This window comes from Schistocerca nitens, chromosome 9 (assembly GCF_023898315.1).
Source record: "Schistocerca nitens isolate TAMUIC-IGC-003100 chromosome 9, iqSchNite1.1, whole genome shotgun sequence".
NCBI classification, from domain to species: Eukaryota; Metazoa; Arthropoda; class Insecta; order Orthoptera; family Acrididae; genus Schistocerca; species Schistocerca nitens.
In genome coordinates, this window is record NC_064622.1 from 181,206,237 (window position 1) to 181,278,325 (window position 72,089).

Sequence of the window (72,089 nt, forward strand, 5' to 3'; positions counted from 1 at the left end):
AGGAGTACTTTGAAACAGAAGATATCAGGCGAATGGAGTGTCCTGCGTGTTCTCCAGACCTAAACCCCATCGAGCACGCCTGGGATGCTCTCAGCCGACGTATCGCTGCACGTCTTCAAACCCCTAGGACACTTCAGGAGCTCTGACAGGCACTGGTGCAAGAATAGGAGGCTATTCCCCAGCTGCTGCTCGACCATCTGATCCAGAGTATGCCAACCCGTTGTGCGGCCTGTGTACGTGTGCATGGTGATCATATACTATACTGATGTCGGGGTACATGTGCAGGAAACAATAGCGTTTTGTAGCACGTTTCATCTGTTGTCCTGTTGGGTGTTTATACTACCAAGTCTGTGTTTTTCTTATTTGTTAGTAAGGATGGGGCCTCTTAATCTTAATAATTAAGGTTCTCTCAGTAAGGACCTTATTTGAGTTCGTTATAGCTATTTTGTGACTGTAATGTAATTCAGAGGTTATGCCGTATCTGCTGTTAGGGGTCCGTTAGCCAATCGAACCCGTTAGGTTAGGGTTTAGTGCTCCGCTCCAAGTGGCGGTTACTTTTTTACCCCTAGTTTGGTACAATTTTTGGTTTGCAGTCGAACTTTCTGCTCGGTAACTCTCATAGAAACGGCCTTACAAGTTTTATTGATCTGACTGTTTAGTCACTGAAAAATTATTTGTTTTTATTATTGCTGTAATTTTGATTGTCTTACGGAAGCGTTCTATCTATAATAGAATCCTGGCCCATTCTGTATTAAATTCTGTATTTCCGTGTTAATGAGGGTACGATTTGTGTTTCTTTTGGTGGTACTTGGGTGAAATCTGGCTGGTTGATAGGGGAGGCGCAGCGTCCGAAAGCGGAGCCAAGCGACCGAACGGCCAGCCAGCCGGATGTAGCTGGTGTGCACCACTTAATCTTTCCGAGCCCACTACGCCTTGCCAAGATAGGGATGTATTTATTTGTGTCTAAGTCACTGCGCTCCTACTGCAGCTCTCTCTTTTTTTCAGATCGTATAGTAGATGTGTTAAACGGCTTATTTGGCATTTGAGTAATTACTAGATTATATTCTCCAATGTGTTTACAAAAGTGTGACTCGTACAATTGAAGGGGTTATTCTTACTCGTGAATGCACTCTTGTTTCTTGAACTGGCCAAACACTATGAGATTTAAGATCAATTAATTTCGTGAATTTTCTCACTGTCAGTTGTAACATATTTAACACCAAATATGGCTAGTTATTTCTCTTGCATGCCTTGCGCATCTCCGCTGTCCGGCAGTATAGTAATTTTCTTATATACTGCTTATTCGCGGAGTATACGTAAATTTAAAAGTTTATTTCGAGAAAGAGTTTGTAGCACTTTTATTGTACTGCCACACTTTTCAGTATTGTATTTCATCCGACTGCTGGTAATCAATCTGGTACAGTTTTATGATTGTTGTTATTTCTTAGTAGTCAATGTAATTGTAGGTGTTGTTCCAGTAAGTGTTTAGTAAATCTAACTCAATGTGTTCTCTTAAAATAAAGAGAAATTTCACAACAGGAATGATATACAGTGTCCCTTTAGTCGTCTCTCTCCTACCACAGAAAGCTTGACGCCGGCGCGGGTACTTCGTACCATCAGCAACCCCAAAAGACAAAACACAGGCGATCCACACTGGATGCGTCTCTATGAGACAGTTTTCTTCCCTTACCTGTTGTTCAGCAGTTAATCGTCTTTTTCTGAATCTTGGATCAAACGTATCAACAAGACAGCGACAATGTTCTAGTCTTTGTTCCTTTTGTTGTTTGCTATTAAGTCCTTACAGAGTTTTATATCAAGACTTTCTGAAAGATCCATCCCTAGTTCGTTACTTTGTACAGTATTTTGTTCATCTATCGGGCACTGAAGAAACTTCATTGGCGACAAGTGTAAATTGCAGCCGGATTGGGACTCAGACCCGCAGTACCCGCGCGAACAGTCGCCTTAGCAGCTTTAGCTTTCGGAGCAGGCTTGACGTCCACACCAAATTCCCAACATGTCGCGCACTCCATGCGTAGCGTTCCCTGTCCATTAACCTCATTGCTCGTAGCGTCAAGTTGATTCGAACTAAGATTGCATCTGCTCTGAATGATCATTAATTGACCTCAAGGCGCTTATATTCATAATTGTGGTGTGTGTCCTTCCATACATAAAGAAACTCTGACAATTGTCGGAGAAGATGAGCGGCATCTTTATGAATTACAATATTATCCATGATTTCGAAGATGTTAACAATGACTTCTTGAGAGTGCTCCGTTACAGTTTTTGAACGTTTATAATAAGTAATTGTGAAAATGGGTTAGTGTTTTGAATATATTAATCACAGCAATTTCAACTGAACTATTTAACTGTGAACTTGAAAAAACGCCAAAAAACTCACAAAAACCAAATTTAACTCACCGTGTTGTTTCTTGAGGTTCACAGGTTTTTCTCAACCCTTGTGCAGAGCTATCTACCTCTTGTGAAGTAGCTGGTATGTGTACTGCGGAGGTAAAATAAAAACTTCGAGCTTTATGTTGTAATTCTGCCACACGCAATAAAGGTTTTGCAAGAGCCGTTGAATGGAATTAATATTGTCTTGGAGAGAGGATATACGACGAACTTCAAATAAAGATAATGCGATACAGTCGAATTAAATCAGGAGATACTAATTTTATTAGGTTAGTGAATGATACAGTAAACGTAGTAGATTAGTTTGGTTGTTTGGGCAAGAAAATAACTCACGCTGGCCGAAATAGAGAGAAATTAAAACTCAAACCCACAGTGGCAAGCATCTAATATAAATTTAGATGTTAGGAAGGCCGTTCTGTAGGCATTTGTCTCGTACAGAAGAGCAGCTTGGACAATTTACAGTACAGGTTTGCAAGAAGAGAATAGAAACTTCTGAAATGTGTTAGTACAGAATGATCCTGAAGATTATGTGGACAGATCGAATAAATAATGAACTATCACTGAAAATAAATGGGGAAAAATAAATTTATAGCGCAACCTGACTAAATAAATAAAGAGATCGATTAATACAGCACAACCTGTGTCATCAACGAATCGTCAGTTTGGTGGTGAAGGGAAGTGTCGGGGGCGTGAGGGGAACCAAGGCTTGGCTATAACAAGCAGGTGCAGCTGGATCTAGGTTGCTGTAGTTATGCAGGGATAAAGAGACTTGCAGAGGATAGAGTAGCGTGTGTAATCCCCACTCTGCGTCCTTAATCGCCGGGCGGATGGGAGTAAATGACTCGCCGCAGAGTTCTCAGGTCGTAATAGCTGGGAGATTTGCGGACATCCAGGGATTTTAATGGAAATGTAGCTCAGTCCCGACTGTGGAAGGCTGTTAACATCGTTTCTACTTGCTCGTGATTCCAGTTAATTAGGAGACTGAAGAAAGTCCACAGGACGTACAGCTCTAACAAGAAGGATATAGTGACGTCAAAGTTGTGTATGGTATGGCGTCATATTATTAAAAAAATTATTGCTGATGGAACCAACGCTTCGGCCACTATTGCAGTAGCCTCGAAGATGCGTCATTTTACTCCATCCTTTCTGACCCTTACTGTCGATGTGCCATAAATTTCTTTTTTCCCCATTTATGTTCCGGACATGCTTACTATTTATTCGATATATCTGCCTAATCTGTATTAATTAGATTAGAGTTGTATCCGTTTTAGACCAAATAGAAGGTTACTTTAACCGTGGCCAAAATGTTGGTTTCACCAGTAATAGTTTCTTCTAATATGATACAGTACCGTGCGCAGAACACCTTTGTGTCAATTGATTCTGGCAGTTATAATAAGAAATAATTTCCGATATTTTACTAACATATAGCCTAGGGCAGGCTTTACACAACGTACTGACATACAAAGACATTAATCACTGACTGCGGGAATCGAGATACAAAGTACATAATTGTCAAAATAACATAAATGACATCTTGATTTTAAAGTGCAGTTGATAGTTAAATTCATGTCAGTAACCTGACGTGCTGGATAGAGAGCTGAGCCCATGAGACATCAATCAAGGTAACGGAAAAGAGGTAGTTGCGATGACAGCCTACCACGTAGGGAAATTTCGTCTCAATTCAAGATCTGTGGTCACCCTCGGCGGCAGCAAATAATGGCACATTACGCAATCGATATTCCTACCTTCAACTCAAGGTAATTAGCTGATAAACGTGACATTATCGTGCTGCTTCTTAGTGACATGTTTTTAGAAAATATTCGAAAAAACAATGTACTCAAGAGTAGTCTCACCTTTAAGTATAAACAATTTACTAAGCTTACCACAACGACTGCACGTCCGAGAATAGTATTTATGAATACACTCAGTAAATAATACAAAAACTTAACGCGCGGCTTTCCGGACTGGGAATGAGCGCTTGCTCCCCGTCACGAATCCGCCCGGGCCGGCTTGTGTCGAGGTCCGGTGAGCCGGCCAGTCTGTGGATGGTTTTTAGGTGGTTTTCCATCTGCCTCGGCGAATTCGGGCAGGTTCCCCTTATTCCGCCTCAGCTACACTATGTCGGCGATAGCTCCGCAAACAAGTTCTCCACCTACGTGTACACCGCCATTACTCTACCACGCAAACACTCGTCTGCTGTGAGACGTATCCTGGGTGGGGAGGGGGGGGGGGCGACCCACCGGGGGCGAACCGCACAATAGCTCTGAATGAGTGGTTCGGTGCGGGGCGGCGGAGGGGTGAGGTAGACTGCGGTAGTCGACGTGGGGTTGTGGAACACTGCGGCTGCGGCAGGTTCAAATGGCTCTGAGCACTATGGGACTTAACATCATAGGCCATCAGTCCCCTAGAACTTAGAACTATTTACACCTAACTAACCTAAGGACATCACACACATCCATGCCCGAGGCAGGATTCGAACCTGCGACCGTAGCAGTTGCGCGGTTCCGGACTGAAGCGCCGAGAACCACTCGGCCACCGCGGCCGGCCCGGCTGCGGCAGGGACGGAGCCTCTCCGTCGTCTCTAGGCTCCCGGTTAACATACAATACAATACAATACAATACAACCTGAATCATACTTTACGAAAACGGTCTGCATTTGCATCAGTACTTTGCATGCCGTCTGACAGTGTGTGGTTGAGGGTACTTCTCGTATCACTAACTGATTGCCCCCCCCCCCCTCCTTTCCCTCTTGGATTCGCGAATGGTGTGTGGGAAGAATGACTGTCGTTAAATTCTTGTATTAGCTCTGATCTCTCAAATCCTCTAGCTGTGGTCATTTCGCGAGACGTATTTGGAGGAAGTAATATGTTTTCCGACTATTCCCGGAAAGCACTCTCTAGAAATTTAAACAGTAAAATGCTCCGTGATGCAAGACGACTATCTTGTACTGTCTGCCTCTGGATGGAGTTTCTGTAACGCTCTCACAGCGACTAAACGACCCCGTGACGAAACGCGCCGCTCTTTGCTGGATCTTCTCTCTCTCTCTCTCAATTGTACCTATTAAGGATCCCAGATTGCTGAACAATGCTCGGGAATCGATGGGATATGCGCTTTGTAAGACACTTCACCAGTTGATGAAATATATTTCCTTAAAATTCTTCCTATGAATGTCAGTCTCGGATCTTCTTTTCCTGATGTTTGTTTTATGTGATCATTGCCTTAAAGGTCGCTCCGGATGGATACTTCTGGATATTTTCCTGTGGTTACCATTTTCAGAAATCAGTGTTGTAGTTGTACTGTAGTGGATTTCGTTTCCTATCTATGCACAATACGTTACATTTATTTACGTTCAGAATCAGCTGCCAAAGCCTCATCCATTCATGGATCCTCTGTAGGTCCTTCTGCAAACCGTTACTGTCATCTGGCGTTGCTACACTCGTATGGACAACCGTATCATCTGCGAAGAGCCTTAAACAGCTTCCACTCCCTGCACATATTACTAGATGTATTGTAAAAATAACAGACCTCTCACATACCCTTGGGGTACACCTGTTTCTCAAGTAGCTTCCAAACCACTTCAGGGTACCATCTGAATATTTTCTGTGGGATACCATGTCACATGCTTTGCCGTTGTCTAGTAATGTCAGTCATTTAGTCTGATAGTAGTCTACGCCGTATTTCATATATCTCAGGTCATCATATACATCAATTAGTGCAATGTTTGAGCTACGGTAATTGGTGAAGTTGCTCTGATCTTTATGATACTAATTGAATTTACCTAAGTTTTCAGTCGATTGGTTCATAACTATATATACAAAGGCTTTGGATACAGCGAATAAGATGCTGCTCAATAATCACAAGATGATTGTGTGTTTTTGTTTTTATGGATAGATCAGATCATGCTTCTCCTTGGAATGAGTGGGACGTATTCCATTCAAGAGAGAAAAATTACGTATATCTGTTAAGATAGGTACGGAGGTATAGGCAACATTCTTGACAATAGCTATGCTGCTACCGTCGACGTACATCGATTCAGAAGATATACTCGTCATTTAATTAATTGTCGGAGTTATAGTAACTCGTTTTAGGTAGAAACTGTCGGATTTAACTATTTAGCCTTGGGATTCTTGTAGGCGATAGTCTTTTGCATCGTGAAGTTGGACTGGTGCCGAGAAAGCTCGTGCAATCCTAAGCTGAGACCTATAAAAAAATTTTCAATTTTGCTCTTCCAACACCAAATTTATGGATATTCTTCCAAAAAAATCGTCGGGTGTCACATCCTTGGACAAAGAGAAACGAGCGTACCTGATTCCATCATTGCGGAAACAATTCTTTGTATTGTTTCGCATTGGGGAGGTAAGACTGATTCTAAGCTGCTTACTCTGTATCCAACATCGAGGTGAACATACATGCAGCTGCTACCACTCTCACTTGGCGAGATCTTTTTGGTAGTTGTGTTATTACAATGATTTTTGTCGATTCCCAGAACATGTGTTGTATTATCATCCGTTGTTTGAGTGTTAGTTCCTTCAAGAATATTTCGGTGTGTAATCAAAGCAGTGAAGCATTTTCCATCAATTGTGGTAGCGTATACAGGCCTTTCTACACTTCAGTGATCGTTTGCTGTCCTATCTAAGTTGCTCAGCACCTATACACTTGTAGATCTGTAGGAGGCAATTCTTCCAGCAGCTGCTATAGGAGAGTTTCCCACCAATTTAGAGAGGTATTGTAAAGTAGGACACACAGGAAGGTGAACATAGGCACACATGCGATAAGAAAGGACAAAAAATCATTTCAAGTGTCCTCCGTCGAGTCGCATTCACCATGCAAGCACCTCTGGTTCATTCAGTCTGGGTTAGGGTACAGTTATCTCCTGCACTGTGGATTAATTGGCCATTTCAAAACACACGAGCAGCGCCAGTGCATTGAACACTGTGTGTGAGTTACGAAATGTATCCTCAGTCCATCCTGCTGCATCACTATTGTTTGCTGGAAAGTATTCCCATCACGCTCATCCATTATCACCTCCTTCCATTCTCTGGATGCTTACAGGTAATACACATGTTAATCTTCTATATGACCAACACCAAGATCTAATTAAATGAACACTTTTCCCATCAATTTAATGAATTAATTTAATATTTAAATAAATAAACATTATATTGCTCAAATTTATTCCCCTTTTGGTATCAGAAGATCCCTTTTTTTCACGAAAACATTTTTCTGTTGCCCCACCAATTTTGAGCAGTTAAGTTTATTTGAATTTGAAGCAGCAAGGCTGTAGGGTAATTTTCAGTTCTGATCCCCCACAGAGAGGAGGTGGGGTCCTTCCAGGGAGAGTCACCATATTGAATAAATTAAAACTACTCCGGAACGAACATTGACACTCTAATACCGCCACGAAAAGCTTCAGTCCAACTCTTATGGCTTCGGCTCAAAATCAATCCTACAAACTCTTAATAGCAATGAAAATTATTATAATGAAATTCAACACTGAGAAACTGCATAATATGCGCTATACCCTGTTCCGCCTTCCGTTTCCTGTAAATACGAGAATGTCTATACCACAGGCAGACTTCCAAAATGCGCTGGAGCCTGGAGAGAGCTACAACACGTTCTTCTTCCCATATGTTTCTACTAGCCAACGGCTACCCAAGAGCATCTATGTATGCACTCTGTTTGACCGTTGTGCTCCGTCTTCTGGTGTATATCACGTATTATACCGGGAACCTAGAAATGACGGAGAGGCTTCGTCCGGCCGTAGCCCTCAGTGGTTCACAACACCCCAACAGGCCACAGCAGCCCACCCACCCCACCTCCACCCCTCTCTGAACACAGGGTTATTGTGCGGCCCCCAGTGGACAAACACTCCCCCCCAGGAACGTCTCATACCAGACAAGTGTAATCCCAGATGTTTGAGTAGTAGAGTAATTATGGTGTACGCGTGCGTGGAGACAATGTTTGCTCAGCAATCGCCGACATAGTGTAACTGAGGGGGAATTAGGGGAACCAGCCTGCATTCGCCGAGGCAGATGGAAAACCGCCTTAAAAACCATCCACAGGCTGGCCGGCACACCGGATCTCGACACTAATTCGCCGGGCGGATTCGTGTAGGCGACCGGAACGCCTTCCCGCTCGGGAAGCAGCGCGTTAGACCGCGTGGCTAGCCGGGCGGGCTGTCTTCTGGTCGTCAACGTCCATTCCTCTGTGGTGCTACTCTTTCCGTCTGTAATACACTGCAGCCTCCTAACTTGGCTCTGGCTGGCGTTGGTGTAGTGCCGCTCCTACTACCAGGTCTATCGCACTGCAGCACTGGCTCGTCTGGATCTGTATTTGCGCGGCCCTCTAAACTGCTGCTGACGTATGACGTCCAGTGACTGCGCATTACACTCACCCCAGGTAGAAGTAATGCGGCTCGAACCTCGCACAAGCCCATTAATACAACATGAAAGGCTGCCACCGGGCACACAGCCAGCACAACATTGAGATTACATAGGAAAACCCATGCCTAAATAAAATACCTTAATTTGACCAAACCGTGCCACTACATACCAAGGAACATTGCGGTAAGAGGTCACTAAGGTATATCTATGCTGCTATACAAAGACAAGTCGTTCTTATATGTCAGCGAGCGAGGTGGCGCAGTGGTTGGGACACTGGACTCGTGTGTAAATCCTTGATTCATAATTGTACGCAAGATTTTATTTGTTTTATGCTATATGAATGAAATGCTGTATATGTAACTGCGTAATTCGATAACTATCTAGACACGAGCACGGGTACCTTGCTACTCTTGTTGGTAAATGGTGTCCTGGTTGTTGGTGTTGGTAGTTACACCAAAACATGGTGCAGGTAAACGTTACCGCCTTCACCATAAGTAGTCTGGCTCGGTCAGCTTTCAGCTACCTTGTGTAATAAGTGCAGTGTTAATGTTTTACATTGTTGTATGTTTATCTAGACGCCTGTTTCAGGGCCAGAGTGAAATTACTCTGTTTTACCTTGTTCCATTTTTGTCTGAATATATTAGCCCTACTTAAGCCTTTTGGGCTACAGAGAATTATGTTGTTTTACAGTAAATGATTTCGATTTTGTCACTTGAATTTTTTTGATAGCCTGACCACCACTCCATAGAAGCGCCCTGCACACTAGCTGTGAGTTACTCCACTTATTCAAGTTGGGCTAGTATACACACTTTATCTATCAGCTCACTTCCATTGTTCCGAAGGCCGACAACAAGGTCAATTTTTATATTATACTTTGCATATTTCGACTATTTGCGTTGCGAGTGACGATATTATTGCTCGTTAATATTTACTAATATTGACCACTGAGTTATTTAAGCCACACCAATATGTCGCTGGCCATGCCGCAAGTGCGGTGCGAGACTCAAGTGTCAGCTGGTGCAGAGTCAGTTTGGAGATGGTCTACAGAAGAAGGGAACACGTGGCCAACTGGAGTGCCTTAGGTAGCAGTCAGATAGTGTACTGGAACTGTGACCACGACCGTGTCGGTTGGTGTAGGTGTTCAAGTGATCAGATTAGCATGGTGCTCAGCTACGGCTACAAGAGGTTAATCACGTGTGTGAGCGATTTTGTTTTGTCAGCCACTGTGTTTCGTATGACGTTGTTTTATTTCCTGATGTTCAAAAGTCCGCAGCTCGTGGTCGTGCGGTAGCGTTCTCGCTTCCCGCGCCCGGGTTCCCGGGTTCGATTCCCGGCGGGGTCAGGGATTTTCTCTGCCTCGTGATGACTGGATGTTGTGTGATGTCCTTAGGTTAGTTAGGTTTAAGTACTTCTAAGTTCTAGCGGACTGATGACCATAGATGTTAAGTCCCATAGTGCTCAGAGCCATTTGAACCATTTGATGTTCAAAAATGGTTCAAATGGCTCTGAGCACTATGCGACTTAACTTCTGAGGTCATCAGTCGCCTAGAACTCATAACTAATTAAACCTAACTAACCTAAGGACAGCACACACATCCATGCCCGAGGCAGGATTTGAACCTGCAACCATAGCGGTTGCTCTGTTCCAGACTGCAGCGCTTAGAACCCCACGGCCACTCCGGCCGGCTTTCCTGATGTATTTGGCGTCATGTTTGTCTAGTTCATTGAGCTGTGTTAGTGTTGGCTGCTGTGTATCTACTAGTATTCTTGTTGAACTGTGTATCACAGTGCATGCGGCTTTCATGCAAGTGAATGACCTATTTTCAAACGTGAAGCTTCATTTCTTGATTGCCGCTTTTTGTAGTATTTAGTGTTTCGTTTGGCTAGTCGTTTGTCTACCTGTGTCTGTATCTGCGGGTGTTATTGCTTGCTGCAAAGGGCACTCATGTTTTATTGAGAAGTTAAATTGTTTATTGCACTGGTAATGCTGAGTTTGTCTATTAGACGATTCCAAATACTCGTATGTGAAGCTATTGATGTTAGATTGCTGCCGTTGTATTCTGTGAGGTTTAGTGCACCATTTGCGCCAATGCTATATGAAGACTTTGATGTATCTTAAACTAATCGATTTCCATGTCATGTATGCCCTCCCTTTACAGCGGTTTGTGTTGAATGTTTATTTTAAAGAATTATGTGTCTCCTTGCAATTGTATCTCCACTTGATCTGTACACTTTATTGCGCCAGTTGCGCTAAGATAAATCAGTAATAGATATGAGTTATTTATGTTTTTATTCTGTTAAGTTTTTACGTAAACGCCGGCCGCGGTGGTCTCGCGGTTCTAGGCGCGCAGTCCGGAACCGCGCGACTGCTACGGTCGCAGGTTCGAATCCTGCCTCGGGCATGGATGTGTGTGATGTCCTTAGGTTAGTTAGGTTTAAGTAGTTCTAAGTTCTAGGGGACTGATGACCACGGCTGTTAAGTCCCATAGTGCTCAGAGCCATTTGAACCATTTTTTTTACGTAAACATTGGTTTTAAAGTATTCGTTAACTTGTAAATGCCTTTAGCGATTCACAAGCAGACAGTATCATCGGTTGCGAAGTTGCAGTAAATGTAAATTTAAAAATTTATCACGACATGCTTGATTTTTTTATATTGATAATAATTAGCATTCAGTTTTTTCGTCTTCTTTGTTGTATCATTGTAGCTGAATAGTGTGCGTACTTCAGTTTCATTAAGATTTTTATATAACGTGCGCGAAGCATTACAGCCACACATATTTTGCTACCAGTTGTATGACTAAAATGTTATTCTTGAAGCTTATGGCCAAATGTGATGGTGTCGTTTGAGATCAAACTGTTGTGATCATGTACGGTCAAATTGCTCTTATAATTATCTGTAATGATACGATTTGGTCTTCCATTAACAAATGAATTGAAATAAGTCTAGTAAAACCATCATCATACATTCCCCACACAACTTGTCGCTTCATTATTAATCCTATTATTGTATAATCTCTTTCGAGTACCTTCTCCAAATTGCAAAGCATAATCCAATCATTGTTGGTAATTTTATTATAGCGTGTTCCAACAGCTCACCATTCTTCCCTGACAAGTCATAGGCCTACTAATTGTGGGACGCTGCTACCACCACCACTAGACGTCTAGTATCGGTCTCAGAAAACTGAGTAATGCTGTCACCCTATAGGTATGAGATCCCACTGTAAATTAGAGTTCGGGTGCGGGTTGTGATGTTCATGATAGCGAGATGCAATTCCTGCAACAAAAATGGTTCAAATGGCTCTGAGCACTATGGGACATACACTCCTGGAAATGGAAAAAATAACACATTGACACCGGTGTGTCAGACCCACCATACTTGCTCCGGACACTGCGAGAGGGCTGTACAAGCAATGATCACACGCACGGCACAGCGGACACACCAGGAACCGCGGTGTTGGCCGTCGAATGGCGCTAGCTGCGCAGCATTTGTGCACCGCCGCCGTCAGTGTCAGCCAGTTTGCCGTGGCATACGGAGCTCCATCGCAGTCTTTACCACTGGTAGCATGCCGCGACAGCGTGGACGTGAACCGTATGTGCAGTTGACGGACTTTGAGCGAGGGCGTATAGTGGGCATGCGGGAGGCCGGGTGGACGTACCTCCGAATTGCTCAACACGTGGGGCGTGAGGTCTCCACAGTACATCGATGTTGTCGCCAGTGGTCGGCGGAAGGTGCACGTGCCCGTCGACCTGGGACCGGACCGCAGCAACGCACGGATGCACGCCAAGACCGTAGGATCCTACGCAGTGCCGTAGGGGACCGCACCGCCACTTCCCAGCAAATTAGGGACACTGTTGCTCCTGGGGTATCGGCGAGGACTATTCGCAACCGTCTCCATCAAGCTGGGCTACGGTCCCGCACACCGTTAGGCCGTCTTCAGCTCACGCCCCAACATCGTGCAGCCCGCCTCCAGTGGTGTCGCGACAGGCGTGAATGGAGGGACGAATGGAGACGTGTCGTCTTCAGCGATGAGAGTCGCTTCTGCCTTGGTGCCAATGATGGTCGTATGCGTGTTTGGCGCCGTGCAGGTGAGCGCCACAATCAGGACTGCATACGACCGAGGCACACAGGGCCAACACCCGGCATCATGGTGTGGGGAGCGATCTCCTACACTGGCCGTACACCACTGGTGATCGTCGAGGGGACACTGAATAGTGCACGGTACATCCAAACCGTCATCGAACCCATCGTTCTACCATTCCTAGACCGGCAAGGGAACTTGCTGTTCCAACAGGACAATGCACGTCCGCATGTATCCCGTGCCACCCAACGTGATCTAGAAGGTGTAAGTCAACTACCCTGGCCAGCAAGATCTCCGGATCTGTCCCCCATTGAGCATGTTTGGGTCTGGATGAAGCGTCGTCTCACGCGGTTTGCACGTCCAGCACGAACGCTGGTCCAACTGAGGCGCCAGGTGGAAATGGCATGGCAAGCCGTTCCACAGGACTACATCCAGCATCTCTACGATCGTCTCCATGGGAGAATAGCAGCCTGCATTGCTGCGAAAGGTGGATATACACTGTACTAGTGCCGACATTGTGCATGCTCTGTTGCCTGTGTCTATGTGCCTGTGGTTCTGTCAGTGTGATCATGTGATGTATCTGACCCCAGTAATGTGTCAATAAAGTTTCCCCTTCCTGGGACAATGAATTCACGGTGTTCTTATTTCAATTTCCAGGAGTGTATGAGGTCATCAGTTCCCTAAAACTTAGAACTACTTAAACCTGACTAACATAAGGACATGACACTCATCCACGCCCGAGGCAGGATTCGCACCTGCGACCACAGCGGTCTCGAGGTTCCAGACTGAAGCGCCTAAGACTGCTCGGCCACTCAGGCCGGCTCCAGCAACACTCTATGGACAAATCTGATTAATAAAACGGTGACGATCTACAGAAATGTCACGACTAGCATGGTAAACCGCCTTCACAATCATAATGAAATTTAATTTATTCATTTATTGTATGTTTTCACTTTGTGGTCAGCTTCAGGTAGCCTTCAATAAAAGAATGTAGTATATGGGTACCTCAAAATGTTGCTGCGCTAGAGAAGAAGCTATAAAAACAGTAATAATACGAATTGCAGAATTCAAGTAATGAACTTTTCTCCAACTCTGAAGAGCCAAAATACGGTCACATACATCTAGTAAATATAACCACTTTTCGACATGCAGCAGCCAGCCGTATTGTTTTATGTGTAGAGTACATTTGTGGACTTACGTCATAGCTGAAGACGGTAGTTAATGTGACGGAATCGGTACTGCGAGTGTTTGTAGTAGTTAATTACAGTTTTAACATAAGAAATTATTGTCAGCTGTATTCTCATGGAGTTTAGTCAGGTGAGCTTTTATATATCCGCACTCACAATTTCAAGTGTAATTAAAATGTATATATTCCGTTTATTCTTTAATTTTAAATTATATTAACAACATACAATTGGAAAAACCAGTTACGTTATTTCAAGTGCAAACGTCCTTTGTAACGACTCGCAAACAGTGTTATTTCCACATTAGCCTCTAACGCCATCTTTTGAGTTAATCGTCACTCTAAATATTCGCACTCCAGAGAAAGTTTCAATGAAAACAGTAAAATTAGTCAGAATAGTTTCAAAGAACAAAAACATACGAGTCTTTTTTTGTCACACTAAAGGAACAACCGACAGAGTGGAAGAATGTGCCACAGGAAAATTACACGTAGAATAGCGTACAGGTAGCCTTCCAAATGCCAGAACGATAATAGTAGAAATAAATAAAGATGATAAAAAATAGTGTTAGACAATACAAGTTTAGTTCAATGTTAAGAATAGAAAGAAAGATAAGAAACACGTTTTATCAAATATTAACACAAGTTACGCTACATGTAACGGTCATATTTTGGTTTCAGGGAAGGGGCCCACCATAAACATATAAACAAATAAATAAAAATCAGTGAGATGGCAAGTAGCTGATAGGGAGAAATTAACTACACTGCATTATAGCTATAAGGTACACAACACTCATAAAATATTCAATAACTTAACCACTTTCTGTTATTCAGTTGATTACAAATAACAGATAACGGTAGATATTTAAAGAAAGAAAACAAGTGAAATGCACAGATAACTGTAATATTCATAGAAACAGGACGGTACTTAAGTACAGAATTATATAAAGCAGTGCGTATAAAGAATTTATACAAAATAATTATAGACAAATAAAATCATATCTTATATGAAATTTTTTGGTTTTTAAAATTCAGTCTTAATCACACCACGTATGTTACAAGAACATGGGTGACCAGTTTCGGTCATGTCACATGACCATCATCAGACACATGGCATCCTTAGAAGATGGTAGGTGGAGGACTCTTCTCAGCTGCTGTTATGTCAACTGGTAATGGTGTTTCCGTTTTGACCGTTGGATAGAATATCAAAGTTATCGTCAGTGTTTATTGCAAAGAAGCTCGACGTTAAGAAGTGCTAACTTAATGTGAATTTGTAGTCCAGTGTTAGGGCATGTGTTTGACGGGAACCTTGGCTGGCTCTCCGTGTTGTGAACGACCCCGTCACTCGTAAGTTGCTATCCACAGAGACAAACATCTGCCAACTAGGATCACGCCTATTGGTAGAGTGTTCGCTGCACATTAGTGCTGCCACGGGCGTTACATCCGGTCGCACCGTACATTGTAAACATATTTACCAACACTCGTGCTGAATAACGTTCCATCTTTGACTGCACGTCGTGCACTGTACACAGTAACACACCTCACCATGGACACATCACAAGCTGGCTGATGTAATGGATAACAGACACCAGGGATAGTAGTGTGCGTGCGGCAAAGGTTAACACTTTGGCGTGGTGAATGCTATAGTCACACGACACTCATGCTATGGGTTAAGTTATTGCAGTACGTCTGTCTGGCAGTCAGTGATGTATGCGGTTTATCACCCCGCAGCGTGCTACAGACATCTTCGCTAGAGTGCGGCAGAACTGCATGCGCCGTTGCAATACATGCATTGGTTTTGAACAGTTACTATGGGCTAAGTTGTTATTCAGTGTACGCTGTGCATGTCCATAACACAATAAGAATGCATTTTCTATCACTGGTTCCGCATCTCAATATAATCGGTTGTTGACCCTCACTACCACTTTCTTGTCTGACCAAAAACTTTTGCGAAACCCGTTACATGATACCACATGTAATACCAAAACACGACCATTATCTGATAAAGTCGTCTGCGGAAAGTTAATTGGTTCTAAGAGTTGGAAAACAACGTGAATGATTTTTCCATTACGGTTTTCATAGTTTTTCCGTACATAGATTAAAAAATTATCGAGCTTCAAGTTCAGAAGAACCCCAGTGCAGAGTGAGGTAACTATTGGAAACGTTGCCTGGGGTACAAATAAATTCTTAAATGTCACTTCTGTACTAAATCAGTGAAAGGATACCTGGGCATCGCCCATTTCCAAAAGAGGCATTGTAGAAATTACAGAAGCATTTCAGTAACAAATACGACGAGGAAGAAGAGCAGCTGGGATTCAGAACTGATATGACTTGCACAGAAAACGTGTTTTATTTTAAAGTAGTAGTAGAGAAAAGATCAAACACTAGCCAAGAAACCTATGTTATGTTCGTAGGCCCTCGTAAAGCATATGATACTGTACCTATACAGGGTGTTACAAAAATGTACGGCCAAACTTTCAGGAAACATTCCTCACACACAAATAAAGAAAAGATGTTATGTGGACATGTGTCCGGAAACGCTTAATTTCCATGTTAGAGCTCATTTTTGTTTCGTCCACCTACGCTCAATGGAGCACGTTATCACGATTTCATACGGGATACTCTACCTGTGCTGCTAGAACATGTGCCTTTACAAGTACGACACAACATGTGGTTCATGCACGATGGAGCTCCTGCACGTTTCAGTCGACGTGTTCGTACGCTTCTCAACAACAGATAAGGTGACCGATGGATTGGTAGAGGCGGACCAATTCCATGACCTCCACGCTCTCCTGACCTCAACCCTCTTGAATTTCATTTATGGGGGCATTTAAAAGCTCTTGTCTACGCAACCCCGGTACCAAATGTAGAGACTCTTCGTGCTCGTATTGTGGACGGCTGTGATACAATACGCCATTGTCCAGGGCTGCATCAGCACATCAGGGATTCCATGCGGCGGAGGGTGGATGTATGTATCCTCGCTAACGGCGGACATTTTGAACATTTCCTGTAACAAACTGTTTGAAGTCACGCTGGTACGTTCTGTTGCTGTGTTTCCATTCCATGATTAATGTGATTTGAAGAGAAGTAATAAAATGAGCTCTAACATGGAAAGTAAGCGTTTCCGGACACATGTCCACATAACATATTTTCGTTCTTTGTGTGTGAGGAATGTTTCCTGAAAGTTTGGCCGTACCTTTTTGTAACACCCTGTATAAGAGCTCTTGATAGAACTCTGACATGAGTCACACTTGCCGGCCGAAGTGGCCGTGCGGTTAAAGACGCTGCAGTCTGGAACCGCAAGACCGCTACGGTCGCAGGTTCGAATCCTGCCTCGGGCATGGATGTTTGTGATGTCCTTAGGTTAGTTAGGTTTACCTAGTTCTAAGTTCTAGGGGACTAATGACCACAGCAGTTGCGTCCCATAGTGCTCAGAGCCATTTGAAACATTTTTTTGAGTCACACTTTAACTCACTAAATTTGTATAATGGCACAACATCAAAAATAAATCTTTGTAATGCACTATATCGAAGTTTTCTCTCAACAAGGGTTTGCATCAAGGCTGGTTTGTGTGTCACCCACCCTGTTTAAAGTATATATAGCCATAGCTATAAATCAACCGAAAAGTCAATCTAGTGGAATGGGTAAAGATGTAGATGAAACGGCTTGTATACTTTAAGGGAATTTACGGACGATTAATTAACTACAACGAAGAGTGTAAGTGATGGAGCTTCGAACTCAATACCCAGAAAACAATATACGTTCAAATACTGACGGAACTACTCAGCATGCATCTCGGTACAGAGCATGCTGCAGTTTCAGTAGTTGCACGAGTAATATTATTCGTTCTTAAATTTCTTAATCATCTTTACCGGTTTAATCTGATATTACCGCCGGTAAAGATGATTAAGAAATTCCATAACCAATAACTCAGGCTAGAAGAAAAAATTGTTCAAATGGCTCTGAGCACTATGGGACTTAACTTGTAAGGTCATCAGTCCCCTAGAACTTAGAACTACTTAAACCTAACTAACCTAAGGACATCACACACATTCATGCCCGAGGCAGGATTCGAAACTGCGACCGCAGCGGTCGCGCGGTTCCAGACTGACGCTCCTAGAACCGCTCGGCCACCCCGGCCGGCCAGGCTAGAAGACAGTCGAAAGGGAACCCTTTGGTGTATCGAAACAGGAAAGAACCGGAAATAAACTATCAATGAGAAATGGAAAGTTACAGAGAAAAAGAAAAGGAAGTTTGTGGCCACCGAAAAGGATGTTCTCAGACGGTCACTGGGAATTTTCTGAACAGTGAAAATAAGTGGAAAGAAATTCGATTACTAATGCGTGTAGGAGGGTCATTAGCAACCGATATCGAGAGGAGGCAATTAATAGCGCGTGTTCATGTCCAACGGATAGAAGAATTCAGGTTCCCGAAGAAGACTGTTGTGGGTACCAGCGAACAACAGAAAACGTAAAAGGCCAAGGAAAATTTGGAAAAAGGGATTTATGAAAGGAGTGAGATCAAGAGATTTAAGGGATAAATGGTACAATCGAGAATTATGAAAATTCGGCATCGGACAACGATGGATGATGTTCTACAATCGAAATAATAATAATAGTAATAACAATAATGATGATAACGATGATGATGATGATAACTTCGAGGCACTGAGCTATAGTCATAATGCACATATTTCTCGTATTCTCTGGAAATGATCATAGGATTAAAACCAGTAACAGCTGACTATATCAAACGTGAGTGTGACAATATGTTTCTGTACGAAAACTAGACATGGCAATTACGTGGTGTGACACGGTAAACGCTGATAATATTGCAACCAAATGTTCACGCCCTTTTGCCAAGCAAAGAAAGAAGCACATCTGATTCTCAGGCTTGTTAATAATCTATAAGCACGCTTCATCCAATAGTTTCCACGTCTCAAAGCAGCCTCAGTGTTGATTCTTTCTCGCGTTGATTATTAGCAAGTCTCCGTTTTGCATAAGAGTACTGGCCTTCATCCACTTCCGGCGATTTCGTTATGACATACTAACTTAAGATTATGTGTCTTGATCTGTAAACAATTTGTAATTCTACTACACTATTTAATCTATCTTAAGCGAACTTACGCTATGATGGATAACACACACGCCCATGAGCGAGGGAGGACTGAAACCTCCGACGGTGGGGCGGGAGGGGGGGGGGGGGGAGGGGAGCCTTGCGGACCGTGAAAAGAAGCCTGAGACCGCGCGGCTACCCCGCGCGGCTATCTTGTTCTCTATTTTGTTATGACGGTCTCTGATTATTCAGGCGTATTTTACCGACGTCAGTGGTACCAGCTTAATGTGCAGAGCGCGCATCCAATTTTTGATAACATGTCAACTTAGAAACGCACGCACCACGCTATCTGAGCCAGTGGAGCAATCGTTGAGGGCAGTGTGATCTCGATCACGTGTCACGCTGTTCGCGTGCTGCAAACGTTAAATTTTGACCGGCTCCCTCCCAGTAATATATCTTGTGCTTAGAGTCTAGCGTGACTGCCTCCACCATCATAAAATCGATGTTGTCAGTGAAATTTCGCCTCTCGAAAGCCACACAGGGAGTTCAGCGAGATTGAGACACCAGGCCACGGATGTTCACGCAGAGTGAATACATCGTGGAAACGGATGAACCTAGTTCGGGAGTCCCACGTGGCGGTATTTATACAGAAACTGCTGATCCGGTGGACTTCGCAGTTGGTTTGGGCGCAGTTTTCTAACATTTTCTGCTAAGTTTTAACGTAAACATTAATAAGCGTATATAATGGCTCGCTTGATAAAAGAGTTAACCCAGTTAACCACACTAGAAACTTACGTGTAGGTTTGCATATTGTTAGTTTTGCACATTATAATTTGCCGAAAAAGCTGGTTCGACACGCCTCGAAATAGAAGGCGTCTTACGTCTCAGGTGACTCAGCCTATATAATCAGATGGACCATATGCTACGAGGTGTTAATATTTACAGTCAGGATCAAGTATTGAATACTTCCACTTACCGGGGGGGGGGGGGGGGAAGAGGGGGATGAAAAATATTTGCTCAGTAAACAAACGACTGTTTCAGATTCAGTGGAGTATAGATCTTGTAGTACGAAGTATGTCTGAATTACCATCATGCTACACATTCTTCTCTAAGGGCACCGAAGAAATTACGCTTTCTGATCAGAAATATTCGGCGGCATTAACACGCAGTTTCTCCACTCTTCGCCGGCTGAAGTGGCCGTGCGGTTAAAGGCGCTGCAGGTTAGAATCCTGCCTTGGGCATGGATGTTTGTGATGTCCTTAGGTTAGTTAGGTTTAAGTAGTTCTAAGTTCTCGGGGACTAATGACCTCAGCAGTTGAGTCCCATAGTGCTCAGAGCCATTTGAACCATTTTTCTCCACTCTTCGCCTTTATGGCAGATCGAACGCTGCTGGTGATACTTTCAGTGAGATGTCTGAATGCCTGAGTTTGAATGGCATCCAATTCTTCCTCAAGAACTGAGACCAGAGAAATTACTCATGTTGGTCGCTAGGCTCTGGAGCGAAGTAGACGTTCTAACTCATGCAAAAAGTGTTCCATTGGTCTCAGGTCGAGACTTTCGGCAGGACAGTTACTTTCAGGAACGTTATAGTCCATAAACCATCGCCTCACAGATGCTGCTTTACAAGAGGTTCAATTCTCATGCTGATACAAACATCGAATCCGATTTGACAACACGCAGAAAGTCCAAAAATTAAATACCGCATTTGAAAATGTATTTGCAAATGAAGTTTGTAAGCAGCAATATTTCATCAAGGTGCTTAACGATCCAGCGATATTCGAACAAGCATAACCGGTGTTGAACGACAAGACTAGCTGATGATTTGTGTTGGAACAGTGAGCACCGTATTGATAACGATTTTTAAAAGATATTTGTTTTCAGAAAAGGATAGTAAAGCGGATGGTTTGAACGACTTACCATTTTCATTACGACAGCATGATCAACGTTACAATGATTAAAATAACCACCTCTGTCGGAAACTATCATGATACTAATTTCTTATGGCAGTACTTATTTTTTCAGATGACTTCCAATAGCCTTATTAATCTTTCGTTATTATGACCAACGCGTTCGGTAAAATACCGTTTTCTTTGTATGTAATATGCAATGTTAGTCATTTTTTCATATCTTACGGAAGTTGTATTACAATTTACAAAGGATAGACAGCGAAATTAGCTCAATGCCTAACCAATATTTATCGTGTAGAGAAAAGTCCAGCGGGGCTGGGAGGGGGCAAACGTTCAATGTTTACCATGAGGGTAAAAACGACGGATCATAGAATTAGAGGATAATATCACTAACGCATGTCTGTTATACGTTCCTAGGGCATACTTTTACCTGCATGATGACGGATGACCGTCACAGAGCTGACGAATTATTCTGCAAAACCTCTACTTCTCCAGTTCCAAAAACTAGTATAAAATTAGAAATACAGGAATATGCTACAGTCCTCTTCGTATCTCCCCCGGAAGGATCACGAGAGACTGGACAGGAGTAATTACAGTTCACAGAGAGGCATTTAACTGCTAAGTGGTAAAATTTTTTATCCAGCACTATCAGTGCCATCCCACGCTTTGCTTAGTTCAGTCTGGTTTAATGGAAAAGAAAGAAAAGAAAAATCAATATGTATATGTATTGGATATAAGTCCTGATCTCCTCCTCCGCCTCTGTCCAGCTCTCCTCCCTCTCTCTTTATCCGTCTACTTCTTCCCCCTCTGGCTGTCCATCACCTCTTCGATCTATCTATCTTCTCCTCTCCCCTCCCTCTCTTCATCTTCTACTTTTTGCTTCCAACGGCCATTTCCTCCCACCCGCCTATACATCTTCTCTTGCCTCTGCCACCTCTCTTACCTCGAGTCTTATTTGTTATTGTCCCTAATTAATATTCCTTAGTATACAACTTTGTTTTCTGTGAAAACCGTCTGCAAGGAGGAAAGCAAAACAGCATACTGTTGTGTATACAATTTATGTTTAAGAACTTACATACTGTGAAAGAATATGTATGGGAGAAATAATCTAATTGTTTAAATGCCCTACTAAGTAGTTAAAACTGTCTGCTACAAAGGAAAAAAAGCCTCACACTGTTACAGCAAAGTATTTTCTTTTGAATACATTATGGGCACAGCAGTGATCAATGTCTTATAAATAATTACTATTAAAAACAGTCTTGATCACGATTTATTTAACAAGGTGACCGGTTTCAACCACTACTGTGGTCATCTTCAGACCTATAAGTTGTATACAAAGCTCTAATTAGAGGGCTACATACATTAAACAAAATACATAAAGTTATAAAGCTATAAAACGTTGAATTACCATTGAGTAGGAACCTCTTTCTGTTGAAGAATCGCTACTGTAGAAACCAGTGCACGTCTTACTATATATAATGGAGGCTCCACCCACTTCTGACTGCATGATGTCATTATTAACCAATGAGTTATAAGTCGAATTACAATTTAAAATTTCTTAGTTAAAAGAACATTGTCAAGAATTAGAAATAAATACACACTAAACTTAGCTTATTAAACAGCTATTGTCAATTAAGAAGCATTAAAAATATTTAAATATGTAGGAAAATGAACTTCGGTTTGGCAGTACATGGGTTGCCCTCTCAAGGCTTGTCAGTGAACCATTTGGAACCACTGGTTGCTATGGTGAAGTTAGACGCCGTTGCAAAGATGAAGCAGCATGCTTTTTTCACTGAAGTTATTGTAAGGTCGATAGTCGAACTAGTGGTTGCCATGGTGAGGACAAACACCAGTGCAAAGATGTGGCAGCAGGCTTCTTTCCAACGAAGTTGTTGCGAAGTTGAATGGCAAAGACTGTGGCGTCAGACGATATATTATTGAGCAGCAACTTGACTTTATTGAAACGAAAAGCGTAAGCTACAATAATCGGTAGCTGACATGTATACTACATGCTGTCCAAATACAATACGAAGTAGTTGTCCGTATGTATGAAATATTATCTATGAAGTTGATATGTAGATTACATGTGCTTTTTTAAGGCATTGCTATTCCTCAAGTTATATGCCAGTTATTTTATTTTAGTTTTTTATTTTTTTTAACCTTTCAAGACAATATTTGGTCAACATCTTGATGGATACAATCATTCTGAGGGTTGCATTTCTAGCAATTTGAAAATATTACATACTGTGCCAAAAGGACCACTGCTAAATACCTTAGAAGAAATTGAAATTTTTTCACTTCACAAAAGTAATCCATTATCTGTTTTAAACGAACAACTTCAGTTCAAAGACAAACATTTCTTTGAGCTTTTCGATGATCTGATTTAGAATGTTTACTCTTCTGTCCTTTGTCTTGAAAGGTTATATATATATATATATATATATATATATATATATATATATATATATATATATATATTCTTTTAATTATAAAGACTTTTAGCAAATATTTTATCTTCACATTGTAATTGTCTTTTACCGAACATTATTTTATGATTGACTATCTGTTTTAGAATTTTGCTTTTATGCTTTTAGACTGCATATTGCTAATTCACATAGTTTTATTTTTGACACTGGCTCATAATTTTATAATTTTAAATTCTTTCATTTTTATTTGCTTATATTACTGGCATATAACTTGAGGAATAGCAATGCCTTAAAAAAGCACATGTAATCTACATATCAACTTCATAGATAATATTTCATACATACGGACAACTACTTCATATTGTATTTGGACAGCATGTAGTATACATGTCAGCTACAGATTATTGTAGCTTACGCTTTTCGTTTCAATAAAGTCAAGTTGCTGCTCAATAATACATCGTCTGACGCCACAGTCTTTGCCATTCAACTTCGCAACAACTTCGTTGGAAAGAAGCCTGCTGCCACATCTTTGCACTGGTGTTTGTCCTCACCATGGCAACCACTACTTCGACTATCGACCTTACAATAACTTCAGTGAAAAAAGCATGCTGCTTCATCTTTGCAACGGCGTCTAACTTCACCATAGCAACCAGTGGTTCCAAATGGTTCACTGGCAGGCCTTGAGAGGGCAACCCATGTACTGCCAAACCAAAGTTCATTTTCCTACATATTTAAATATTTTTAACGCTTCTTAATTGACAATAGCTGTTTAATAAGCTAAGTTTAGTGTGTATTTATTTCTAATTCTTGACAATGTTCTTTTAACTAAGAAATTTTAAATTGTAATTCGACTTATAACTCATTGGTTAATAATGACATCATGCAGTCAGAAGTGGGTGGAGCCTCCATTATATATAGTAAGACGTGCACTGGTTTCTCCAGTAGCGATTCTTCAACAGAAAGAGGTTCCTACTCAATGGTAATTCAAAGTTTTATAGCTTTATAACTTTATGTATTTTGTTTAATGTATGTAGCCCTCTAATTAGAGCTTTGTATACAACTTATAGGTCTGAAGATGACCACAGTAGTGGTTGAAACCGGTCACCTTGTTAAATAAATCGTGATCAAGATTGTTTTTTATAGTAATTAAAGTATTTTCTTCCTCACTGTCCGTTTTAATAGAAAACCTGTACATTTCTGTTTAATAATTATATGGTTTAGGTCTTTCTCAATGTTTAATACCGTCTAAAATTTGAAGCAAATCGGTCACGATCTTCACGAAAGTTTTTCTAACAACATTTCACCATTACACAGTATGTATATACATTTACATCTTATGTACATTATGAAATATGTATCACGTATTCGTCCAAACGTATGTTAAAATAATGTGTAAAGCTTTGAAGTATATAACTGAAGTACTTTTCCATATTTTTGGTAGCTATATTTACTCTTTGCATATTACACATACATTAAGACATAATAAAAATATATAGCCTCCTGTAGGTCTGACTGTTAGTTACAGTATTCGTGTAAAATTGTAAGTATGTTTCGACATTTTTGTAACAATATTTCACCTTTACATACACACGTATATATATATATATATATATATATATATATATATATATATATATATATATATAGCCTATGTCCGTCCGAATGGTCATGAGAGCCTAGATTCCCCATTGCATATTGCATACTTATTTAAATACTACATAAATTTGAAACATCGGTGTACGGAAAAATGCGAGTATTTACATGCAACGTGTGTCAAAATTTCAAATCAGTCCACCGACCACATATAAAGTTTTCCGAACAGCAACATGCGCAGACCGAATTTTTATACAGGGTGTCCCAGCTATCTTGTCCACCCAAAATATCTCTGGAACAATAACAAATATTGGAAAACGACTTTCACCGTTATCAATGTAGGGCTGGGGCCCATGAATGTACATATTTGGAAACATTCTAAAATGAAAGCATATGTGTTTTTTAACACAAACTTATGTTTTTTTTTACATGGACCTCCTATATTTTTTCTTCAGCAATCCATAGCATGACATAGCACATACACAATGGCGTTGATTGCATCGCAATATTCCCACTAAATCCCGAGATGTTGAGACGCGAAGTTGACGCTTGAAACACCCGACATGCGCTGCTAGCGCACGTCCTGAGGCTCAGGGGTGAACCCCATGCTGCCCGTAATCGTGATGTTATTGACATGTGTAACCACACCTCCATACTTATCAAGAGGTCCGAAACGAATAATACGGTCTGCTGCCATCAACTCTCATAAGCACATAATGGTTTCCCTCTTGCACGTTTTACGTATCTACGTACACAATATGACCAGTACCGATCGGTGTACATCCGTCAGGTTGTCTTATTCATCCTGCACACCCAAAATAAGGTTTATCTAATGCGTTATATGACCCATTGTGCCTGTCGCGCAGGGCCTGGCTGTACCTAGTCAAGTGTCCAACGTAGTTACCACTACTGCCACAGTTACCACTTCGTCTTGTTTATGATTTGCAACCCATGCAAACTCCTGTACTCCACCACCCTCCGAGCATCCCATTTGTTGTTGCTTTGGCGTGAAGCACACAGCTTGCCAGTGTAGTCGTGCATCAGAGTAATCTAGTGACGGCACGGAGGTAGTACACATTGTGAATAAACGTTGTGTTGTGGAACTTATACTGTACAGTATAATGTACACACATGAAGATATGGTAGAAATGCTGCTGATCTATGGAGAATGTACGTTGACGGGAAATACGTTATGAGATTGCTTGTTGTAAACGTAGTAGTGGGTGCAAATCAATACTAAATGACAGAGATCGTCGTGAGCTGACACGAATTGTGTCAACACAAAACTACGGCGTTTAAAGTGACTGCAGAGCTCAACACCCATCTTCGAGATCCCGTATCTATCGACACTGCCCGCCGAGAACCCTGTAAGACAAATATTCATGGACGAGCTGCTATACCGAAACCATAAGTGACGACAACCAACACAAAGAAGCGTAAAACATGGTGTCAGGAGCATAAATCATGGACAGCTGATCAGTGGAAACACCTCATATGGTCCGACGAGTCAACGGTATCGTTATTTCCAACATCGGTACTGGTTTACGTCGGCAGAACGCAAAAAGAAGCCTACAATAATGATTGCGTGATCCCGACGACTAAGCACGTAGGTCGGCATTGGAGCAGATTTCCGCCTCCCTCATTCTGATCGAAGAGTGGCATTACATTCCACTATACAATCATTATATGCCTGTATTACAAGAAGAATTGCAGCTATATTACGGGCAAACGGGCACCTACCCCTTATTAATGAAAGCATTCACAAGTAAGTACAGGTGTCCACATTATTTTTCCTATCCCCTGTAGATAGAAAAAAGATAAACACCATTCATTGCAGTTGCTGAGCAAGTCGTTGTGACGATTCTTTTGTGGTAATAAGTATTTCTTTGAAAGGAAGTCTCAACTCCATAGTCCGAGGAGATTTCAGGAAATCTCCGTATATATAAAGAGTGAAACTACAGCAACTGCAGTAAAAATTGTAGCTAGTGTTATTAAAGTTACAATTTAAACGGATTGATATAAAGTTTTATGTGAGATGCTCAGAGGATTCCACCAAGTCAAGTGGGTATACAATAATTTATAGACTTAAGAACGGATATTACACTGCAGGAAACTCCCGAAACGGAAGAAAATCCTATGACCTCTTCGCATCTTCCGCTCTCTCTTTCAGTTAATCCTTCTACCTTTCCCTCCGTTTTACAGTTTTAGAAGACAAGGCAGACATTCTTTATGCGTTGTGGCGGAAGGAACCTTTTCTCCAACTTTTCGCAGTTATGATCATCCCACATTTCCATAAGCTTCGGAACTGAATTCAATAATCTCACCACAAAGAACCTAGTTTAAGATATGCGCACCTGCCATCGTTGTTTCAAAACGCTCTGTCGCTTTCTTGTTCCTTTCCTTTCCCGAAATTTATGTATGAATTTCTGCTACTTTAGCCTTTAATTTTAGCCTTTCCTGGAAGTATTCGAATAGAAATGAAACGCACTCGCATTACTGCAGAGGTAAACTACGACGCACACGATTTGATTCCCTTGCGATTTTGATGAATAAATTCTTATTTTCTTTACCATCAGAAAACCGAAATTCAGATAACTGATAAAGGACACCTTAGTCACCACTGACTGTAAAAAATAGTTATTTTCCCTACCACAATTTCGGTCTTATGGCCGTTATGAAATAGAACACGTTACTGAAAAACTGGAAATAAAGATCAGAGTGTTAGGCCTATATGCATACGGCACTTATATTACAAAAAGAAACGCCAAAAGTAACACCTTTCTATTACAAAAAGAAACGCCATAAGTCACACATTTCTTACTCCCCCAGGGACTCACACCTAGTGAGCACGTGGCTGGCGACCACGGGACCCCGAGCTGAGTCCTGGCATTGCTTCCACTTACTTATGCCAGGCTCCTCACTTTTATCTTTCCTATCTGACCATTCTCGGCCACCTCTTGTTTCTTTCCGACCCTGATGCTATTAGGTTTCAAGGGCTAGGGGTCTTTCAGTTACCAACCTATACTTCTCATCTGGGATGGTCAGCGACCTGGAAGACGAAAGAGGGTGATTAGTGACACCTCAACGGCAGAGAGGGCGGAGGAACCACCATCACTAAAAACATGATGTGTGGGGTTTACTAGTCCCGCATCGGGTCAAGATGACAATCAAGGAAATGTGAGTTTGGTAATATATGACGCTTCATAAGTTGGAAACGTCTTATCGTGTTATTCAAATCTCTTTATAGTCACCACGATTGAGGTTTCCAAGAAAGTGCGTAACCACTGACTTGAAGACATTTCATGCCCTTTTTTTCTCAGTCTCACTTAACGATTTGGTGCCACGTGTAGGTTTCTTATGCTGTCTTACCTGGAGCCAGTAAACTCTCTCTTTCATCTTTGCACGGTTGATATTGGAGCACTTGGGCTTCATGTGTGCCACAGCTTCTCTTTCTCTACCGAACGATATTACAAATATTTTCATTATCATCATATTAATATGCAGGGGTGGGAAAATTATACTTTCAGAGTTTATTTTACGTGTAATGTAGGATTTTTACTAAGACCACTCTTTAAGTGAGCAATGTGCCTTTTCGTTGCGACTATCGCTCTCGTAAAGAAAGCAGCAGTATTTCATGCAACCTGGCTGCATACCAGTCAATAGCTCTTTTATTTTCAGTTACACGTACCATAGTGTAAGTAAATGAGCAAATCTCGTATATCTTCATAAGTATCTTGACTGTTAACCGAGTATCCGACTGAAACTGAAGGATATGTATTACCAGTATGACGGAAGTGATTCTTTAAACTTGACTTCGAGGAGTCAATAAAGTCTACATTCCTCAGTGTTGTGAACATGACACAGTGCTCAAAAGAAACACTAGATTTCCGTACACTACAAAAGCTCGATGGAGAAAGAGAAAAAGGCGCCTCTTGCATGCAGTCACTTTAACATTCTAAGCGAGCGAATCCCATCCGTGGAAACGCGAAGCCGGTGCCTGTGAAAGATTGAAGTCCCTACAGATGTCTTTCAGTTCATCCTGCGTAATGTTGTTTGTGATGGCAAGTACTTTGGAACCAGAGCAACATACGCTGGGCTAGCTGCTGCTGCTGTTTCGTTCCTTGTTTATGTCGTCCAGTCACTCCGTGGCATAGGAGGTGATGAGGAACTGGCCACATGCCTGATAGCAGGTCTGGAATTTTTTGAATTTTTACAATATCGTTTCTCCTTGATCAAGCAGAAAAGGCCGCCAGTGGCATGATCCTTCAGTTGGCGCCACCCCATTGGTACTACAAATGTCACTGAGATTCGAGAAACCTGCTGCCACTTTTGCAGGTGCCACAACTTAGATGAGGAGTGCCACAGCTTAGATCAGGAGCAAAGGGCTTATCTTGGTCCCCAACTCTGCTGCCAAAATACCGCTCATATGCGATCTTAACTGCAGCAGTATGATTATGCCTTTGGCTTTTCATTGTATATTGCCCACATCTGTAACAAAACATATTGTGGTTATTTACATGTTGTCTAGATAGTTTCTGACAGAATATACACTTATATCAAGACATACGCACAAACACAGTACAGAATACAATAGTAATTGTCATTACATTACAGCAGCAATAGGAACTGTACATGTGTGAACTTTGTAAGTAATTAACATCACAAACGTACAAATCGCTTTCACAACAACGTTCGTACACAGAGTAATACAATAAAAGAACTAAAAAAGCGACGTACAATGAACTGAGATAAAGATGTGTAGTGTCTGACGAGAGCAAAAAAACATTACCTGCGGATGTCATGTGCACAGCGTCACGTACAAACAGTAATCTGATAGATTTCATCGTAAAGATTGAAACGTCCGCTTAGAAAAAATATACATGACTGTGCTTAAACTGACACACAATATTTTTGGCACAACGCAATCTGACTTTCAATAATCCCTACAAAATAATGCCCCTGACTAACATTAACCTATACCTTTCACAAATCACTTACCTCACAAAAATCTTCGTTACTCGAAGTACTGCAAACAGCGAGCGCCACTACTGCCAGCTAAATAAAAGATTCAAAGTACTGAAGGCACTAACTACTGATAGGCATAGTTAGCAAATGAAAGATTTTGATGGAGAACAAACAATGTATTTACCTTAATAGTGTTCAAAAATCATAATATATATAGCAGTTGATGACATCCATTCTTACAAATGTACTGTTTCTGATGGACACACGTCCACATCATCCGCTCTCAAGAATCCGACATCTCACTTCCCCACATCCACCACTGCTGGCGGCTCACCTCCAACTGCTCAATGCTACGCGCTGTTAACAGCCAACTGCCCAACGCTGCAATGGCGAGTATTACAACAATGCCAACCAGCCACAGACTGCACACAGCACAGCCAGAGATTTTCATACAGAGCGCTATGTGGCGTTACCAATATAAAAACCTAAACAGCCTACTTACAAGATGAAAAAAGGGTAATAGTGTATCTAATTTATGTCTTTTTTCACGATGTGTGTAGTTTCGCGCTCTCCTTTAATGTAGACGTATAGTTAAAGTTAAGAGTCGACATACGGATCAGCGAAAGAAAACTCCTATCAGAGAACAAAAAAAGGCGAATAAGAAAATTTTCAAGGATATTCAACACGCAGATCATAGAAGCATATCGCAAACATTCACATCCGTTTGCCATCTCTAAATATGCGGCTTCGTTTAGTAACCAAAAAACCACGTTTTACGGGTGTTTCTCGACAACAGGTAAAGATATTTGAAAACGAGAGGACGGGACTTCTAGATAAAAGCCTAAAGAATATAACGTTAACATTTGAGCAACTTTCTGCGGCTATTTATCATTTATATGTCGCCTCACAACGATTTTTATAGATGATGGTCTCTATCCCAAGGACTATCAAAAACATTTGTCCCCACTTTACTCTCAGCAATCGAAACCAAGGAAGGAGCACGGAAGAATTCCTTTTTTATTCGCAGCCTTTTGAAACTTACTTGTTTTAGATTGTGCGAGCTGTCGCATGCGCACCGACACGGCAATGACATGGAAGGCGAAATGAAATTTCAGTGGTGGCATAAAACCACAATCAAGCCTCACATGAAAAGCAGTGATAAGATACGTAGTATCAAATGTCGTTTTGAATAAAAGGAAGAAAAAGTGAAACGTTGGGAATACCCATTACACAAAAGTGCAGAAGTTTCGTAACTAAATATACTCGTGAGATGCAAGCTACATTCTCAGGTCGTATCTGCGGATATCCACAGCAATAATTACTTCACAGGCTAAGGTCCGTGACGATGGAGATATCCACCGGTGTATCACCAGATATCTGAATTATAATTTTTATTGACTACAGGTTTAGAGAAAGTGTCAACACTACAGTTTTCGTCTATGTGAATCGACAGAAATTACTATTTTCAAGTCACATTTATTACCCATTCGGGACACAGTGCCACTGTGTTGGTTTCAGCATGTAAAGTCCTGGAGAGGGCAAACGCGTTGTTGATTTCTGGAAAGGACAGAGACAGCGATATGCCCTTCTTCCAGCTTTTTCGTACAAGTACACATACGCTCTACTCACATCATGCTGCCACAGTGAAAGTAACATTATGTGAACTATGATCTAGCTACAGACCGCATGTTTACAGTTGAATTTTAGATAACAAGATCCCATATTTTACTGGCAGTAAAGACCAGTTGTGCGAATGATACATTGGTCGCCAGTAAGAGTAAAACAATCAGAAGGAGTTTGGAAGTGAAATGAAACTTCACGGTTTCAGAGGATATGTGATGTTATATTGGTAATTATAAAATAGTCAGAATACAGAAAACTTGGCAGTATACGCTCAAACTCCTCTGGCCCGGATACACGTACTGATTCAGTTGGGTAGGGTGTCACAAAACAGTTGCATTAAACCCTTCTGTTAGTAACATCGATTATCATTGATATACGGGTTGTTCGGACATTCCAGTCACAAAATAAAGCGGATAGAGGGTGAATGAGTACATAATATACTGAATAGGAACAGAAGTCTGGAAACGTACCGTTTAATTTCTACAACGGTTTCAACTCAAATGTGTAACACGTCCACGTCTGCTGAGGGAAAGAGATAAGTCTGAATGGCTTGTCCTGGTGTGCAAATAGGGTAGACAGAATGGAGTGTACCACGTCAGGCGATTACCTGATGTCACTTAAAGTCTGCCTTGCAAAGTTTAATTTACGAGACTCCTGTAGGGACAACAGAAGAACTGCTGGTACGAGCTCTGGCCGCTGCACTAGAAACTGAAGAGAGACGAGGTGGGATGGAGAGTGTGTACCAGAACATGCTTTGTATGTACAACGTCTGTAACAACGTTGATGGACGCCATATCGAGTCTCTGTTGTAATATATCAGTACTGTTCTGTACGTACAGTATGCTGGCCTCTTTTTTGGTTTATATTATTGTAAACACGTAATACTTAGTACAGAGAAATGTACTGACGTGATAAATGAGTTTTTCGTTACATTTCCTTTCGAATTGTTACATAATAATTCTACTGCGTCACGACTAATTCAGTTCCTCAAGCAGAAGTGGATGACTTAAAAACCTGTATTTCTAGATATGGGTTCCTATTCGAAATATACTGTACTTACTCACTTCTACAAGTCCTAATAGTTTTTAATCGGAATTTCCGAACACCCTGTATGACTTATTATTTTTCGGAATGTAATTTCTTCCATATGCCATGGTTTCGGGAAGCTAATATACCCATTGTTAAGAGCCGGCAGTGCTTTTTTAAATACCAGTTTCACAGTGTCCAGTGTCGTGTAAATTTGTTAAAAGAATTTGCTTATGTTTGGCCCAATAAATTATTTGAAAAGTGCCGGGAATGAGCTTCATTAATCGCTTGCGATTCATTTCTCGAAGAGGTCCTGTCTGTTAGTAATCAAAGACGGTGTACAGAAACAGCGAAGTGTAAATGGGGGATAAAGTAGAAGCCAACAGTCTGCCATGAAATAAACATTTGTTAGCCTTTAAGCTTCTACTTCTCCATTTACTAATGGTTTACCAAAAACAGAACAAATTTATTGATACGGTTACTTAAGGAAGAGGAGGGTGGATTTCTATGCACATTCTTAACAGCACTGTCAGCGAAGGGATCTTTATGCAGTTAGCTCCGACACTTGTAACACGCAAATACTTCTGCTAGCTAACAAGAAGCTACAGTAAGACCGTACATAGGGCTTGCACACAGCAAGGAATATCATTACAGGTGGACCAGAAAAAAAAAAAAAAAAAAAAAAAACAGAAACTACGTTCACTGTGTTGGCTGAAGTTATAACAAACTAACACCTTCCCTTGTTCATTCAGAGCAGCAAATTGAGTAGGGCACAATGGTATGATCCCATTAAGGGTGTAAAACAACCACGAAGTCAATCCGCCAAAAAAATACTAAAAACATATAATTGTTGGATGTATGGTCAGCCAGTTACGTAAAGCATCGTTTTATCAAAGTTCCCAAACATGTTTCAGCAATTCTGTGCTATCACCAGTGGGTTTCTGTTTTATATAATCTGTAATGTGAGCATTTCTACGAAACATGATCACAAAATTACACAAATATTTAGTTCCAACAACTATTTCTTGCTGTTTGTTAATATCTCTACATTCGGTTTTTCATGGTTTTGCAGAACCACTGGAGTGTTATTTCGTTCTGGTAGCTTGTCACATGCAACCAAACGATGTTGATGCGAAATTTTGTTGGGAGTTAACCTATCATTTTAGGCTTTAGACGTAATTTAGTTTGTCGCAATATGTCGCTCATACATTCGTTTTTACTTACGTTTTTGTGTGGCAAGCCCTTTTTTCTCAGCAGCCTAATGAGCTGTTGTGAAGCACACGTAAATATAACACTTATTTTCAGAAATTTGGTTGTAAAAAGCACTTTACACTTCACCAAAACACACTGTAATAGTGGTTGTTGTGTGCCCAGACCAGTCAGCGTCATTTGTTCACCAGCGAGTTTGGCGCCTATTTTGAATTTTTTTTTTACATTTTACATTTGTGTGTGTGTGTGTGTGTTTATGTGTGTACACTATTTAACTGTATCTGTAAAGTTCCCTTAATGTGTTAAAGAGTGTGCCTTTGTAAGGTGTCGTATTTATGACCTGTTTTCCTTCTGCAAGTGGATGGTTTCCTCAATGGTCAGTTTGCTGTATAGGCTATGACTGGGTTTTAGTATTCGTAAGTCTGTTTCTATTGTAGCTGGGTAGCGATTGTGAGGTATTAGGTGGTCAGAAAATGTCCTATGGGAGCTGTTGCTTTTTAAAACTCTGAGATGTTCTGAATATCTGGTTTTTAAAGTTCCTGCATATCTGTTCTATGTATACTGAGGGGCAAGTGTTGCATGTGAGTTTCATCTGTTAAATTTATCTGTAGGTGTTTCTTATGTTCTGATCATTTTCTGTGCTGTGTTCGCTGTCCTGTGTCCTGTTTGGTGTCCCTGTTTCTTTACTATGTAGCCTTTTCTGTGAACAAATTTGTTACTTTAGGTATGTGCCACTTCGTTTTGTGTGTATGTTTTTGCTCTGTTGTGTCTTGCATGTGATCATTGTTTGTGTTTTTTTTTGTGTGTTCTGCGTTGGGTGAGGTCTTGTGAGTGTGTGTGTGTGTGGGGGGGGGGGGTATGTTCATTTCTGTATTGTATACATATTTTTGGTTTAATTTGTCTACCATATGGGTATCATAATCATTTTCTACTGCTGTTTGCTTTATTGTGTTTAGTTCGTGTACGTAGTTCTCACCCATGTGCAAGTAAAATTTTCTTCCTTCTGCTATTGCCTTGTGCGTGTGGATAGTTTCCTCAATGGTCAGTTTGCTGTATAGGCTCTGACTGGGTTTTAGTATTCGTAAGTCTGTCTCTATTGTAGCAGGGCAGCGATTGTGAGCTATTAGGTGGTCAGGAAATGTGCTATGGGAGCTGTTGCTTTCTAAAACTCTGAGATGTTCTGTTTTTGATGATCGGACCGTTAGATGCAGAGCTAAGCTGTGACATCTGACATTGCATCTTTCAGTTATTCAATTTTGCTAGTACCTTTATCCTATAATCGATACTCTCTAGAATCGAGAGAGTTCTGAAGACAAATCTGATCTTCGTCCATGTATTTCCAGCCCAGCAACTTTTGTGCAGTGTTAAGCAAAATAAATATCTCAGAGTTTCAAAATTTATCCTAAAATTAATTCGCAACCTTTAATTCACTGTTAGAAAGCGAATATTGCTATGGCTGCAATATTTTTTCTTTCTATTATCTCGAATAGACTATGTCATCAGTCAGTACGTCTGCATAAGCTCCCATATAAAACTGCATAATTCTGCCTCTCTTTGGTCATAATCGATTCCGGAAACATGACTTTTTCAGTTTGATTTCGGATTCCACAGCAGATTTTGACTTATTTTAACAACCTTCCGCATTTGAATCCCGTTTAGGTTGTGAGGTTACTATTTGCTGTGTAAAATGTTAACCAATGTGGACCAAGTAATTCTGAGTGTAGAGTTAGAATAAACTGAAGTGTTCGTCTGACACAGAAGTTCATCATTTCTTTATCGAATTGAAAACATTTTATCATTAGTATACGAGGTGTGGCTAGAAAAAAACCGGACTAGTACTGGTGAAACAATAAAACGAATGCAATAAGGCTGAAAGTCGCGTGGCCTGTCACGTGACTCTCGCTCTGCCTACTGCTCGAGTTTCCTCTGCCTCCTGCACTCAGTCTGCCCGTGGCGTCTGTTTTAAGTAGTTGACGTTTTGTCTGTGCGTCGGAAAATGTTGAGTGTACAGAAAGAACAGCGTGTTAACATCAAATTTTGTTTCAAACTAGGAAAATCTGCAAGTGAAACGTTTGTAATGTTACAACAAGTGTACGGCGATGATTGTTTATCGCGAACACAAGTGTTTGAGTGGTTTAAACGATTTAAAGATGGCCGCGAAGACACCAGTGATGACACTCGCACTGGCAGACCATTGTCAGCAAAAACTGATGCAAACATTGAAAAAATCGGTAAACTTGTTCGACAAGATCGCCGTTTAACAATCAGAGCAGTGTCTGAGTTAACAGGAGTTGACAAGGAAAGTGTCGAACAAGTTTACCGATGTTTTCAATGTTTGCATCAGTTTTTGCTGACAATGGTCTGCCAGTGCAAGTGTCATCACTGGTGTCTTCGCGGCCATCTTTAAATCGTTTAAACCACTCAAACACTTGTGTTCGCGATAAACAATCATCGCCGTACACTTGTTGTAACATTACAAACGTTTCACTTGCAGATTTTCCTAGTTTGAAATAAAATTTGATGTTAACACGCTGTTCTTTCTGTACACTCAACATTTTCCGACGCACAGACAAAACGTCAACTACTTAAAACAGACGCCACGGGCAGACTGAGTGCAGGAGGCAGATGAAACTCGAGCAGTAGGCGGAGCGAGAGTCACGTGACAGGCCACGCGACTTTCAGCCTTATTGCATTCGTTTTATTGTTTCACCAGTACTAGTCCGGTTTTTTTCTAGCCACACCTCGTATGGAAAGAGATAAACGATTGCTGACATGTTTGTTGCATTAGGAATTATAATAATTTTGTGTGGATCACTGGCCTGATGCAGGATTTCCTGCTGGACGCCAGTTTATCGACTTGAAGGCCCCTAACCTATCCCAGTTACCCAACCGGAATAGAGGAGACCTACACTTTAACATGGAATCCGAACTATGCGTTGCTTTTGGCGAGTCCCCACATTGCTGATAGGTATAGGATAGATTAGAATATGGACTGAAAAGTCAGAGGTCGGATCGGTATTCGAACCCGCTACTTTTAGATGACCAATCAAGCGCTTTATCGCTTTTTCCACCCCTTTATTTTGTTCGCCGTTATTGTTGTCATTTGCTCTGTGCGGACGTAGCGTGACACCCCTTCAAGTTTATAGTTGACTACTTCACTCAGTCTTCTTCGTTACAGGGGACAGGGGACAGCCAGCGCTCTAAACACGCTGAGCTACCTTGCCGGTACCGCTAGACCATCAGGCCCCACAATTAGAAATGTAATAGCTTGGTAATAACGCTATAACCACACAGCTGGCCAATTTATAAACTGCTGTATCGACCGTCGTAAAACGTCTCACACACAATGGCTGTCGCAAAATTTTCGCTTACTCTGTTAATAAGCATAGACATTGGTAGCTGAAATTTGTTAGAATAAAATAATATTAGACCTCTAGGTCTAAAAATGTTGGAATAAAATAATATTACACCTCTCTTCATTTAGAACTTCTTCCCATAACGGTTCTGATCGTGGTCGGCCCAATAAAACAAACTGATGCATGAGCAATCTCGTCCTCCTCTTCCTCCTTATGAGTTCACTGAGCCAAAATTACATCGTTCTCTATTAAATATTTACAAAGATATTAATAATGTCATTTTATCACACTGACGGAAAAGGAACAACTAATTTACAGACGGCATTTGAGCAGACAGTTGACGCGTGGAAGACTGATATTAGATCGGGTTAGCAGGCTAGGTTGAGGTCTAACACGCAAACACGACAGTGAAAATCGGGTTCCTACATTCGTCTTCTGTCTTCCGTAAGTTGTTTAACATAAATACCTGGTGAATGTTTCAGATAATTTTCATTCCTTATGTTCTATTCATGTACGTTAACAGTTGTGTGTGCTGAACTGTTGTTAACGATGAAGTTAATAATGCAGAACATATATGAAGCTGTTAGAATCTCCATTTTCTTATACAGTTGTATGCAAGCTGTACACTGATGTGAGCCATGTTATACCCTAATTACTCATTTCGGGACTTTAAACTTTGTTCATACCAGTGATCACCATTCAGAATTCCTTAAAGAAACCCATCTGTAATTTTTTTTTTTCTATGGGACCCTTTTGAAATACTAACTACTTTGGGGAACGATAAGATAAACAAAACCTGGTTTTGTGTTCATTCTTAAAATTATTTGACGAAAATCGTTCAAAAATAAGTACATTATACATTACTGAGTTCTACAACAATATACTAAAGAACACACAGTAATACGATACACGGAATAACACGGTATTGATCAACCATAAACTGATAAGTTGTTTCCATTTAATGGGTGTTATGAAATGTTTCTTTTGTAATGTCAGGCTGATATAAGAGAAATATAGACGCATGTCACGTTCAGCATCCAGTCTATTGCACTATTTTGTCTCCAGTCTGTTGAAGCATTTTGTCTTTGAAGCTCCCTATGCCGAGACTCCCGTTTCACATAAGTATCTTCCTGTGAACGGGAGGAAATCAGTCAGAGCCCATGTTGCAAGTCGAGGATGCTCATCACGAACCATGCACAAAAAATTATCAAATGACATTGTTTTGAATGATGATTCCGTGATTGAATCTGAAGTCATTTCTAAAAATGAATATTCGCGGCTTTCATTTGAGATATTTTCTGGCTTCTGTAAATTCCGTACAAAAGGATTCTGAACCCATGGACTCACTTCCAGTTCTGAATTTTGCTGTTCATGAAAATACGTCTCAAAGATGCGGGTGTATCATGGAGACACAGGAAAAATTCTTCAGATATTTCATTTGGAAATTGTGATGATCTACCAAGAAGCAGATTTAGTGTTTAAGAAGCTTTCTAGTTCTCTCTTGCCTATATGTACAATCCAATAATTTATTTATTTGGTTATTGGCACTGAAAACTGTTGACTGCTTTCCTTGTAAAGTTAGATTTAGTTCATTAGTTTTTCCAGATGTATCTGCAAAAAAATAGTCTGGAGAACCAAGTCACATCGCTCAAACGGTCTTTTATTTGAAAACAAGTCAGTCATAAAAGCTTGTAATTCAGCTGTTAGTTCGAGTAATATTATTGAGACCTTTCCCCGAGATAGACATTTAGCCATGGTTTGAAGTCGTAGTGTTTTATGTCTACTCCCATAATCTTCACGAAATACTGAAAAGAATCGGCACTGAAGAGGGAGTGGTTTAAGGTAAATTATTGTTTTTACTGCTTCACCAACGAGTCGTCTTCTCGTCTGTTGGGAGGGGTTTCCCCCTATTCCGTCCGTAGAGGATCAATATGCTCGACGATCCTTCTTCATTTTCAGCGTCTCATACCCCAGTGAGCAGGAGGAATCGCAAATAATGAACGTAAATAATTCGCGAAGCGGGTTCTGTACTTCGGGTGGCGGCTGAAAGCTGCATGTGTCGTCATCAGTAGGGACCAAAAGTCGAGTTTGCCTTTGTGAGCATCGCAAAATATTTTGTAAAGGGCCATGCCTTTTAGCCAATTAACGGCGTTCGTCCTGGTCGATAGAAAGTAAACGCCGTCGGGGCGCAATATATCATCAGGGGAGATAGACTCCGGCAATCGCCGCAAGAGTAATGCCAGCATGCGCTGCGTCAGTAGCCAGCACTCGCTGGTCGCTGTACAAGTCAGACGGTGTGCATCCGAGTCAACGACTGAGCATGTCGGACACAAGGAGTCGTCCGTTAGATAATGGAATGTAGCCTCTGACGAGTAGCGAACTTCCCATTCACAACCACGTACCACAATGAACGCACCGTCGTAGGTAGAAATGGCGTGTGTACCGCTCGCCACACCGTGCACACCGTGTTCCAGGCAACTTCAGGATGTCTGTGGGCGACCGTATTTATAGGTTGCTGCTGTTGATAGAGGCAGTTCTGAACGTAAGTAGCTAAAGTCAATCAAGAACTCTCTGATGTGGGTGAGTGCCGGGGAAATGTGTCCTACAAAAACCGGGGGATGCAGAGAGTGTGGTGCCACTTCCGCTATCAGGGTGCCCGTCAGAGTGGCGTGGGCAGAGGTCCACGTGCGACGCATAGTGTTGAGATAAAGCCATCGCGCACGGTTATAGGCATGAATTTAACCGATACCGCCCGCCCGCTGCGCTAGTGTGAGGGTGGCGTATCGGACTTTAAAAACAAGGCCGGTGCTTACGAAATGTCCACATGCTGCTTGAAATCTGTCGGCCATAGTAGCCGTCAAGGGAAGGACATGCGCATATAGTTCAGTTTGGAGACAAGATGTGTGTTGACATAACGTGTTCTGAGGAGCAAATCCAAGTGACGAAATTTGTTGTCCTGCAGCAGAGCACGTGTCTGGTGTAGGAGCCGGCGGTACGTAGCCGCCGCCGTGCGGCGAACATTGCTATAGAATTGCACTCCTAAACACTTGAGTACGGGCACCTTGTCAAAGGGAACCGTCGTTGCGTGGGAAATCCCCCCTCCATGTATTTTGTCTTCTTCACGTTGATGACGCTACCAGCGACCTCCCCGTACTGGTGTAGCCACTGAAGCGCCATATGCATTTCATCCTCTGATCTGGCCAGGAACGCCACGTCATCGGCGAATGCACCACAACGAAATGTCACGTCCCGCATGGAAATGTTTGTTAATCGCTGCCGTAGACCATGTAAAGCTGGTTCAAGGGCTGCCGCAAATAATATACCCGACAGAGGGAACCCTTGTCGCACTAACCGTCCAACAACAATGTGACCAGACTGGTAACCGTTGACCATCATGCGGGAGCGCGCTCCGTGGACCAGTCGAAGGACCACCTGTGCAGACTCTGGGGAAAGGCCCATATGTTGCAAAACTGAGCGTAAGAAGCCGTGTTCGACGCGATCCAATGCGCGGTCAAAATCCACGGCGACAAGGGCGCCTCGTATTTTTCAGGCCGCCGTCAGAGCATTTACATCGCGGTATGCTCCTAACGCGGTATGAATGTTGCTGACTCCACCTAAACATGTCTGATCGGTGTGGATGGCTTTCCAGATAGCTGTGTGGAGACGCGCGCGGAGGATACGGGCGATCTTGTAGTCGTTGTTGAGGAGTGTGAGTGGGCGAAAGTCCTGCCACCTACAACCACCCGGTTTCGGTACTGGGATCAAGATGCCATATGTGAATTCTGAGAGGACAGTGAAATCTGGTCTTGAAACATTTGGAGCCACATGTCGTTCATACGGTCGTAAAAAGTGCGGTAAAATTCCAGGGGTAAACCGTCCGGTCCAGGCGACTTGTTCAGTGCTCCACGTGCCAAGGTCGATGTCAGCTGGTAGGATGTAATAAGCAACAGCAGAGTATCATCGTGTGCCACGTCCCAAGGGGCGGCATAGTCGTGCAACAGCTCGTCATAATCACGTACGTTTCGCGGATCTTCATGTACAAAGCCCCATACTGTCGGGCGAACGTGTGCGCTATGTCCGTTTGCGTCACTGCGCGGCCGCCGTCCTCCGTGTTTACCGCCGTAATGAGCCGACGTTTGCGGTGGCGCCTCTCGCGCACAATGTGATAGACTGATGCCGTTTCGTTGGGGAAGCAGTCTCGCACTCGCGCACGGATCCGCACACCTTCTAGCTGCTCTGCCCTGATGCGAAGTAAACGAGCTTTGATGCGTTGTACGGACATCTAGGTCTAGTTTCCGTGGTCTAGCGGTAGCGCCTTTGATTCACAATCATAACGTCTTCGGTCTCGGGTTCGATCCCCGCCACTGCTAAATTTTGATAAATAATCAGCATTGGCGGCCGAAGACTTCCGGCTTAAGAAGTCAGCCTCATTCTGCCAACGGCCTTGTCAAAGATGGCGGAGGAGCAGATAGAGGTTCAGGGCACTCTCTTGTCCTAGGGGTGGGAAATTGCCCCTAAAGGCGGAAGAATCAGCAACGATCAACGGCATGAGGATGCAGAAGGCAATGGAAACCACTGCATTAAAGACACGTAACGTGTATCCACAGGACATGTGGCCTGTAATTGAAGAAGTGTCACGATGATCTCTCCATTGGCAAAAGATTCCGGAATAGTCCCCCATTCGGACCTCCGGGAGGGGACTGCCAAGGGGGAGGTTACCATGAGAAAAAGATTGAATAATCAACGAAAGGATAACGTTCTACGAGTCGGGGCGTGGAATGTCAGAAGCTTGAACGTGGTAGGGAAACTAGAAAATCTGAAAAGGGAAATGCAAAGGCTCAATCTAGATATAGTAGGGGTCAGTGAAGTGAAGTGGAAGGAAGACAAGGATTTCTGGTCAGATGAGTATGGGTAATATCAACAGCAGCAGAACATGGTATAACAGGTGTAGGATTCGTTATGTTACTGTGAACAGTCCAGTGACCGGGTTGTTCTAATCAGAATCGACAGCAGACCAACACCGACAACGATAGTTCAGGTATACATGCCGACGTCGCAAGCCGAAGATGAACAGATAGAGAAAGTGTATGAGGATATTGAAAGGTAATGCAGCATGTAAAGGGGGACGAAAATCTAATAGTCATGGGCGACTGGAATGCAGTTGTAGGTGAAGGAGTAGAAGAAAAAGTTACGGGAGAATATAGGCTTGGGACGAGGGATGAAAGAGGAGAAAGACTAATTGAGTTCTGTAACACGTTTCAGCTAGTAATAGCGAATACCCTGTTTAAGATTCACAAGAGGAGGAGGTATACTTGGAAAAGGCCGGGAGATACGGGAAGATTTCAATTAGATTACACCATGGTCAGACAGAGATTCCGAAATCAGATACTGGATTGTAAGGCGTACCCAGGAGCAGATATAGACTCAGATCACAATACAGTAGTGATGAAGAGTAGGCTGAAGTTCAAGACATTAGTCAGGAAGAATCAATACGCAAAGAAGTGGGATACGGAAGTACTAAGGAATGACGAGATACGTTTGAAGTTCTCTAACGCTATAGATACAGCAATAAGGAACAGCGCAGTAGGCAGTACAGTTAAAGAGGAATGGACATTTCTAAAAAGGGCCATCACAGAAGTTGGTAAGGAAAACATAGGTACAAAGAAGATAGCTGCGAAGAAACCATGGGTAACAGAAGAAATACTTCAGTTGATTGATGAAAGGAGGAAGTACAAACATGTTCCGGGAAAATCGAGAATACAGAAATATAAGTCGCTGAGGAATGAAATAAATAGGAAGTGCAGGGAAGCTAAGACGAAATTGCTGCAGGAAAAATGTGAAGACATCGAAAAAGATATGATTGTCGGAAGGACAGACTCAGCATACAGGAAAGTCAAAACAACCTTTGGTGACATTAAAAGCAACGGTGGTAACATTAAGAGTGCAACGGGAATTCCACTGTTAAATGCAGATGAGAGAGCAGATAGGTGGAAAGAATACATTGAAAGCCTCTATGAGGGTGAAGATTTGTCTGATGTGATAGAAGAAGAAACAGGAGTCGATTTAGAAGAGATAGGGGATCCAATAGAGAGTCGGAAATTAAAAGAGCTTTGGAGGACTTACGGTTAAATAAGGCAGAAGGGATAGATAACATTCCATCAGAATTTCTAAAATCATTGGGGGAAGTGGCAACAAAATGACTATTCACGTTGGTGTGTAGAATATATGAGTCTGGCGACTTACCATCTGACTTTCGGAAAAGCATCATCCACACAATTCCGAAGACGGCAAGAGCTGACAAGTGCGAGAATTATCGCAGAATCAGCTTAATAGATCATGCATTGAAGCTGCTTACAATAATAATATACAGAAGAATGGAAGCGAAAATTGAGAATGCGCTAGGTGACGATCAGTTTGGCTTTAGGAAAAGTAAAGGGACGAGAGAGGCAATTCTGACGTTACGGCTAATAATGGAAGCAAGGCTAAAGAAAAATCAAGACACTTTCATAGGATTTGTCGACCTGGAAAAAGCGTTCGACAATATAAAATGGTGCAAGCTGTTCGAGATTCTGGAAAAAGTAGGGGTAAGCTATAGGAAGAGACGGGTAATATACAATATGTACAACAACCAAGAGGGAATAATAAGAGTGGACGATCAAGAACAAAGTGCTCGAATTAAGAAGGGTGTAAGACAAGGCTGTAGCCTTTTGCCCCTACTCTTCAATCTGTACATCGAGGAAGCAATGATGGAAATAAAAGAAAGGTTCAGGACTGGAATTAAAATACAAGGTGAAAGGATATCAATGATACGATTCGCTGATGACATTGCTATCCTGAGTGAAAGTTAAGAAGAATTAAATGATTTGCTGAACGGAATGATCAGTCTAATGAGTACACAGTATGGTTTGAGAGTAAATCGGAGAAAGACGAAGGTAATGATAAGTAGTAGAAATGAGAACAGCAAGAAAATTAACATCAGGATTGATGGTCACGAAGTCAATGAAGTTAAGGAATTCTGCTACCTAGGCAGTAAAATAACCAATGACGGACTGAGCAAGGAGGACATCAAAAGCAGACTCGCTATGGCAAAAAAGGCATTTCTGGCCAAGAGAAGTCTACTAATATCAAATACCGGCCTTAATATGAGGAAGAAATTTCTGAGGATGTACGTCTGGAGTACAGCATTGTATGGTAACTAAACATGGACTGTGGGAAAACCAGAACAGAAGAGGATCGTAGCATTTGAGATGTGGTGCTATAGACGAATGTTGAAAATTAGGTGAACTGATAAGGTAAGGAATGAGGAGGTTCTACGCAGAATCGGAGAGGAAAGGAATATGTGGAAAACACTGATAAGGAGAAGGGACAGGATGATAGGACATCTGCTAAAACATGAGGGAATGACTTCCTTGGTACTAGAGGGAGCTGTACAGGGCAAAAACTGTAGAGGAAGACAGAAATTGGAATACGTCAAGCAAATAATTGAGGACGTATGTTGCAATTGCTACTCTGAGATGAAGAGGTTAGCACAGGAAAGGAATTCATGGCGGGCCGCATCAAACCAGTCAGTAGACTGATGACCAAAAAAAAAAAAAAAGAAAAGAAAAACCGGACATCTGACGTTCGGGATGCGTCGCCAGCTCACGTAACGCTGTATAGTAAAATTCCGATGTTTTCCTTTGCCAGTTCGGTCTGTCACGACCGTAGGCCATCAGGGTCTTTCGGAGTGCAGGTTTGACACATCCCACTCACCACAGCAAAATGGAAGCATACATGGGCAAGTGCCTGAGACAACGACGTCACGTATCAGTAACTGCTTGCTGACACGCTGCCTCGCGAAGGAGGGAGACGATCAGCGTGCACGGGCCTCTGCTGCGTCTTGTGATTGTCGAGGTAAGGTGCAGATATACGCGAGATGATCCGTGAAGGCCGTCAGCCTGAGTTCAGCATCACGAATTGCTGTGCGGAGGGCACGCGAGAAGTATATCCGGTCCAGATGACTGGCAGAGTGGCTGGTAAAGTGCGTATATCCACACTGGTTCCCATGATGGAAGAGCCACGTGTCGTGGAGCGCGAGGTCAATTATCGATGCTTGTAGAGCCGGGCATGGGACGTAATGCGGTATCTGGTCCTCGGGCCGCAGAACACTGTTAAAATCGCCGCCCACTATGTAGTGGTCCATATTTCCTTGCAAAAGTGGGGATACCTCCTCCGAATAGAAGACATGCCTGTCACCACGGTGCGAATTACTGGAGGGAGCGTAGACGTTAACGAGGCGGACTGCACCAAGTGGCCGGCCGAAGTGGCCGTGCGGTTAAAGGCGCTGCAGTCTGGAACCGCAAGACCGCTACGGTCGCAGGTTCGAATCCTGCCTCGGGCATGGATGTTTGTGATGTCCTTAGGTTAGTTAGGTTTAACTAGTTCTAAGTTCTAGGGGACTAATGACCTCAGCAGTTGAGTCCCATAGTGCTCAGAGCCATTTGAACCATTTTTTTGCACCAAGTGTGAGAGCGATGCCTCGCCCGTTCGGCAAGTATGTCACGTCCGTCGCGCCTATGCCATCTCGGAGAAGTATGGCCGTTCCTCCTGCGCCATCACCAGAGGGTAGGCTGTAGGTAGCGTAGCCATATAGGTCTAAGCGCAACTCGGGACGGACCTCCTGGAGAAGGGCAATGTCCAAGTCTGCCGCTATGATCATGTCGTGCAACATGCGGGTCTTGACAGTGGAGTGGACACCATTGACAGTGACTGTTACCACACGGTATGACTGAGACATATCAAGTGGCGGAGGCAGTGTGCTGATGCAAGCCCACAGTGATCTCACACAAAACACAGCCATCCAGCCGCATGCTGTGCATTACTGTGCCATATGATCCCCTAACTGGCAGAGCCCTCCGGGCTCAATGTCAGCCATGGGCTCGTATCGATATTTGCTGTGCATCATCGGCCTCCATATCGTCTATATCGTCTGCCCAATCACCAAGAGAGGATTGTGATGTCAGTGGTGGCTGGTTGCTTTCACAGGAGCCCACATTTTGGGAGTCGAGGCAATGCGCCTCGTTTTCAGGGCCACCAGATGAAGGAGAGAGTTCCTTATCTTCAGGGGCCTTCTGGTGAATGATGCCACTGGAGTCATGCCACTGGAGTCCGTTGCAACGGTAGACGAGTCGACGAAATCGATGTCTTCCGCCGGCTTCACATCCCTGTCCCGTTCTTCAACTGACAATCGCCTCTTCTTGTGTCGCTTGGGCGATTTTTGCTTGCGGGTCTGAGATTCGACATCCACTGGAGGGCGTGGCTCGACACGGTCGCTAGGAACCCCTGTGTCCGATTCCGACAGTGACGGTGGCTGGGTGCCCACGACGCTGCGGTGGGCAGAGGCTGTAGGAACCTCTGCACCGTTGGGCTGCGGCGTCGTCGACGGCGCTGACTCTTCAACGGAGCTGGCAGCGGCTTGAGGAGGTAGCAGGTTTTGATCATCCATCACATCATGTCGTGCCGCCTCCACATATGTTAGCGGGAGAGAGGTCATAGTGGATCGTTGGGGAAGTTCATTGCGGGGCACCTGAACGAGGAGGCGCTGCAGACACTCAGTTCTAACATGGCCCTCCTGGCCGCAGCCCGAGCAGGTCTTCGGTTGTCCATCATATATAACAATTGCGCGGCAGCCACCAACGAAAACATATGATGGAACGTGCTTCCTAAGTTGTATGCGCACTTGTCATACCCCGTTAAGGACAGGGTACGTTTCGAAGGTGTTCCCTTTCTCCTCTGTGTGGCTCAGAACTGTGCTGTATGGCTGCAGTGCATCAACGACAAAGTTGGCAGGAACTTCTAACGGTAGTTCAAAAGTGCGCAAGGTACGCACCCCCAGACTAGCATGGTCAACTCCTACCACGCTCACATTACCGTCTGCGTGACAGAAGCGAAAGCCGTTATGCAGATCGTTGGAGGAGTCTGTCGCAGGCCGCTTCATCAGTTTGAAGTACACTCTGCTGGATACAATATACAAATGAATGCCTATCAGTTCTTGCGGTTCTGTGTGCATGATGTCTCGAAGAAACTGTTTAATTTCATGGGCCTTCGGTCTGGTGTACGATGCATTGAACGTTAGTTTGATTATATCTTGTCGATATGAGACCGCCATGGCGGGTCGGTATCGGTACTATAAGGCAATAACACCTGCGGAGCGCTGCCCTGCAATAACACCTGCCCTGCGGGCCGAGCCCGTCCGCACGGTATCACGGCTGAAAGCCGACTGCCAACTGAGCTACCGAAGCACGACTTCACGCCTTCTCCTCTACAGCTTTATTTCCACCAGTACCTCGTCTCACTCCACTGCAGAGTGAAAATCTCATTCTGGAATTTTTATAATGTTAAACGGTAATTTTAGTTGGTTGCGATTTGCACGCAATGCAATCTTCTTTGAGTGAATTTATACGGGTATCGCACATTGATTAGCAAGATATCCAGTATAGCAACATCACTCGACTCATCCACTTGTGAGACGAATTTGTTGCGATGAAGGCGACCATCTAGTTCATGTCTGATATAGCCCGCCAGGTCGTTAATTATAAGCGAAACGAGCAATAGAAAGAAACTTTCCAGATATTTCATCGAGAATGCATTGTATTATATTAAACTCTCAGCGATAGTGTGCGCTTCGCCCATTTTTGATCTGTATTAGATGACCAAATGCCATGCCTCTGTGGCTGTTTCAGTGACAGCTTGGGACACAAATTTCACAGTTTCTGACATCTGAATAACTGTCCTTTCTCACATACAAAAAATTCTTCATTCTTATCTTTACAGTCGGGGTATTCTGAGATTAGCCGGCTGAAGTGGCCGTGCGGTTAAAGGCGCTGCAATCTGGAACCGCAAGACCGCTACGGTCGCAGGTTCGAATCCTGCCTCGGGCATGGATGTTTGTGATGTCCTTAGGTTAGTTAGGTTTAACTAGTTCTAAGTTCTAGGGGACTAATGACCTCAGCAGTTGAGTCCCATAGTGCTCAGAGCCATTTTTTATTCTGAGATTGCTGTAAGATTCGCCATACTTCATTTTTTTTACCTTTAGGGAGTTTTTAGATAGCGTATGGCTTGAAACTATGCGACTTTAAATCGTTACATCGCCTCTTGAATATCATAGTCCGGGTCCTAAATCTTTGAGGTAGTTGCCGCATCTACGATGGAAGATTTCGTTGCAACACCCTTAAGCCTACGGTCTATTCTATCTTTTAAAATCGACTTTTTATCTTTATAAAATGACGAACATAGAACAATATCACCACAAGATATTGAATTTCGCAGCTGTAGCCAAAAGCAAACAGGACTCGAAAATACGGTGATCCAAGAGCGATCAGAGAGCGTTATGCAGGTTCGTCATGCTAAACTGGACTAGGCGTTGAAATCACAAACTCGGGTAGGAGCTGTACTCTGTATGTGTGGTGTGGATTATATAGCTCCGGACTGTGAAGCGACCCTTCGAGGCAGTTCGATATACACTCCTGGAAATGGAAAAAAGAACACATTGACACCGGTGTGTCAGACCCACCATACTTGCTCCGGACACTGCGAGAGGGCTGTACAAGCAATGATCACACGCACAGCACAGCGGACACACCAGGAACCGCGGTGTTGGCCGTCGAATGGCGCTAGCTGCGCAGCATTTGTGCACCGCCGCCGTCAGTGTCAGCCAGTTTGCCGTGGCATACGGAGCTCCATCGCAGTCTTTAACACTGGTAGCATGCCGCGACAGCGTGGACGTGGACCGTATGTGCAGTTGACGGACTTTGAGCGAGGGCGTATAGTGGGCATGCGGGAGGTCGGGTGGACGTACCGCCGAATTGCTCAACACGTGGGGCGTGAGGTCTCCACAGTACATCGATGTTGTCGCCAGTGGTCGGCGGAAGGTGCACGTGCCCGTCGACCTGGGACCGGACCGCAGCGACGCACGGATGCACGCCAAGACCGTAGGATCCTACGCAGTGCCGTAGGGGACCGCACCGCCACTTCCCAGCAAATTAGGGACACTGTTGCTCCTGGGGTATCGGCGAGGACCATTCGCAACCGTCTCCATGAAGCTGGGCTACGGTCCCGCACACCGTTAGGCCGTCTTCCGCTCACGCCCCAACATCGTGCAGCCCGCCTCCAGTGGTGTCGTGACAGGCGTGAATGGAGGGACGAATGGAGACGTGTCGTCTTCAGCGATGAGAGTCGCTTCTGCCTTGGTGCCAATGATGGTCGTATGCGTGTTTGGCGCCGTGCAGGTGAGCGCCACAATCAGGACTGCATACGACCGATGCACACAGGGCCAACACCCGGCATCATGGTGTGGGGAGCGATCTCCTACACTGGCCGTACACCACTGGTGATCGTCGAGGGGACACTGAATAGTGCACGGTACATCCAAACCGGCATCGAACCCATCGTTCTACCATTCCGAGACCGGCAAGGGAACTTGCTGTTCCAACAGGACAATGCACGTCCGCATGTATCCCGTGCCACCCAACGTGCTCTAGAAGTTGTGAGTCAACTACCCTGGCCAGCAAGATCTCCGGATCTGTCCCCCATTGAGCATGTTTGGGACTGGATGAAGCGTCGTCTCACGCGGTCTGCACGTCCAGCACGAACGCTGGCCCAACTGAGGCGCCAGGTGGAAATGGCATGGCAAGCCGTTCCACAGGACTACATCCAGCATCTCTACGATCGTCTCCATGGGAGAATAGCAGCCTGCATTGCTGCGAAAGGTGGATATACACTGTACTAGTGGCGACATTGTGCATGCTCTGTTGCCTGTGTCTATGTGCCTGTGGTTCTGTCAGTGTGATCATGTGATGTATCTGACCCCAGGAATGTGTCAATAAAGTTTCCCCTTCCTGGGACAATGAATTCACGGTGTTCTTATTTCAATTTCCAGGAGTGTATTTTTGGCTGAGAGGGAATGTGCACGGCATGTGTAGATGAGAAAGCGTGCAGCGAGAGAGAGAGAGAGAGAGAGTGAGAGAGAGAAAGGGGGGGGGGGGGGAAGGGAGAAAGCGTCAGCACGGCCACTGCGGGCTTGTGTTTATAAGAGGTGTTCTACTCATTGTGTGACAAGACTGATGTGCTTTGTTCTTCGCGTTGACATTATTTTGCCGGCGCTAGGTGGAGCCTTTACGGAGACCCAGTGCTCTGCAGAACACACTTTTGGTATCGCTGCTTTAAAGAATCGAACTGCTGTGTATACAGCAGCTTCGAACACCTGAGTACTTTCCAATTGACTTAATGGCTTACATATTTGACGTTACGCTTGTAGGACCTGTATAGCCGAAGAAGCAAACCTTAACAGGGTTGGTTTTAGTAATACACTAATGAAAAAACCAAAACCAAAAATAGAAAAATAATAAAGTTGATGTTGGCATGTCTCCTGAGAAATGTGTCGTACATAGATAGAATTTTTCAGATACGTTCAGCAAAGTATATAGACACTGTCTACAAAATGTGTTACTCCTTGAACAGCGAAAATGTAATAAATAATAAGCTTTCTTCCTGTCATTGTTTTACGTCCACCCTTATTTTATACTTTCCACAGTGTTCAGACTTTCCCCAATCCTTTCCTGAATGTCGCGCGGATGCGAAAGAAAACCGAGACGAACATCTGCAGATGATTATGAAGATGATCAGTACGTAATAATACGAATCGGTACCGGAAATGCGTCTCAAATCACTTTATAAAGCCAACAGATGCCATGATATTGTTCTTTTTAATGGATAAGCAATCGAATGTTCAGAGGTTTCTCATAAACAACTGAATCTATGAAAGTTAGCTAGGAGATTCACGGAACTGTGCTTAAGAAATTACAAACATGTATTATGTGCCTCATCGCCGAATCCTTCAAATTAATATTAGCCAACTAATTAGGAATCGGTTTTTTTGGAGGATTCGTTCTAGTGCCAGGCTCACATGTTCATACAACAACTGAGAAGCACACAGTTTTTGGTGGAACTTCTTCTCTTCACTGGCGTCGTTATTTGAAGCACAGGTTATATCTCTTTGAAGTTTTGTGAAATATTTTCAATAAGAATTTATTGTAAACCAACAGCAAGTAATTTACTATAAAGGATGATTCTGATTTCTAAAGGTGTTCCCAAATATATTTTTGTCACCAAAGAGATTTTTTAAATGACTACAGGATGCCCGCATTTCCTGCGAGTAATGTACTGGGACGTAACACAGTCTCTGAATGGTACCGCAGCATTTGTCCAGCTTGGGAAAGGTTAACCGGCTGAACGTGCCATTAAGCCTCTGAAGCAAATTACATACGTTTTGTATGAAAATTACATCCCTTTACGTTACTGCTGCCATAAATTTTTATTATACCCATTTCTGTTAACTACGACAGTTAAAATTCGTGTATTATTGTGTAAGTCGAACTTTTTTGAGTGGAACGAACACACAAGAGAACATTTTTGCCGAAAAAGTTTCATTACACTCGTTGCTTCTTGGCAGACACGTGAGCTGTGCAGTTAGAAAACTGAATATAGCAAATACAGGAAACGTTTTTCAGAGGAAATTGGATCTCGTAATCCGAAGGTACTCGAGCTGGATATAGAGGTCGTAAGGGTGGCCGCAGATGATGTTGCATCGATTATGGTTGGCCAAGAAAGAAGGAAGTGCTGATACGCAGTTCCTAATCACGAGACTGTGTAGCGAAAAAAATTTGTTACTGTGTGTAGCTTTTTTGAGAGCTCTCTCACAGGTTCTGTCAATGTGCTTTTATAAAGCATACACTAGTATATTTACAATCATTTGTGGAAAATGAAGTATTATTTTACGCAACGGAAACACTAATTACTTAACAGCAACATCTTATATTGCTTTAAGTTAGTGAAAATAATTTATGAAAACATTTACATAATTACTTCCTTACATCCGGAGTGTCACATTTACTCGAATAAAAGCCATTGCAATAATTTATAGGGAATGTGGCGGTGTTTTTGTTGTACTGGTGACTGAGAGAGAAGGTGAAACTGTTAGATCCACATAAAATTCACTTCTCGAGCAGTGGGCCGTCAAACTAAACGTTTTAACCAATAGTCGCATCATGGTGAACTATCAGACAAATGTCCACACTCTAAAAGATACTGCAGTGACGTGGTCTGTCGCCTGCACAAAAAGGTTCACTGACCTTTCGCTGATTTCTTCCGTACCACAGACGCCCTCTTTGAAGAAAACTTTCAATGTGGGTCGGATAGAGAGGCTGTAGTCATAACTAATCGTATAAAGGTATCTACGGCGTGCACAAATTGTTCTTCTAGTTGCAGGTCTGAGTAGCTACCAAATGAGGGAAGGTTGAGGAATGAAAATTTGGATATATTGTTCCTCCCTGAAGACATTTTCGTCCACCACATCTGTACAAATTTGTAACTGTAATTACGACGTTCACGGGTAAGTGAAATCAATCTAAATATAAATCGTATGGTATACACGCTAACCTGTTACCAGAAAATCACCCACCGATTATATGTGAATTGAATACTCGGTCATTATTCAGCAAACTGATCACTTTGAACTATTAGTTGTACGATACAATTGTTACGGTACGTAACAGGGATTTAAATTATTCAAAGAAATCTATAAATCAAATAAAAAATCTGGAATTTTCACGTTCATCTTTACAGTTAGCCCGTTAATACTTTCCAACACTCTACTATCTCTTTAAACCCGCAAAACGTTCGAAACTAAAGCATGTTTTGAGAGCTCAAAAGTAACACGTCATGGCCAAGCCCCGAATCTTCTTTCCTCAGAATGAAATTTCTCTCGCCATACAAAATGCGTGCGAAGGTGCTATCTTCTGATTTGGCTAGAACCCATTGTAGCCAATCAACTTGCAGCTCTAATCCTCAATATCCCACGCCTTCTTGCTTGCACCAACAATATAATGAACATTTCTATACCTCAATTTATTAAATAATTAGTTTTGGAAAACCAATAACAGTAAATTAATACCTTCTTCACGCAAATGAACTATTGAAGTACTTTTATCTTTTCCTTAATACCATAAACATGACTATTAAAAATTTTAAATTGCCCCGCCGTATTGGGTTCACACTTACAATAAAAATCCACGTTCCCGCGCTCCTATGTATTAAACTGTGATTACAGTGTGTGACATGTGATTACAAATAATCATAAGTCACACACAGAACACAGATACATTCCTTCATACACTCAGGTCACTGAAAATTTAGGTAAACCGTCAAACGTCTTTACGAGCTGTTACCTAAGATACACCGATGAGCCGAAACATTATCACCATCTGCTTAATAGCTTGGTTGTTCGTGGATGCGACAGTTTCTTGGTGGGTTTGTGGACGTATGTGGCACTAGATGTCTATGCACATGTCAAACAATTCGCATAAATAGCGGGCCGCTTATTTGCGTATGCGGTGATGGCGCCCGATATCGAGCCAGATAGGTTCCATAGGATTCACGTCAGGTGATTCTGGTCGCCAAGACGTCAACGTGAGTTCACTACAATGCTCCACAAACCAGTGTAGCAGTGTTATGGCTCCGACACACGGACAATCACTGAAAGATGACATCGCCGTCAAGGAAGGTGTCAAGCATGCCGGAATGCAGCTGGTTCGCAGATGTCAGCGTGTCTTCGATTACTGCCAAAGGTCCCGTGCGAAAGCAAAAGAATGTCTTCCATAGTATAATACTATTCCCACCAGCCACAGTCTGTTGCGCGCTGCACGTTTCGAGCCGCTTTTCACCTCGATGACGACGTTTGTGGAGTCTACCATCGACCTAGTGTATTAGACATATGATTTACCTGATGATTCGTCACGTTTCCATTGATCGACGGTCGATTCCCGTCTGTCCTGTGACCACTGCAATCGTAATTAACGATGCCATTGGGCAAACATGTGAACACGTAGGGGTGATCTGCTGCGGAGCTCATTGTTCAGCAATGTACGACGAACGGTGTGCTCCGAGACACTTATGCTTGCGCCGACATTGTGCTCTTTCGGCAGAGATGCCGCAGATCACTATCTATCCTATTTTAAAGTGCAGACAAGCCTCCGAACCCCACGTTCTGTGCAGAGCCGTGGGCGAGCAAGCATTTACCGCCAAGTGGTAGTTCCGTTGTCCTTCCACCTCTTTCCGTAGATGCTAACGACAGTAGCACGTGGATATTGGCTCAGCGTCACCGTTTTCGAGACATTAGTTCACAGGCACAGCGTAATAATAATCTCCCATTTGTCACTGACACATATCTCAATCAATTTTCCTGTTTTCAGCTCCTATCTTCGCTAGGGTGATACGCCCTCCGTGTCCGCTCCGCTCACATTCTTTTGTTACCGCGTCACGCGCCCGCAACGTCACGCGGTGGGCAGTGGTCAAAATGTTTTGGCTAATCTATATATATATATATATATATATATATATATATATATATATATATATATATATATATATATACTTTAAAAAAGTTGCTGAATCATGCGAGCTTTAAATTCTGCCATTTTAGTTGTTTTTTTCGTTTCTCTGAATGTACGACAGTTATTAAGCTAAAATGCTGCTGCTGTTAGCACTCGACATTTGAAAATATAGTATAAAGTTTTGTTCCGTTTCTTATATTGCAAATGTTGCATTTTGCGCAGCGTACTCAATATTTCGTCGTCTGTTCCATGTTATTTTGATCAACACCTGCGTGTATAGCTCGATATGAAATCTCAACAACTATCCTTTAAAAAGGGATCCCTAACGTTGATGCATCCGTATTAGCTACCGACCTTGACCACTTCAAGGGCAACTACGCAATGCACTACACATTACCGTCAGCGAAATGAGATTTCAGCGCCGCTTTTTTGCTATCCCCGACCAACCAGATAGCTTTTAAGCTGTTTGGTCCGCTGGAATAAGCGAGGGTTTGAATGTCTACCTCGAAAAGAGCATTTGTATCAACTATGGCTCTTCCATTTAGCGCTATTATCCTCTTTAAGACACTAAAACTGTATACTTCCATTTAATTAGTTTCGGAAAACTTTCACATAATCGTCAGCCTTCAACTGTCTACGTAAAGTAGAAATATGATTAACAGAAAGAACATTAAGGTAAAACCTATCCAATACCTGAACCCTCTCATGTTGGAAGGCTGAATTTAGACAGACATTTTGATGCACTGGTACTTGTCCGTTATTTCTGTACAAACAATTAAGTTGGTGCTTACCAGTCGACGGTCATATGAGCCATTATGTGTCTCAGAAGCAGTGAGAATAACTCGCTCCTTATTGCAGCAAATCAACAATTAATGAACAAATTTCATTCAAAAGCATATCAACAAATCAAACGTCCATGCCGTTAGTGTCAAAAAACCATTGTGCAAAGGATGAATATTGTGCACCAAACGCAAGAACGGGCGATGGGAGACAACAACGAAAAAAAAATCCACACCTTGTTTCTGGTTCCTCATATTCTATTCAAAGTTATTCAGTGGCAGGTTATACAACGACAAAAGATTAAAGTATATATCAAATTAATTAAGATACGTAGCTCTGAATCATCTTAGAGGAGTCAAACAGAAAACAATTCAGTTAACTCACCCAAATACACACAAATTAGATATACCATAGCCGGCCGGAGTGGCCGAGCGGTTAAAGGCGCTACAGTCTGGAACCGCACGACCGCTACGGTCGCAGGTTCGAATCCTGCCTCGGGCATGGATGTGTGTGATGTCCTTAGGTTAGTTAGGTTTAAGTAGTTCTAAGTTCTAGGGGACTTATGACCACAGCAGTTGAGTCCCATAGTGCTCAGAGCCATTTGAACCATTTTGATATACCATATATTCTTCTTCTGATTCGTTAGGACCCTTAAGGGTCAGATGTGGCTTGTTTTCCACGACTTCTTTCTTCCCAATACCTCTTCATTCACTCGCTTCTACTGTTTCTTTCTTCTTCTGTGAAGACAACTTCAATTTTGGTGTCCTGGCACCTGTGAACATCCACCAACCCTTTATACTTCTCACTGTCCTGTACTACTGCCTGCAAATTCCTTTCTTTTATTCCTACAGCCTTCCAGTCATCTCTGACTTTCTACACCCAGTTGTTTCCCGTATGACATGTTGCATTCCATATCTTCTTAGTCAACGTCTTTTCGTCCATCTTCACGATGTACCCAACAAATCGTAACCTATCGCTCGATTTAGGTTCAATATTTTCATACAGTTCCTGTCGTGTTCTGTGTATCCAGATATGCGCATGCTTTCTTGGTGCCCCATATGTCCCTCAAAATTTTCCGCTCCTCCTCCTTCAACTGTATACAAGCTCTCTTGCCAAGTGTGATCGTTTCTGATGCATACAGAGCAACATTTCTTACAGCTGCTGTGTAATGTCGCAATTGGGCATTCCGTGACAGATTTTTCTTGCCATATGTTGTTTTCACCGCATACCGAAGCTTCTGCAAAAGCTATGACCTGTCTACTGCGCTACTGTTGGTCTGTATGTAGCCAGTTATCTTCTCCCCCAAATAACGAAAACTGTTGACTTTCTCAACCAATTGGCCATCTATCTTCCTATCAGACTCAGTGGTCAATGTCTTGGGCTTCTTATATGCAATCTTCAGTCCGACCTTTTCTTCTGTTTCGGCTAGATTTTTAGTGCTGTCTTTGCCTCTTCTGTCTCATTTAAGAGTGTCATATCGTCTGCAATTGCCAGGCAGTCCACTGTTGCATTATGTTTGACCTTGTACCCTATTTGCACACCTTTGTTCTTCATGTTACTATTTAGTTGTGTCCACTGCTTCTCTACTTCGTCCAAAACCAGGTTAAATAAAATTGGTAACAGTCAATCCCCTTGAGGGTCTCCTGTTTTATTTCGAAGCTGTCTGACAGCCCACTGCGATGCCTGTTCCTGGCAGTCGTGTGGGTTAACGTTTACTTTATTATTGCATGTGATGTAGCATCCAGCAGTCTATCTTCTAACACATCAGGCAAAGTACTGCTGTCAACTGAATCGTAGGCCTTTTGGAAGTCCACAAATGTTACGATTGTCTTTGTTTCTTTGCCTGTGTCTGTTCTATTATCCTTTTTATTCCTAATATCTGTTCTGTACAGTTCCACTCTTTTTTAAAGCCACACTGGTTCTCTCCTATTGTCGGCCCCAGTTTCCCTTCACCTCTGTTCAGCAAGATTCTCGATAAAACCTTGTACCCTATGTTTACGAGAGAGATGTCCCTGTAGTTATCCAGTACTTTCTTGTCCCCTTTCTCGCGTAGTGGCATTATAACGGCTTCTTTCCAGTCTATGGGTATCTTCTTATTTCTCCAGATATTCATTATTATTATATTGTACATACGTCTATTGCAGGACCACCCCACTTGATCTCTTCACCGCAGATACCATCATTGCCTGCTGCGTTGCTGTTTTTGAGGTTTCTAATTGCCTCTGATACTTCTGCCCTGCTGGGTGCATTGTCTAGGTTATCCTGACTTTCGTCCACTTTATTGTTGGTGCTTCTGCATTCAGCAAACCCCTAAACTACCTAGCCATTTCCTAGCATACCTCTTTCTCGTCAATTTTTATTGTGGCATCTTGTCCAATTTCGAAGGGTTCTTTTGCCTCGAAGCCTTTAATTCTGCTCTTCATTTCTTTGAAAAGGACTCGTGATTTGTGTTTCTTGAAGGCTGTGTTTGCTTCTTCAGGTTTCCCATTCCATCTACTTCTCTTGGCATTTATGATCGTTTTGCTAGCAATTTTTCTCGCATTCTGGAAGTTCGACCAGTCTTGTTGCTTTTTACATGATTGCCATTTGATCTATGCTTTCCTCCTGGTCTCGACTGCATTCCCACATTCATCCGTCCACCACCCATGCTTCCTTGTCTTGTTGTTTCATCTACATCCACACATATACTCTGCTAGCCACCAAGCGGTGTGTGGTGGAGGGCACTGTTCGCGCCAAAGTCATTCCCCGAGCTCTAATTTCCCTTATCTTTGAATGGTGATCATTGTGCGATTTGAAATTGGTGGTAATAATATATGCTCTACATCCTTGGCGAAGATCGGATTGGAATTTAGTGCGCAGCCCCTTCCGTTTACCGCGTCGTCTGTGTGCAAGAGTGTCCCACTTCAAACTTTCTATGAGATTCGTAACGCTCTCGCGATGGATAAATATACCAGTCACGAATTTTGCCGCTTTTCTTTGGACCTTCTCAATCTCTTGAATCAGACCCAACTGGCAAGGGTCCCATACAGACGAAAAATACTCTAAGACTGCACGAACTAAAGTATTGTAAGCAATTTCCTTTGCTGAAGGACTACATCGCTTCAGGATTCTACCAATAAACCGCAATCTACAGTTCGCCTTACTCGTTATTTGTGTAATCTGATCGTTCCATTTGAGATCATTACGAACAGTCACACCCAGATACTTGACGGATATTATCCCTTCCAAAGACTGGGCATTTACTTTGTACTCGCACATTAATAGGAATTTTTGCTTTATTACACGCAGTAGGTTACACTTACTAATGTTGAGAGATAACCGCCAGCCACTACACCACGCATTTATCTTCTGCAAATCCTCATTGATTTATTCACAACTTTCGTGCGATACTATTTTCCTGTAGACTAAAGCATCATCGGTAAACAGTCTAAGGCCGCTGTCAATACCATCAACCAGATCGTCTACGTAAACCGTAAAATGCAGCGGACCTATTACTCTGCCCTGGGGCACACCTGATGTTACGCTTGTTTCTGTTGAAGTCTCCCCATTCAGGACGACATACCGCTCTCTGAATCTTAGAAATGTTTCTATCCAACCGCACATGACATCGGATAGACCGTAAGTGCGCACTTTTTGGAGTAGGCCACAGTGAGGAACTGAGTCGAACGCCTTTCGAAAGTCGAGGAATATGGCATCAACCAGGGAGCTGGTATCTAGAGTCTGTTGTATATGATGCACAACGTAGCCAGTCTCACTGCCCCTTCTTCCTTTATATCTCTCACACTCTCTCTCAATCACTCTGAACTACCATTCTCTTTTCATACTCTCTGTTTTTTTCAGAAGATCTAGTTCGATTCCGTGCCTGTTTATGACCCTCCGTTTCCTTGCTCTGTTGGGTATCCATCTGCATTTTGTTTCGACAAGGTAATAATCTGATTCCATCCTGCTATTTTTCCTCACTTTCGTGTGCATAATTTGTGGTTCTTGTCACGGATTGCTACAATGTCTAGTGTTTTCCCACAATCCTGTTTCCAGGGCTGACACACGTTGTTTTCTTGCTTGCCTTAGCTTTGTAATGGGTGGTCATTATTCTCATCTTGTGTATCTTGCACAGGTCCACTAATCTCTCACCATTCTTTTTTGTTCTTTTGTGGGCGGGATAAACTCCCATAGGACCTCTAAACTTCCTTTCCGTGCCTATTTGCGTGTTAAAATCTCGTAGAAAAATACTGACACATTTTTTATCCACATCTGTCACTACCTTATCCAAAGTGAAAAAAATTTCAGTTCCTGCTTTATATTTTTGTTCTTATTATTTGTTGATGCATGTGCATTTACTATTGTATAAGTTTTGTTTCCTATTTTCATTGACAGATATGACAGCCTCTCGTTTATATCCTTCCAAGCAGTGATACTAACCAGGTATCTACGACCTATTACAAAGACTGTGCCAAACATAAAAGTTTGCTTGGGCCCCCCAATATCCTGTTTCCCTTCCAGAATGACATATCCCTCCGATTCCATCGTGCTTTCGTCTCTGCATCTTGTTTCCTGTAGTGCCAGTATGCCTATCCCAAGTTCTGACCCACTGTTAAGAACTTGCTTTAGCTTGCCCACCTTCATCATTGTCTGCGTGTTTATGGTTCCCATTTTAAAAGTCTGTCTCGGTCTGATTTTGTGTCCTTGAATTACACTGAATTTTGAGGTACTGGTAGGATCGCAGTTTTGTTTCGCACATGATACAGGCTCCCCCGAATCCGATAGCCTGCTTACGTTGGTCTCTGTCAACGAGGTATTAGCTCCCTGGTGTATATTTGTGATCATCACATGCTTCATGACTGTTTCACAAGGAGACGTTTCGACTTTGGCGATCGCATTTGCAGTAGCGTGGTTACAACTGAGGTGGTTAGCCCCGGAGGATGTAATTAGAATGCCCCAATGGGATCAGATGCGTTTTGTGGCCGCTCCACTGGAGTACAGACGCTACTCTGTCGTGAGAAAGTTCATCCGCCTCTATGACCGTTTGGGTTCGCCATATCTTAATTTGAAATGAGTGGCCATCTTCTTCCACCCCCAAGCCATTGACCTTTTAACGCCACAATTTTGATTGACAATGATAAGGAAAAAGAATAGGCTGCGGATAGGATAGGATACAGGATATCGAAAGGTGGTTTTAGGTTATCAACAGCTTCATACCTTATCAGAAATTTGTTACATTGTACATATGACTCTATTACATGTGCCCTCCTAGTTTGTAAATTTCTGGCACATCATACGCAATGTATCTACCATAGTCACCATATATCTTAGTTTTCAGCAAAGGCAACCGGGGTGCACCAACGTGTTTTCTAATTTCATCTACACCCTTCCGTTAGTACGTCTATCGATCAATTCTTACCTCGTGTAAACAAGAAACTACCTTGGGTCACCTATTCGGTTAGATGCATTTTCAGGCCCTCTCTTCGTCTTATTCGTTATACTCATAACCACGTCTTCTTTTTGTTCCTCAGGACAAAGGTTTTTCCTGTAACCTCAATTAACTTCCAAAAAACGCAACTAGATGTTTCGTTCATTAACTCTCAGTATATAATTGATTTTCACAATAAAAGTCCATGTCTCACAAAAACACAACAAAACTTTATATAGTTTACGCACAAAATTCATTAACTGATTCTATGTCGTCTTTAATTCTACTTTCCTTCCTTTCAATATTTTTGTTAGATATTGTTTTTGTCTTATTGTGGATAGTTTCCAGTTCAAGTTTCAAACTTGCTCTATTAAGTTACCCTATGAAGCTTACTAGTACTAGAAGCAAACTGCATATTGTCATTAGTAACACGAAGTTATTTCAGTATATTTGTTCATACTCCGTTTGCAAGTTTACAGATCTGTAAACGTCATCTATTACTCATGAAAACAGTACTGGTGATACGAAATTGCCATTTGTGACTCCTTTTTAATTCTGAGTTGCAAAAATCCGGATGGAATCTAATGACAGCTGCAGAATCGTGTTCAGATTTTCCGCAAATTTAGCACGGAAATCATTCTTAGTGGTGAAGGGGTGTCAGTGCAGATTTTGTTGAAAATTTCCACGAAATGTTAAGAGTACTACATCCATTCGCGCAGAAAGTTTGCTCCTATTCATTTAAGTAATTTCACTAAGCAATTCTTTCGTTGGTAAAAATTTTGTACAACATATACATTTCTCCCATGTGCCCCACTTGCTATTTTCTATTGTTTTTTCATTTGTTCTGCAGCATTTTTGAAATGAATGTTAAAACTTAGAGGCGATGAGCTACCTTACACAAACACAAAATTTGCCGTTTTCGGTTAGCTGAAATACTGAGTTTTCAAATGAGAGGTGTGTACTTTGGGAAATTAAAGCACAAAATATTTTACTATCACAAATATTATCAAATTCACACCACAGTTAGCGTCATACACCCATGCAGACTATAATGAAAATAATCTCTATTCGCGTTTCACAATAAAAATCAATGTTCTTCTTAATTATTTGTCATATGGTATCACGACGAGATTTAATGGCTCTGAGCACTATGGGACTCACGAGATTTAATACTGGCGCAAAAGAATCGGACACGTCCGCCCACAAACCGTACATTCTCTTTCTCTCTCTCTCTCTCTCTCTCTCTCTCTCTCTCTCTCTCTCTCTCTCTCTGTCCTGGTTTGCTTCGGTCTCTCACTCGTTCACCAATAAATTTCCATATACAACAGAGAAATATTCATTGGCGTCTATACATGTTGATGACATCTGCTCCGAGCCATCTGATTTCACATGTGCACATTGGAACACCACTCTCGCCGCTACACGATATTCTACATCCAGAACGAGAGACAGCAACGGAGCCTGTAATGCATTTATATACATGCCCGCTGGCAACATGTTTCAGATGACGTCCCTTTGGTGCTTTCGAATTCACAAATTTTCTTGCGCCTAGATCTGTGTACACAGCATGAGCTCTATCAGTGGCTCACAAATTAATGTCAGACATCATATTTGTGCTTCATGTAGCCATTAATCAAGTAATACAAAATGGTTCCATAGAAGATGGACAAAGAGATATATTTTTTCAATCTTGAGCACCAGTTCTAACTTGTAGACTCGTGGCATCTACAACTCGTTAGACTGTTTCAATACTTAGGAAGAATGTAACTGGTAAGAAATGTAAGTAATCGCTAAATTTTGATTACTGCGAGTGGGTTGTCTTGGTACGTGGGTACGAAAAAGAATTCGCTACATTCAGATAAATTACCATTATTGTGACGCTCGCCTAAACAAGATATACGATGGGACTTCAGAAAATAAATTACATACACTCCTGGAAATTGAAATAAGAACACCGTGAATTCATTGTCCCAGGAAGGGGAAACTTTATTGACACATTCCTGGGGTCAGATACATCACATGATCACACTGACAGAACCACAGGCACATAGACACAGGCAACAGAGCATGCACAATGTCGCCACTAGTACAGTGTATATCCACCTTTCGCAGCAATGCAGGCTGCTATTCTCCCATGGAGACGATCGTAGAGATGCTGGATGTAGTCCTGTGGAACGGCTTGCCATGCCATTTCCACCTGGCGCCTCAGTTGGACCAGCGTTCGTGCTGGACGTGCAGACCGCGTGAGACGACGCTTCATCCAGTCCCAAACATGCTCAATGGGGGACAGATCCGGAGATCTTGCTGGCCAGGGTAGTTAACTTACACCTTCTAGAGCACGTTGGGTGGCACGGGATACATGCGGACGTGCATTGTCCTGTTGGAACAGCAAGTTCCCTTGCCGGTCTAGGAATGGTAGAACGATGGGTTCGATGACGGTTTGGATGTACCGTGCACTATTCAGTGTCCCCTCGACGATCACCCACTGGTGTACGGCCAGTGTAGGAGATCGCTCCCCACACCATGATGCCGGGTGTTGGCCCTGTGTGCCTCGGTCGTATGCAGTCCTGATTGTGGCGCTCACCTGCACGGCGCCAAACACGCATACGACCATCATTGGCACCAAGGCAGATGCGACTCTCATCGCTGAAGACGACACGTCTCCATTCGTCCCTCCATTCACGCCTGTCGCGACACCACTGGAGGCGGGCTGCACGATGTTGGGGCGTGAGCGGAAGACGGCCTAACGGTGTGCGGGACCGTAGCCCAGGTTCATGGAGACGGTTGCGAATGGTCCTCGCCGATACCCCAGGAGCAACAGTGTCCCTAATTTGCTGGGAAGTGGCGGTGCGGTCCCCTACGACACTGCGTAGGATCCTACGGTCTTGGCGTGCATCCGTGCGTCGCTGCGGTCCGGTCCCAGGTCGACGGGCACGTGCACCTTCCGCCGACCACTGGCGACAACATCGATGTACTGTGGAGACCTCACGCCCCACGTGTTGAGCAATTCGGCGGTACGTCCACCCGGCCTCCCGCATGCCCACTATACGCCCTCGCTCAAAGTCCGTCAACTGCACATACGGTTCACGTCCACGCTGTCGCGGCATGCTACCAGTGTTAAAGACTGCGATGGAGCTCCGTATGCCACGGCAAACTGGCTGGCACTGACGGCGGCGGTGCACAAATGCTGCGCAGCTAGCGCCATTCGACGGCCAACACCGCGGTTCCTGGTGTGTCCGCTGTGCCGTGCGTGTGATCATTGCTTGTACAGCCCTCTCGCAGTGTCCGGAGCAAGTATGGTGGGTCTGACACACCGGTGTCAATGTGTTCTTTTTTCCATTTCCAGGAGTGTATTAGTTTGGCAGATCACGTAACTTTTATTGAATTCCGCATTACACATCAAAGTGACGCACATACATGACACTATTTTTCAACGTCGTCACTAAATCTCTGTAAAAAAATGATCAGACGTTCTAACTCTGTAGTGGTAACTCCTGAAAGAAAGGAGTGCTAGTTCTGCAAGTTTCGCAGGAGAGCTTCTTTAAAGTTTGGAAGGTAGGAGACGAGGTACTGGCAGAAGTAAAGCTGTGAGGACGGGGCGTGAGTCGTGCTTGGGTAGCTTAGATGGTAGAGTACTTGCCCGCGAAAGGCAATTGGCCCGAGTTCGAGTCTCGGTCTGGCACACAGTTTTAATCTGCCCGGAAGTTTCAAATATAAGAATGTATGAATCTTAGAAGATGCAAAGACACAGGAACTGAATTGGTTAACCAGCCGAAATAAACGAAGAAAAAATTTGCTGGTATTGCTGATTCGAGGATTTCAAGGAATTAAATCTATGTAATTCAAATAGCAGTTATTTGTTTACTGCATGCGAGGTTGTTGATCTATGAGGTAAGACATTTCAAAATGGCAGTGAGCGGCACGTTTCGTCTACCTTCTTTACGTGTTTCTACAGACCAAAAGGTACCTCAGCAGTTGGAGAGAGTACTGGCGGCTCATCGCTTTATATACGACGTGTTTGTTTTTTGCCTTTGCATTTCAGATTTCTGAATAGAAAGACTAGGCCAAGCTTATCCATTGCACATAACTTAGCTACAATCTGAGTTATGTACACGTAACTAATGGGAGTTCATGTGGCTATTACAACTTAGCACGTTCACAGAATTCAGCTATGTGGCTACTCATGCCAATTATTAGACCGTAGTTATAATTAAACTTTCGCTACATGAGAGGGCCTCCATGAACAAAAAGGGATCGCAGGACAATGAAACTTCGTGTAAACATTTGTAAGGACGTGTGGAAAACAAATAACGAATAAATCATTGAACGAAACATATTTTAATTTCCATATAAAGGGCTTATTTCAACAGTGGTACAAGTCCATTTTTGTTCATTGTAAGATACAGAGTGCTAAAGTTAAATGAGCGCTGAAAAATCTACAGTTGAGGTATCAGAAATGGCTTCTTGCTTGAGATGAACCTTTCTTTCTGTTTGTTTGGATCATTAATTTCAGAAGCATTATAGGCAGGAAAGTGGATTTAATGGACATGTACCAACCACTATTGAAATAAGCCCTTCATATGAGGGGGTAGCAATTGTTAGTTGGGTACCATGTTTACATTAGAGGTTACATACATTGTACAATGTGACGACGATCTTCACTCACGACAGCCTGGATCCGCTCTAGATAGCATTTCACAATTTTTCGTAGCACTTTTCGAGTGGTGGATCATGCTATTTTCAGCTATCGTCAGAAAGGTCGAGCACTGTTTGAAAATAGCAGGATGGGTCCAGTATTCTCAGCCATGTCAACAGTAACTTCAACAGTCTGTGATGCAAGTGGCCGATGGCATCTCCCAGGATCGATTCTCAAAACGCCACTTAATTCAAACTCCTGAATCATGTTCTTCAACCACTGTGTGGAAAGAAGACCTTTCCTTATTGTTTTAATGTGTCGATACTCGCGAAGAGCAGCAACACTATTGCTGTTGTTCTGATGAAACAGCTTTTCTAAACTTCAGCATGCACTCAAATTTTTTGTAAATAGTAAGTGGAGTCCCTTCACGTCCACACTTGTATAGTGACCATCCAAAAAGATCTACAGTTATCTGTACTTTGGTTAGTTTACGAAAAAGATTCCGTTGAAAATGCAATGAAAGTAGTGATTTATTTTCGCCTCATTTGTTAACCATTTGTAACTTTCCGAGCAGCGTCGCGAGTGGCGAATTTTGAGTAAAACCTATATTTCTCTTTTGAATTGGCAAAATTTTCTTCTTTTGCCAAACCCAAGTGGAGTTCCCACAGTGTCATATGACTAACATTTTGTGCTGACGCAGTTGTAAGAGAATTCTGAAACAGTTGCTTATTAAGTTTACTAAGTGAGGAACTGTGGACAAGGAAGATCAATAACTTATGATGAAATACAAAAAAAGTAGTGTCTCCATTTATGTCGTCCCAAAACCCACAGAATTTCATTTCACCAGCTATCAAACGTCTTAAAAACTTGATTCTTTCATCAAAAAAGTCTGTAGTTAGAGTAATAACAGGGTAGTTAGTAAATTTTTGCATAGCAATAACATGGCAAAATACTCTCCTGATTATGCTGTATCATATGCCAAAGTTTCGTTTAGATATCCCAGACCGTTTACGAAATATTATGAATGTCACGGATATTTAATTCTGGCACACACGATACCATATGAGTGTGCCACATAAAATCAGTTTTCTCGAGACTGAGACGGTTAGAGATCTCCACTGAAATGTAAAGAAAAATTCAATATATTACATAAATTTCGTGTGCAGCAACATATAATGTAATACGCACCATTCATAAAATAATTGCGACCATTTTTTTTAATTGCAAACTTTTTCCAATTTCTCACATTTTCGTACTAACGGACTGCTTAACGAAATGATGGGCGTGTCATCATGAAGCTGATATATAAATCCACAAGTTACGCAAACAAGATTTTTTTTTATTTATTTATTTATTTATTTATTTATTTTTTTGCCATGTAGTTTCTGTAAAATCGTTTGAGAAAGATTGCAAGCGTGCGCCTCGTATTTGCCAGTATAAGCTGCGTGGCGATGGCAAAGGTGGGCGGACGTGACGGTTCTGCCTCTTTCCGATTATTACGAAACATTACTTTATGTTACTTATGAATGAATCGGCGGTCACAGTGCACTGTTGCACATTTTCGGACAAATGACTGCTAAATGTACTAAATATTGCAAGTAAAGAGTTGGATGGCGACGGTTACAGTTGTGGTCGATTGTTACGAAATATACTTTAAGGAAGATTCAGGTACATGTCTGATCTGAGGGCAGCGCATATGTTAAACTGTTCTCGTGAGATAGAATTAATCGTTTCTTAGATGGAGTTAGATGACGTGGTCTCAAAGGGTCGCACAAACCATGTCACTGTTCAGAGCGATTTGCGTTAATAAGTTTACTCAGGCACGGCCGTATCTGATTGCGGTCACATAGATAGTTGTTAGCAATAAACTGGCTTCGCTACCCGTATTATTTACGAGTGTACTGTACGGATCAATGCAAATGCCACGTTGTGCAACACATCCCGAATAACGTTCAGCGTGCGGTATTAAAAATCATAGCTCCTAATAAAAATTCGGAACAATAATTGTCTACGCTTTACTGAAAAGTAGTTAAGGATTGTCCTACGATTCTCACCTTTACAGCGCCACTTCTAAATGCCGCAACCAAGTTCAAATGGCTCTGAGCACTATGGGACTCAACTGCTGAGGTCATTAGTCCCCTAGAACTTAGAACTAGTTAAACCTAACTAACCTAAGGACATCACAAACATCCATGCCCCAGGCAGGATTCGAACCTGCGACCGTAGCGGTCTTGCGGTTCCAGACTGCAGCGCCTTTAACCGCACGGCCACTTCGGCCGGCGCGCAACCAAGTGTATCCAATGTAGTGAGAGGGTCACCTTTATAGATGAGACTTCAGGGCTCTACAAAAACATAGAAAGAGCGTTCAATAAGTAATGCGAAACTTTTTTCTAAGAGCAGGTTGGTTTTCTTCAAGGCTCCAGTACGCCATGTTATCCACCACTATTTGAATTACAAAATCCTATTTTTCGCTATAATCTCCGTTCAATGGGATGGACTTACGCCACCTCACTATGATGGCCTGTATGCCCGTACGATACCACTCTACTCGTCCACGTCAGAGCCAATGTCTTGCTGCATCAATAAGCTCCCCATCATGCAAGTACTGCTTTACACGGAGTGCATCGTTTATTGGGCCAAACAGATGGAAGTCAGAGGGTGAGCGGTCCGGGTTGTAGGGTGGACAAGGAAGAACAGTCCAATGAAGTTTTGTGAACTCCTCTCAGGTGCGCAGAGGTGGGTCAGGATCTGCGTTGCCATGGGTAAGAAGAAATCCGTTTGCATTTTTGTGGCGACAAACACGCCGAAGTCGTTTCTCCAGTTTTCTGAGGGTACTTTTTTTCACTTGCTGCTTATTTTTACACACTACCTGACTGCTTACGGTGGGTCATTTATTGCCTCTTGGCCGCTATGAGCGATGTATGGGACCCGAGTGGATCTAAGCAGCAGTTCCACATGACACCCACATTCGACCTTACCGTTGCCTGTGTCCCGCGACGTGGAGGCGGGATTATTCTTCATTTCTGTGTTTTGAATACTAAAATACGGCTCGTTACTTATCTAGTTACTATTTATAGGTTTATAGGCAATTTGCGATGATGCGCCGACACTTTACTACCTTAGCCCAATCTGCACTAACAAGCGTCCATGAACAGAATTACATATTATTACTAAATACGCCTACAGTTAAATTAATGTCTCACAAGGGAACCTCCCCATCGCACCCCCCTCAGATTTAGTTATAAGTTGGCACATTGGATAGGCCTTGATAAACTGAACACAGATCAAATGAGAAAACAGGAAGAAGTTGTGTGGAACTGTGAAAAAATAAGCAAAATCTACAAACTGAGGAGTCCACGGGTCGCATAGGCAACATCATGGAGAAAGTGAGCTCAGGAGCATCGTGGTCCCGTGGTAGCATGAGCAGCTGCTGAACGAGAGGTCCTTGGTTCAAGTCTTCCCTCGGGTGAAAATTTTATTTTCTTTATATTTACATAGTTATTATCTGTCCGTTCGTTCATTGACGTCTTTGTTCACTGTAATAAGTTTAGTGTCTGTGATTTGCGACCGCATCGCAAAACCGTGCGATTAGTAGACGAAAGGACGTGCCTCTCCAATGGGAACCGAAAACATTTGATCGCAAGGTCATAGGTCAACCGATTCCTCCACAGGAAATCACATCTGATATATTCTATACGACACTGGTGACGGCATGTGCGTCACATGACAGGAATATGTTGTCGACCCACCTAACTTGTACACTTGTAGATGTGATAATCACTCCCAAAAAAGTGATGAAAACATAAGAGGTTGTCACATAAACTGAAAATAAAAAATTAAACTTTTCACTCGATGGAAGATTTGAACCAAGGACCTTTCGCTCCGCAGCTGCTCACGTTACCACGAGACCACGGCGCTCCTGCATCTCCAGTGTCCTTGACGTTGCATATCTTCCCATGAACTACTCAGTTTGTATATTTTGCTTATTTTTTCACGGTTCCACACAACTTCTTCCTGTTTTCTCAGTTGATCTGTTTTCAGTTTTTCAAGGCCTATCCACTGTGCCAACTTATAACTAAATCTGAGGGGGGTGCGATGGGGAGGTTCCCTTGTCAGTAGAGGTCTAGTTACAAAATGTGAGGGGGACTGATGACCTTCGCTGTTTAGTCCCCGTTAAACATCCCAACAACCAACCAACCAACAAAATGTGATGGTGTCGACATACGCAAGTGGCATCTACACTCCAGGGTTCATCAGCTGTTGGTACATCGTAACTTATCAGGGCATCATAACATGGACATATGATAAAAATCTATTGCTAGACTATCTGGGCCTGGCGATTTGTTGATCACCCCTTTCGGAGGGTGTTGACGACTTCGTCCACCACTATGTGGTCCTTAAAGGTAACCGCCATACCTCCATTGAGTAGTCTCCAGAGCATTGTGTTTTCCTGTAGTGAAGATCTGCCCATAATGATCCAAGAAGGCATTGGTGGTATCCTTTTTCTGGCCCTCAGGCACCGGCCATCCAGCATATCCAGCAAGGGCATCAACTCTCTTCGGCATCTACAATGTAAAACGATATTTTGATGCAAGGCCAGGATTTCATCCCTGATCCTGTGCAGAATACACAGGCACTCCATGTTATCTCCAGATAGCGTCGACTAATGGTTGTGATGTTTGCTTACCATCACTTAACCTGGCGCCAGCTCTTGTGCAGATATTTTCCACAGGAGCATAAAATTACATTCCATGGTGTGTCATTGCCAATGTATTGCTCTGCAGAGCAGGTTTTGTGCAGTCGGGCCACCACTGTATTGAGGAAGGAAACATGGGATGCTATCTCTCACAGTTCCTCCAGGACTCCGGTGTTTTCTGCCGACACTACACATCGTCAACCTTCTGTCTTCGTAGGGAGATGATGCAGAGGTACGCATCATGATTGGTAAAGGCCATCGCCCATATCTCAGGATCTCTACCACAAGTCGCTGGGGGACATAAAGCCAGTCAAGGCGAGTCGCCGACTATCCACTACCATATGGGTATCACTGTTCAGCGCTATGAGTACTCTGTCTGGTATTGACGAGTCAAGGGTCTTGCACCTGCGTAGCTGTTCCCGGCACATGCTAAAATGTGACATTTGATCCTGTGGTGACAGGAAACCACTGAAGTGTCCCCTAGGACGATGTGATCGCAATGTCCCTCGAATAAGCACGCGACCTACTCTGCATAAAACCTCAAACGGTCTCTCCTCTTGAGCTTACCAGATGGTAAATAAACAGTCACAATCCTGACATTTTGATAAGCCATGGGAAGTCTCTGTGCTAATGGGAGGTGGGACATACCAACGATCACAACGCTTTCCTTCACGAGAATGGCTGTACTACTGCCATTGAACATGAACGGCACTTGGCATACTGTGTTGATGAGTGAGCAGGAACTGGTTGCGGCGCACTTTCTGTAGGAGTGTGACGTCGAGGTCAACTGCCAACAAAACATCTCGAAACATCTGCAGCTTTACCCTTGAACTGATGGTACTGATGCTGATGTTGATGGTGCCAATCTGGTTCGCTTGGCATACAGGGGAGTATCGTTGCACCTATTGGGAGGGGTGGAGGAGGATATCCGAAGAAGGCCATTGAAGACGGGTACCCTCTAACATCTACTGGAATTTAGCTGTCGTGAACTGACGCAACTACAACCGCTTTACATCCTCGACATCATCGGCCGCCGGCCGAAGTGGCCGTGCGGTTAAAGGCGCTGCAGTCTGGAACCGCAAGACCGCTACGGTCGCAGGTTCGAATCCTGCCTCGGGCATGGATGTTTGTGATGTCCTTAGGTTAGTTAGGTTTAACTAGTTCTAAGTTGTAGGGGACTAATGACCTCAGCAATGGGAAATGGCTCTGAGCACTATGGGACTCAACTGCTGAGGTCATCAGTCCCCTAGAACTTAGAACTAGTTAAACCTAACTAACCTAAGGACATCACAAACATCCATGCCCGAGGCAGGATTCGAACCTGCGACCGTAGCGGTCTTGCGGTTCCAGACTGCAGCGCCTTTAACCGCACGGCCACTTTGGCCGGCTGACCTCAGCAGTTGAGTCCCATAGTGCTCAGAGCCATTTGAACCATCATCGGCCCATGCAGTCAGGCTTATTCAGTGGTCATCCTGCAGCATTAATTGGACATCAGAAGCTTGCAGCATGTCAGTGCTGGGTGCTGGGGACAGAGACCGAATTCGCCTGTGGTCAATCATCCAGAAGCATTGTGCTGTGAGACCTTATCGAATCCCATCTGGGGAAAAGATGACCATATCTTGCCACTGAGAGTGGTCGCAGTCATTGAGATGTTTGGCGTCTGTAGACATCATTGGAAGGTATCAGGCCAAGCCAGTTGGTTTTTGTTCCATCTGTTAGGTGCTCATTCCTTCTGCACATGAGTGTCAGTATTTAACGACGACTGTGGGTTATTGCCGTTAGGGACATAAGCATCCCTCCTCACCACCAAGTCTGCAGTGGCCAGTCTCTCGTCCAAGCCCATTCCCACCTAGAGTTGCAAGACTGGGCCTGGGGAGGGGGGGGGGACCGGTGCTTGGACAGTGCACCTCCACATTTGGAGCAGCTCAGGGT